This window comes from Diceros bicornis, chromosome X (assembly GCF_020826845.1).
Source record: "Diceros bicornis minor isolate mBicDic1 chromosome X, mDicBic1.mat.cur, whole genome shotgun sequence".
NCBI classification, from domain to species: Eukaryota; Metazoa; Chordata; class Mammalia; order Perissodactyla; family Rhinocerotidae; genus Diceros; species Diceros bicornis.
The window spans coordinates 136,835,035-136,907,123 of NC_080781.1; the positions used below are offsets into that span (position 1 = coordinate 136,835,035).

General features: G+C 42.5%; 1 protein-coding gene across 2 annotated transcripts; it reads left to right on the plus strand.

Annotated features, from left to right (window-relative positions):
• Positions 1-35,159: 35,159 nt before the first annotated feature.
• On the plus strand, positions 35,160-53,757 carry GABRQ (gamma-aminobutyric acid type A receptor subunit theta). 2 transcript variants are annotated; one of them, XM_058534897.1, is made up of 9 exons: positions 35,160-35,532; positions 37,548-37,636; positions 43,560-43,627; positions 44,971-45,191; positions 47,009-47,091; positions 47,578-47,715; positions 48,287-48,439; positions 49,752-50,002; positions 50,572-53,757. In XM_058534897.1, exons 1-9 carry the CDS (start codon positions 35,384-35,386, stop codon positions 51,514-51,516), a joined length of 2,097 nt encoding a protein of 698 aa, XP_058390880.1. In that variant the 5' UTR covers positions 35,160-35,383; the 3' UTR covers positions 51,517-53,757. The 2 variants fall into 2 exon arrangements, with proteins under 2 accessions (XP_058390880.1, XP_058390881.1); XM_058534898.1 differs by having other exon boundaries at positions 50,746-53,757.
• The last annotated feature ends 18,332 nt before the right edge of the window (positions 53,758-72,089 follow it).

Sequence of the window (72,089 nt, forward strand, 5' to 3'; positions counted from 1 at the left end):
ATCTCTCCTACCCAACTTCCTAAAGGATATAATCTTGACTTCGATGTACTACATATCCTTCAAACTCACGTCCAAACTGTTTTCATCCTTACTCTGCCTGTATCTGTTCCTTCTTCCACCTCAGTTATCAGCACCATCATTTGTGAGTCATTCATGACTCTGTTTACCTCTCTCACCCTTCCATATCTAATTCTTTTTAGTTCAACCTTCTAAGTATCTCTTGAGCCCATTTCTTAATTTTCATATTCATTGCCACTACCTTTGTTCAAGTCATCATTTTGCACCTGAACTACAGGCAATAGCCTCCTACCCAGTTCTCTGCAGCCAGCCTAGCTCTCCTCAGTCTATCTTCCATAGTGCCACCAGAGTCATAAGTCACAAATTGATCATGCTCTCCATTGCACTCATAATAAAGTTTAACCCCCTAAAGCTGTCATATAATGTACTGCATTATCTGGGCCATCACTACCTCTCAAGCCTCATCTTTCCATTCCATACCCTACTCTCCAGTCACCGTGAATACCAATGCCTTTTCTTGAGCCCTTTATGCTCTGTCCTGCTTTTGTGCTTTTACACATGCTGCTCCTCGTGCTCACCTCTCTCTTGTTTCACCTGGCTACCCAAATTCTATACATTCTTCAAGACTCAGATCAAATATTATCTGCAATAAACATTTCCTGACACTGTTTGCCTAGTTAGATTCTCTTCCTAGATCCCCCCAGCAGTTATCTTAATACATTGCAATAGATTCCCTATATACTTCCCTTTATTCCTGTGTGCTTCATAAGAGCAGAGTCCCTAGCACAGTAGTAATCCGAATTTAAACATTTTAAATTAATTAATGAATGGAAGTTGACTATTGGACTATTTTAAAGACAGAAATACTGTGGCGGAGCAGGGATAAGATAGTATTCATTTAACAATACTTTGTTGAGCATTTACTCCTGCCTTAGGGGCTGGCAAAGTGGAGATGAATAAGATACAGGCTGTGCCCTCATGGAGCTCACAGTTCAGTGAGAAATGAGATGAAAAATGGGGCTCTGGCAGGGACAAGTCCAGACTCAATAACAGAAGCACATAGTGCTTAACAGGTACTAATAATTCTTAAATGGAGCAAAGGAGAATAGAACGCTGTTGGACTGTTTTTGTTTCAACCTTTAAACAACTCTTCTTCTAAAAATATTTCCTGACTACACATATTTGGGGAATAAAATGCCTCCTAAAAGCAATCACTACCAGGAAGCCAAAAGCAATTTAGAATAGAAAGTATTAACTACTCTGAGATTCATTACCAAAGAGTCAAGGGTTAAAATAGGGAAAGCTGGAGAAAGGGAAAAGTAGGAGAAAGAGAAGGAAAAGAGCATGAAAGAGAAATTCAGGGAGAAATCAATAGAATCAGTCATTTGGCATCATTTGGTTCCAAAAACACAAAACCCAGGTCCTTGGTCTGATTTCTATACTTTCCTGATGGTTGTAATGGTCAGGTCCAAGATAGACAGAGAACAACTACAGAGGCTAGATTCACTTTTATTTTCTGGGAAGAGTATAGTTTGAGGGAGGTTGTTTCTTTGCTTGAGTCTAAATGCTTGCTCCAAGTTAGAATTTAACCTGTGCTTTCTCAAAACTCTTGCAATGGCCCACAACTTTGAACCTCCATTTGGTTCTATTTACATCCAAATTATGCTTTGCAACAAAATTTATTTCTAACAAAAATTTATTTCTCTCTGATTTCCACTTTAAAATCCTTATTGTCTCAAAATTACATTGGGGAAAATTTTATATTTCTTCCTGGCTCTATTACTCAACTTCTTAACCTTGTTAATTTAATTTTGGTAAACTCAAAATTGCCTTTTTTTTATCCTTCTTGTGAAGGATTAATTCACTGAAAACCAAGACCAGAATTGACATTGGTATGGTGACTGAATTTCTCCCTAAAGCAAAATTTAAAAGTACTATATGTGCTTCTCTTTTCTACATAGCATGGTTAAAATCATAGTAGATATATGTAAAACATGAATAAACTGCAAATCACATTGAGACTCTCACAATATCTGAGGCATGAGAGAATCTTGGTATCTCTCCATACTCAAGAGTGTGGGTCACCAGCAGGTTCCTTGCCTTCTGACTACAATTCAAACTGCTGGCTTCAGAAGGCCTGTTTTATTTATTTATTTTTTGTGAGGAAGATCAGCCCTGAGCTAACATCCATGCTAATCCTCCTCTTTTTGCTGAGGAAGACTGGCTCTGAGTTAACATCTGTTGCCAATCCTCCTCCCTTTTTTTGTTTCCCCAAAGCCCCAGTAGATAGTTGTATGTCATAGTTGCACATCCTTCTTGTTGCTGCATGTGGGACACGACCTCAGCATGGCCAGAGAAGCGGTGCGTCAGTGCGCACCCGGGATCCGAAGCCGGGCCGCCAGTAGCGGAGCATGCGCACTTAACCGCTAAGCCACAGGGCCGGCCCAGAAGGCCTGTTTTAAAAGTCAGGATGCAAACAGCAGAGGCCAAATATCTTCTATAATATCCAACTTATTTGCTGATGTTGGTTGCTTGTAGACTCTGACTTTCTGGTTTCTGGATCCTACCTGCCCACCAGCTTGGACCCATAGCACCTGCTTGCTCCTCCTTATCATTCTTAACTCCCCTAGAATTGATTTGTGGTTTGGCTGGAACAAGCATTCTGCCGTAGTTTTCTGCATAGCTAGGCTCCCAAAACCAGGGCCTTCCAGGTACCCCTGTCGCATGCTGACCATGTTTTGGCATGACACTCTCTCTAGGCCCAGGCAGTGAGTAAAATGACCTTGACTGACAGAGCATGCTTTGTAGTGAGTGCCCTTGGGGATTAAGGCATACACTTTCATGAGCAGTCGTTTACCTGCATCTACCCCTACCATGTCATTCTCTGACTAGTTTGCCTGGTTGTCACTGCCATCTCCATTTCTATGGCTGCCCAAATATCTTTCTGCTCTAATAGAGTCAGAATTGAGCTTCTAAGTCTAATGACTTCCATTTAAATTATTTATCCCTTGTCTTTTACTATTTCCTGCATCTTCTGAGAGGAAGATGTACTCCATATGACTGAGATGACCTACAGACTCTGCATCAGTGTAGTGATTAAGAGCACAGGTTCTCCTGGGTTTGAATCCCAGCTCTACCTCTTACTAGATGGTATGAATTAGGGAAAGTTATTTAATCTCTCATGTTTTCAGTTCTCATATGTAAAATGAGGGTAATAATTGTACATAGCATTTATGCACGGTACCTGGCAAATAATGAGTGCTCAGTAGCTATTAGGTATCATCAATAATATTAGCCTGGTGTTGCTCTCATTCTTTATACACCAAATGGAATTAGTTTATCAAATTCTTGTATGTCAGGTTAGGAGTCAATTAGACTATGAGGAATGAGCCTGCACATATTACCATACCCTAGAATTAGAGGATCTTAACTGACACTAGTTATGTTAAATTGAAGGTAGGGGATGGGCACGAGGGTGGTTCCCTGGAAGGGCCTTTGCTCCAGATATGTACCATAGAGGCTGGTAAATCTGGAACCAAATAAGTAGAGGCAAAGCCTCTCAGTGGTTGAGAGATGGTCTTCCAAGGAAACAGGTTATTATGAAAAGTTTTCTTTGAGCAGAGAGCCCCAAGGCCTTAGTGTGTCATGGAATAGATGGCTAGGACGAAAGCCTCCATGGAAAAATAGCCACTGTGAGTTTGAATACTTGAGAAGAAGTTATCTATATTAGCGTTACATGTCTCTGAGGCCCCAGTTCTGTGAATGGCAGGTTTATAGGACAGACATAATTCTGTGGCAGAAGTACTTCTTGATGGCTATGGGTAGGATAATTTAGAGGTCTTTACCTCTGGATCTGCCACACTGCCAAGATTTGGAGTGCTCTTTCCAAAGATATTCTGAACTCTACATTCCCCTTGGTTCTCAGCACTTTTGGACACGGTCATTCTTTAGAGCAGAATCCTACTCTATATGCATTACCTCCACTTCCAAATGACTCATCTTCATACTAAGACTGCATAAAGAGCATGATACTTATCTGCCTCAGGCTCCTAAGTGTGTTATTCATGCCACTGAATGGCCATAGGGTCAAATGTTTGTGAAATGAGATGAATGATAAAATAAAAGAACGAAAACATGGGTCCAGCCCTGTGACACAGCGGTTAAGTGCGCACACTCCACTTCGGCAGTCCAAGGGTTCGCAGGTTCGGATGCTGAGCACGCACCCACACACCGCTTGTCAACCCATGCTGTGGCGGCATCCCACTTAAAGTGGGGGAAGATGGGCACGGATGTTAGCCCAGGGCCAGTCCTACTCAGAAAAAGAGGAGGATTGGCATGGATGTTAGCTCAGGGCTGATCTTCCTCACAAAAAAATGAAAAAAAAAAAATTAAAAAAGAACCAAAACACTTCTGCCTCTAAACTCAACAGAACATTGTGGCAGGTACGTAGGTACACCATACAAGTCTCCCTTCAAGCAAGAACTTGCAGTTCAGCTGCAAAGAGTGCAGTGATCAGACAGCCTCCTGCTGTTAACACTTTCAGGATCCATCTCACTTTTTGAAAGAGGATGACACAGTTCCTGGGAAGGCCCTAGTCAATGACTAGCAAGGGCCTGGTTATTTCTGCCCAACACAGAACTCCTCTAATGGGAAATCCTTGTTCCAGAGCTCTCTGTCAGATTGGCTGAGACTTTGTCAGATACGCATTGAGATCTGAGGCTCTTACAGCCCAATCACGCTTCACTCCTTTTTTATTTTTCACAGATGCTCCGCTCTTGCACCCCTACATCTCTGACCCAGCATCTGCATCCTAGAGGATTCCAATGACTCAATCATCTACTTGTGATGTAAGCGATTTCACAGAGAACTGATGTATTCATTCAATCTTCCCTACCCCCACCCCCCTACACAAGCACACACATCACTAGCCAGGGTGTTGCACAAAGAAAAATAACAAAAAAACTGAAAAAAATCCTTCCATACTGATTACCATACTCAGCCAATTCACTGTAAAAAAACAGGTAAGTGCTTCCTCTCATCCTCGAATTATTCAAACATTTTTGATAGAGCAGATGGTTCACAAAGTAAAACCTCCAGGGAGCCTCAAATCAAGTCTGGGTGCACAAAGGCAATAAATGGAAGACAGCATTTTTCCTGAGACCTAGACTCTTTGCATATAGCACCATGCTGTTTTTCCTGTGTAATTCCCCAGCCTTTCCCAGCAAAATCCCAAGGGACTTCATGAACCAGCTCATGGCTGTCTGTCAAGACAATATCTTTTGGTCTTTTTGATTACATTACATTTTGCGTTATATTTAGGTGAAATGACTAGCCAGCTACAAGCTCTACTGCAATATCTCTAGAATGACCAGTTACACGTGAAACCAGGAAAAACAATGTGAAAATTTGCAACTGACCCAGAAAAATGGGATCTCTGGGTCATATCATCTTGTCTGATGATTGCTGAGGATTTCCTAAAGAATGTCTTCAATTACAAATGGCACCCTCCCATACATATGAGGAGTCCAGAAATTCTTTGTCCTCCCTGGTTTTTTCCCATATTGTGCATTCCCCACAATCTTATTCAATAAAAGGCGCCCAGTTCAGAAAAAAAGGGGAACTTCTAAGCCTAAATGACCCTGGATGTTCAAGCCAACTCTAGCCAGTATAAAGTGGCCACGATAAGATACAATATTGGGACATTAACCTGTGCATTTTCTTCTTCTGTGCCTCATTGAATTTTACCTGAGACCCTCTCCCTCCCCAGCCAAGATGCTAGACATGAGTCACCCATGGCTTTAGGGGAAGTTGTCAGAATGTAACAAGAGAACAAAGGTGTCAAAATCTTGGCTCTTGAGTTTTTCGAAAGCCAGAGGTTCTGGTGTAAGACAGAAGAGATTTGGAAGCATTTGTAACCTACTTTTCTTCTCCTGCCCCAGATTCCACAGACTGGTGAGGAGGAAGTGAACAGAAAAAAGTAGAGTTAGAAAAGAGGGAACACTAAGCTTCACAGAAGAAAACTCCATCAGTGGCCAGTACCACAAAGCCATGTGCCAAAGAGCCCATTGCTCACTGACCAATTGTCCAGCAGGAACAATGCCTGGCTACAACTATTCAGCACTCCATGACCCTCATAAATTCCTGGACACCTGGACAAGACGGGATGAGGAAGAACCATTTTGAGATATCCCATGGAATCAAGACTGTTGAGACAAGGTTCGCTCTTAATCTCCAGTTGTCATTGCTGTGGAGTCAAGTACCACCAGTTGATCCATTGGAATTATGTCAGAGTTAGGAACCATCAAATAGTCATGATCCTTCCATTTCTGGCAATGAATCTTGGTGCAACAACATGAAGCCATCTGAGACAGAATGTTACAGCCATTAAAGCTGGGTTTTGAAAATGGCCACACCTACTTAAATACTTGCTGTTTGCAGATAACTTCCAAATCCTTATCTCTTGCCTCCAACTTCTCATTTTTCATTAGTCAGGTTCCTACAGGAAATGTATAACTCTTTAAAACTGGATAATTTGAGGAGAGTTTAATAAAGAGACTATTTACTGAGGTGTGGTCATGGTTTAAAGAAACCAACAGGGTTCCCTGGGAATGGTAACTGCTGGGGGCCTTACTACCCACTGTCTAAGGGGAAAAGAGGCCATAGCAGTTATCAGAGAGAGTAGCTGTATGGAGAGGGCTGCAAGACAAGATCTGTGATCTTTAGTAGAGGGGCAAAACAAATTTCTGGCAAGCTAGTAGGGAAGGAGCCAGGGGAATAAATACCCTGTCCTCACTCTCCTCCAACCCCTCTCTTTGATCTTCTATTAGTGCCTCCCATTGACTGAACCCACTTGGAAGCCAGAGAACAAGGGAGCCCATTGAAGTAGCCCATATGAGTCATGGCATGGAGAAGCAGGAAACTCAAGTACGGGGCTGGGCAATGGAAAACAATCAGCACAAACAACTTTGATAGTGGTTGAAAATACATGTGAGAACTTCTGGAAAGCTTTTCTCCCTTTGAGAATTTGATAGAAGCTATATATGCTCACAACAACAAAAAAAAGTGCAAATACGCATAAATATTTGATTTTTTCATGACATTTCAACGGATTTTGCAGTGCCTGTGGCCTCTCCACAGTGTAGCTAGGAGTTTCATGGATACAAGTTAAGAAGCCCCTGCTCTGGAGAGTTGTTTGTAGGAATGCATATCATCTTGTTTTAGTTCTTATTTCCTTAGCTTTTTTTTTCCTACTATATTTCCAGCAACTTAGACATCCCATAGCAAAGCTGACACCTTTGGTCAACTATAAGTGAATCAACTGGATCCTTTCTTTACTCAGCTCTGCTCAGTGTGAGCTATAGTATAGTCTGAGCAGCAGAACTCTGAAAAAGCAGGCAGAAAATGTGGGGCTGGCCATGTGATACTGAGTTGCCTAGCAACACAGTCTGGGAGGCTCTCCTTCTTGAGCCTCTCAATGGAGAGAATTGGTTTAAAAAGTGTGTGTGTGTGTGTGTGAGAGAGAGAGAGAGAGAGAGAGAGAGAGAGAGAAAGGAGGGGAGAAAGAAAGAGAGAGGAACAGAGAGAGACAGAGTAAAATGTAAAGACAGACAGACAACGACAAGCAAAGGAGAGTTTAACAACCAAAGAAAAGAAGTGAGAGAGAATGAGAACAAATTTAGAGGAAAGGGGAAATGGAGAGAGATTCATGAGGTGGGCTATGAGATGAACTCAGTTGATGGAAAAAGGGAGAGGAGCAAAGACTGAAAAGAGAGATATCCAAGGGAGGGAGCGAAGGGGTGATGGAGTCAGCAGGAGAGGCCCTTTCTCCCAGGTTCCCTCACTGATGGCTGCTGTGTTACGTTTACTTCACACTGAGAGTTATCCAGTTTCTTTTTCCAACTGTAATTTTTTCTCATAAAACTCAAATGCTCAGTTGCAGCAGCAGCACCAGGAATTCTTTAAGCTCTACTGGGTCCAAACAGCATCGCTCAACCCAATAAAGATCCTCTTTTATAATAACCATAATGATGACTCAGCCCTGGAGCACAGCTCTTTACAGTTTACCAAGTGCTTTCACAGCTGCCATCTCCTGGGACTCTTACTGCAGCTCTGTGAGGTAGGCAATGCAGTGATTGTTGTGACTTCAACTCCACACATAAGAAACTGAGACTCTAAGAGGAGGAGTGGTTGTGCAGGACCCCACATTTAGTAAAGTTAGTTCCAGGTTGCATACCTGGGGCTCTGACTCTAAGTTTCAGGATTGGGGTTGGGGTGCTAATCTGCTTTGATTTTCCAATCGCATGCTAAATGTAGTGGACCTCTGGGCGAGGAGCTTGCTCTCCACCACCTACTGAGGTGAATGCTGAAGAGTTATTACAAAGTCTCAAGCTAGCAGGGGCTTCTCCTTTTATCTTCTTTCCCCCTATTGTGCAAATGTGTCCACCTGTGTCTCCCAGAACACAGCTTAATTGGCCTGGGTGTACAGCCAGCTTCTAACAACCCCTTGAGATATCCCTGGGCACTCATCCTCTCAGGAAAATCCTGCCTCTTTCATTTTCAGAATAACCACCAATGGCTGCAAAACTTCTTGGCTAAGGGGAGGGATATTTGAGAGATGTGAGCAATTAGTGACTAGGGCCAGAGTGTCTGCAGGATCAGGTAAAGAAGAGCTGGCAACTGAGTGCCATGGAGCCGTCAAGTAGTTCCTGTTCCTTCTCAAGTCTCTCCAATGCTTGAAGGCTGGAATGGAGCAAAAATGAGCTCAAGTCTTCCGTTTGCACCAACTTCACTCCTGTCAGAGTGTCCCCATTGTCTGATCCATGCTGTACTTGCTGACAGATTGTTTCCAAAAATGCCCTTCACTTGCTCAACAGCCTTCAATGATTTCTCCATTCATTATGGTATTAGCTTCATCACTCTGGCATTCAAGAGCCATTTAATATTGTCTGAATCTCCCTTTTCGTGTTAATATCTGTGTATTTCCTACATATAACCCAAGCATCTGACAGACTGGGCTAGTTACGGGTTCTCAAACACACTTCACACCTTCCATCTATGCCCATCTGCCTGATATTCCCTCCCCTTTCCTATCAGACAGTATTCCCCACCTACATCTCCACGTAGCACTTGGCTTTGTAATGTGTCAACTTGACTAAACTAAACTACATTTCACAGAATTACCTTTCCTGTAGGTTACAGAGGACCATAAGAGAGATTCTTGTGGGAGATTTGGAAGTTGGAAGGGAGGCACCCGCCATTTTGTAGCTCAGACACATTGTCACTAATCTGCTGACTCACCTTGTTGGCATAAGGCAGTGGCCAGGCCTGCAACTGCTCCACCTTCCTCTGGATCTTATTTCAGCTTCTCTGACTTCTGGGCCAGGTGTGTGTTTAATTCAATGACAAAGGGCCAAATGTCCAACTTCTGTAAGATAGCCACATCATTAGGGGCAGAGGCAAGAAGAACTAACATGGGTTTTAGTCCATCCTTGTGGGCTTTAGCTTATGCTTGTGGGTGCCAGCCTGTCTTTGCCCTCCCTCGCTTTACATCCATCTTCCCTTCCCTATACCCTGTGGATACATGAGTTTTACAAATCACTTCTCTTCTCTGGATCTCAGTTTTCTCACCAGTATAAAGGGAGAATTTTACCAAATCTCCAAAAATCTAAGGATACTTGCAGTCTTAACATTCATAGTAGCAATATCCATGGCTTCGTATGAGAAACTTAACCTCTGGGACAACAAAGGCGTTGAGCTTGGAGTAGGAGATCCAGACACTAACCTTAGCCTGTCTCTGAGTAGCTGGGGGAACATAATCAAGAAGCCTTCCCTCTCTTGGCCCTGCTTCCCTTCCCACACTGGCATGCAGAGGTTAGACTGTTTGATACAGCTCTAATATATCAGGCTTCTCTGAGTCTCCGAGTGCTCATCCCTAAATCGGATCAGAGCCATTTCCTGCATTTCTTGTTTCTCTGTGTCTTTGTGGGTTTTTTCTATTTTCACATGGTAAAATATGTTCTCAGTGAGTCCTTCAGTCCTTCAACCTTGAAAACCTTGTGCCTCTTCTGGGGAAAGGCCAGTCTCCCTTCCCCCACCCACTCAGGAAAGGTTAAGATGTTTTGAAGTCTTCCTTGACTATGGCTCAGTCTTTTGAAAGGATTTGATCACAAATTTGCCTTTCATTCCTTTACCTGGAGGATGACCACTGGAAGAAAAAAAGGGGGATAGGGTAGGTGCTGGAGTTAGAAACAGCTTTCTGTACCAATTGGGGATATTCTAATGATACTAAAGTTAGAGATGAAGTATGACTTTTATTCTAAGCCCCCTATTTTCAGATGCTTATGACTTCAAGGAATATAAATGACTACACGTTTTAGAAGTTTAACAGGGCAGAATTCTTGGACAATGGAGTCTTGTTAAATATGCCATTATTGTACAGGACATGTGGTCAAGTCCTGTGACTCACTCATGTAGTGGATCAGTTTTGAGGTGTGAACTTTGAATTTTTCAAAAGTCTAAGCAATGGATCATGTTTGTTTATTGAGAAGGAAGGGAGCCCTTGACCTCATTACCAAATCTATGAAGAAAATAAGCTTAAAACTATTCTTGCATCCACTCAAGATGTACCTAAAGGTTGGCTTTTCTCTCTCCCTCATCCAACAGCCATTTGGTTATTGACTCTGGTGCCCTCCTCTCCATTCTTCCTGCCTTATAGAGAAAACAGCATATATGTAAGGTATATGTCTAACAGGAAGATCCAGCTACCAATCTCAAGTGAAGATTCCCACTTGTAGGATGGCAAAGATCATAATAACGCCCACCACCAAAAGGAGGAGTGCATAGACCTCAGTCCACTGCATCTTCTACGGGTTCGGAGTCGCCAAGGAGGACCCAACATACAAGGCACCAGTTGGAACAAGGCTTTCTTCACACACAGAAGAGTCACAGCAAGGTCAGTGTCAGTAGTGTATGCTGGGCTCTCATGACCTGTGGCTCCCTACGGATAGCTCTCATAGGATAATGTACTGCATGCATCCCTCTCATGCTGCAGGTGAAGACCCTGTTTCTTTCCTGCAGGGGGCAGATATACTGGTGGCTGGCCAGGTGCCATATGACACTCACGCTTAAGCAATACAAAGATGTTCACTACGTACCCAGAATTGGAGAAAGTTTTCTCCTAATAAGAAAGAAGAATCTGGGGCCAAGGGACAGCTATATTCCATATAGAGAAATGTTCCAGGCCCAGGGCACTAATTGGGCAATCCCAAAGAGGTGCAGCAGGTTCTGTGATGGCTGCTTCCACAACAATATACACCATAATAAAATGAAAACCTGCATACTCATCACCAAGCTTGAGAACTAGAACATAATAAATGCCTCTGAAACCCATGATCTCCCTGAGTCATCTCCTCATTTCCTCCCAGAGGAAACCACTATCTTGAATTTTGTCATCATTCACTTGCTTTTCTTTATATGTTCACTTCATAGTCATGTTCCCTTAAGCAATATGTTATTTCATTTTGTCCATTTTGGGATTTAATATAAATGCAATCATAGTATATGTATTATAGTTTTGCTTCTTCCTTTTTTCTCCCAACTTTGTGAGATTTATCTGTGTTGATGTGTGCAGCTATAGTAATTAATTTTACTGCAGTATAGTTATCCACTAGATGAAAATCTCACAATTTTATTCATTGCCCTGTTGCTGGACATGTGGGTTGTTTCCAGTTTTATGTTTTTGCAAGTTATGGTGCTATGAACGTTTTCATGCATATCCCCTGATGCCCATGTACAAGAGTTTCTCTAGGGCAGTGCTTCTCAACCAGGGGTGATTTTGTCCCCCCAGGAGACATTTGTCAATGTCTGGAGACATTTTTGGTTATTATGACTGTGGAGGTGCCACTGGCATCTAGAGGGTAGAGGCTAAGGATGCTGCTAAACATCCTACAATGATCAGGACAGAATCCACAACAAAGAATTATCTAGCCCTAAATGTCAATAATGCTGAGGTTGAACAACCCTGATCTAGAGTGTATGCTTAGGCATAAAATTTCTGGGTCATCAGGTCTTCCCAAGTTCAACTTTACTAGGTAATACCAATTATCTTGCAAAGTGGTTGTACCAATTTGCACTCCCAGTGGCAGAGGATGAGAGTTCTACTTGTTTCATACTCTCACCAACTCTCAGTACCATTACCTTCACTACTTACTTCCTGAACTTTTGCTCCTACTTTGCATCCTAACTTTTCTCTTATTTTCATCTCTTTCCCCATATATCTATTCTTCATGTTATTGCCAAACTAAACTTCCTAAAACCCAACTCTAACCATGCCAAATTCCTGTGAGAAAACTTTTATGGACTCTACTGCATACAAAATAAGCATGGCATTCAAGTGGAAAAAAGGCTCCACTAGCTCTGTATACCTAGTAATACCAAACTATTTGGTGGTCCTCAAATGAGCTCTGGTCTTTCTCTCCTCTCTGTGTCATCTTTATTGTCAAAGTCTTACCCTTTCTTACAGCCACTGTTCATTCATTTATGTGTCCATTCATTCAGTCAGTTAATAACTACTTACTTTACAGAGCACTTACTATGTTCCAAGCATCATTCTAAATGCTGAAAGTGTAGAAATAAACAGAACATCCAAGACAGCTCTCTGCTTGCTCCTCTTTTGGCTTTCCCTACCCCCACACCCTCAAAGCTAAGAATCAGCCCCAAGATTAATTCGAGAAAGACTGCAGAGCCTGGAGACTGTTTTCCAGTCTGCAACCAATCCTTGACCCCATCCATGAGTATTTCTCCTTCAATCAAGACTTGTGATGTGGGCATCCAAAGGGGTTGGAGGAGAGAGGGGCTCCAGAGGAGCAGGAAGGGGAGAGCTGGGCTCTTTCTTGTCTGTCCTGCCAGGGTTGACCTTGGCTGGCTAGTGTACAGTCAGACTCTCTCTTTGGGTTTTTCCCAGGTACTCTGGTCCCTTCCTATTGCCATCCTGCCCTGTGTGTCCTTGACGGCCATCAGGCAGACCTGAAGGAGGCCTTGGTGAGGGAGCAGGACAAGAACCAGGTACTCCATGTGCCATGGCCTAGATCCTGGGCCCAATGGAGCTGTGGGGCAGGGGCAGAGGGGGACTGGGGCTTTAACTTGGGAGCCCCCAGACTGAGCTGGTTTGAACTGAGAGAAGAAGGCAGAAGGAGGCTTCCCATTGCTGTATTCTTTCAGATGTTCCTTTGTACTCCCACAAGAAGAGAACTGCTGCCTCTAACTCCCTAGTTTAGAGGAAGGAGTGAAAGAAAATCTGGAATGTAGGCCCTGTGGAAAGGTTTCCAACTTCCACCTTATTTTTTCCATACTCTTTGTTCTGGGTCCATATACAACATGAATAATGACCAGTGGTGAATGCACTTCTTTAAAACCCTATTTTTCTTGACTCTTTAGCTTTAGAGACTGCCTTGCAAGTCTCCTCACAGACGCAGTAGGGCTAACAACTTTGTCTTGTAGTGAGGCTGGGCTTTGGAGGTCCTCAATGTGTGGCTGAGGAAAGTCAATGACATTGATGCTACTTTGTCTATGCATTATTTGGTCTACCTTAAACCACGAGGGAGTTGGCCTGCTGAGGCCCACAACTGGACCGGTCTCCTTGATATCAACCTCCATCACGTATCCCAACTACACAGACTTCCAAGAGTTGTGTGCATGTTAAATTCAAATTTGTTTCTTGCTCTCTTAAGACTCATTGATAAACTCAGGGATTCATTTTGAGGTGGTCTCTTGCCAAGCTATATCTAGATGACAGGTCTCTGGGAAGCCTTTACAGCAATCTAGTTGACTCATATCTAATTTGAAGTACAAAATAAGAGGTTTTACTCTTATTCAGCTCTGTCTTATGAGAATCAAATTCTCTAACACCTGGACAAATATTGTATTACTTTTCCCAAGGCATCATTAGGACCACACTAGTTAATTTCTTCACTCAACCAATAAAAATTTATTAAAAGAGCACCTACTATGGACCTGACCTTGATCTCACAACTAGGGACAGAAAGAACAAGACATGATCTCTGACCTCAAAGCTGCTCAAAGTCTAGTGGCAGAAAGCCTCTCAGCTAGCAGAGTAATGACCACAACTCAGTTGGATAAGTGCCATAATAGTGCGAAGTGTGCACACAGGAGTATAAGGTAAGCTAAGTTTTGAACTATAAGGAGTTACTTAGAGAGAGAAATGGTGAAAGGAAAAGGGATCTCCAAGCAGAGGGAAGAGCATGTCCAAAGAAAATCATAGAGACATGAAAGAGTGTTATGCTTTTGGGGTACTGCCAAGATTGAATCTTTCAATCTATGAGTATGGCATCTGTATTTATTTCAGGCTTGTTTCATATCTTCCAATAAAGTTCCATCATTTTCTCTGTGAAGGTCTTGCACATTGTATATTAGAGTTGTTTCTAGGTACTTCATATTTTTAATACCACTGTAGAATTTAATTATTTTTTTTTTGGTGAGGAAGATCAGCCCTGAGCTAACATCTGTTGCCAATCTTCCTCTTTTTTTGCTGAGGAAGATTAGCCCTGAAATAACATCTGTGCCCATCCTCTATTTTGTATATGGGACGCCGGCACAGCATGGCTTGATGAGAGGTGCATAGGTCCACGCCCATGTTCCGAACCTGCGAACCCCGGGTTGCCGAAGCAGAGCATGAGAACTTAACCACTACACCGTGGGGCTGGCCCCTGAATTTAATTTTTACTTTCATTTTCTAACTACTTTCTTGAGTCAACATTGCTGTCATTTTTCTAACTTCTTGGAAAGAATACTTAGCTCATTAATTTTCAGACATTCTTCTGTTTCACTTGATTACTATTTTAACTGAATCCCGCAAATTTTGTTATTTAGTATTCTCATTGTTTTTCAGTTCAAATTATTTTCTTATTTTATTTATGAGTTATTTTAAATTGACTATTCAAACATCAAGGGATTTTTCTAGTTAGCGTTTGTTATTGATTTCTAGCTTAATTCCACCGTGGTTAGAGAACATGCTCTGTATGGTTTCAATCCTTTGCAATTTGTTGAGACTTGCTTTCTGGACAATATGGTCAATTTTTGTAAATGTTACATATTTTCTGGGAAAAATTGTGCTTTCCAGTTGCCTGGTAGATGTAGGCATAGATGTAGATGTAGGTATAGATATAGGTACAGGTATAGGTATAGAAATAGACATATAGATATAGACACATACATATATATATATATATATATATATATCTCCATTAGTCAAGTTTGTTAATCATTTTTTTCAAATTTTCTATATACTTGCTGATTTTTGTTCTGCTTGTTCTATCAATTACAGAGAGAGATGTGTTAAAATATCTGACTATAATTGTTTATGTCTCCTAATAATTATGTCAATTTTTGCTCTTGTATTTTTAGACTACATCATTAGGTGACAATAAATTTTAAGACTGTCAGGAGAAACACATACATTAACAATCATAGCTGGATATTTTAACCTACAGCTCTCAGAAACTGAAAGTTCAAGCAAACAAAAATAAGCAGTGATATCAAAGACACAATAGTAACTTTGAACTAACAGATAATATAAAACTCTACACAAAGAGAATATAAATTTTTTGGAGGCACATTTCCCATTTATAGAAATATGATATGAATTAGGAAAATGGTAGCCTCAATAAACTCCAAAGGATTAATATCATAAAAACTAGGCTCTCTAACCATAACACTTTTGCAGAAGTTAATAATACAAAGATATCATTAAAAGTAAAAAATGTTTGGAAACAAAATAGCATATTACTAACTAACTCTTAGATTGAAGGAAATTAATAAATATTTAGAAATGAATAAAAATGCTCTATATTAGTATCCCATAAAGTTTAAAATATGCATACCCTGAGACCCAGCAATACCACTGCTAGGTGAATCCCATTAACCTAAAGAATCCCATGCACACATGTCCTGGAAGACACAGCCCAGAAGACCCAGAGCAGCAGGTGCTTGTAATAGTCCCAAACTGGACACAATCCAAATAGCAAAACAAGTTGAATGAGTATACAAATTGTAGTATATCTAGAAATGGAACACCATAAAGCAAAAAAAAAAAAAACAAAAACGAACGAACTCAGCCACATACAACAAACTGTATGAATCGTATAAACATAACAGAGTCAAAAAACAAGACACACAAGAATATATACTGTATGAGGCCATTTTTATAAAGTTAAAAGCAGGCATACACAAATAGATGATAAAACTAATACACAATAACCAGGGGCCTAGTGCTGGGAAAGAGCCTGAGGGCATTCTGGGGGACTGGTCATGTTCTCTTTGACTTAGGTAGTGCTTTCATGAATAATTATTCCTTATAATTATTCCTTATACCATATAATTACATTTTATGCACTTTTCTGTAGGTGTGTTATATTTCACAAAAATGGCTTAAATATTGTGCAGTACTATGATACTTTCACAGCCAAATCCCTTTATTGGGACTAACATGTTCCTCCACGCATTAGAGCAGGCTCTGGGTGTGTATGTGTGTTTTGGGGGAGATGGATATATTGGACTGGGGTACAGTATGTGACATACCATTTTTGAATTTGTCTGATGAGAAAGTGATCTAAGAGAATTCCCCTGGTTTGTGATTGACCCTACATTTTAAAGAACCACAATGTAGGCAAGTCCACATTTACTCACAATGGAAGGCCCATTCCAGACGTTTTCACTCGACAAATTAGCTATAGTCAGTATCAGTGACTCTCAAAACTTAGTGTACATACAAATTATTTTATGGGAAGATTATTAAATTGCAGAATCTTCGGAACCATTCTTAGTAGAGGATGGAGTATGTAGAGGAAATCTTCGTTTCAAACAAACACACCTGAAGATTCTAATACAAGTGACCCAGGGACATGGGAAACCAACATTGTGGAACCTGATATTTCCTTCAGTTCTAGCTTCACAAATAAAAATGTCTGACCAAATGAGATTTGTTCTAATGGACAAAAGCACCAAGACAGTGAAATGTTGCATTGTTAAAGGAACTAAACCATAGCCAATCAGTGATCCCGGAAGTACTCTACCTGTGCAAACTCTGCCTGAAAGCCACTATTACATCTGAACCAGAGAGAGAAGGACGAGAGGCTGGAGACTGATGCAGGCAGCTGGAGGCCTGGTGACAGGAAATTGAGGGATTCCCATTCGGAGTTTGCAGTTTTCTGTTTTCTCCATGAAGTAGGAAGATAAGCTTATCTTCTGTGGGAGAGGGTGCTTAAGGGGCCTGGATAAGATAAGAAAATACAATTGTGGAGAGAGGATGAGATAGCTGGCTAGAGAAACAGAGTAAGAATGCTAAGTGGTATTGAGGGTCCAGACGAAACTGGTGATTATGAATTTATAGTGATATAGTTAATGTGACAGTCACTGGCAGCAGTGACCAAACAAGCTTTAGCCACCTGAGGTCATGGGCAGAGGTGAGAAACAGGGCCTTGGCAGTGGTCCTGAGTAGTTGAATTGATTTCCATTCTCTCAGTGGCCTGGCAGCTATTGGAAAATGGGGTTGGGAGATTGGGCATTGAATTCTGCCCTACCTCAAAAGCACTTCAGGGTCTCCTGTTCACTGATGCCATGATTTCTTATTCTCTGTCCTCTTGGCCTCTTCTTTCTCCAGAACATCACCCTGTCTGAATCCTACAAGCCAATCCTCTTGTAGTCAGTTTCCTGACTCTCATTGGACAGTATCTTGTTTACCCTCCTTCTTTGCAAGCAGGGTTTGTGGCTTTTCTCTTTCTTACTTCCATCCCAGAACGCCTAGTGCAGGGCTGAATAAAAACAGAGGCTTTCAAAGTGTTTTTTTTTTTTGCCCCTTCAAAATGATATGAACCCCAACACCCTGTTTTATTAGTCTCAGATGACCAGACTGGACCAAGTACATGCTTTTATAGAAGAAAATCCCAAATGAGCTGCAGAGCAAGTCATGAACAAGCCTTCTGATTGGATGCCAATGATCTAACGACACTCATTACAGACACAGGTCTGGCTGTTCTTCATGCTACTTGCATATATAATTTCTATTTCACAATTGCAAGAGTATTCTTCAGAAATTGCCACCTTTCTCAGGTGATTTGAGTTTTCAGTCTTTGGCGCTTTGCCTTCTAACACTCCCTAAACATCTCAGCAGTGCTCAGAAACACCCAGTGTCTTCTATTTCTTCTTCCATCTCCTGAATTCCTAGCTATTTTTTCATTGTGTATGGGTCACTACTTTTCCATTGGATCCACTAAAAAGGTCAGACAAGATCCCTACCCTCATGTAACTTATATTTTAGTGGAGAGAGACAGATGATGCACACACACACAAAAAAAAATCAAATAAGCAGGATGATCTCAGAGAGTGATGCATACTCTGCATAGAATCAAGAGAGTAATGTCATAGAGAGTGAAGTTGGGCTAACCTTAGATTACAAGGAGATGACTGGCATGCTGTGAAAAGTTGAGCCATGCGCCTATCTGGAGGATGAATACGCCAGGTAGAGGGAACAGCAAATGCCAGGCCTTGAGGCAGGAATGTGCTTGGTGTGTTTGAGGAACAGCAAGAAGGAAAGTAGAGCTTTAGTGAAGTGAGCCAGGGAAGAATGGAAGGAAATTAGGGGTTTGACTTTTGTTTTAAGTTGCACAGGAAACCAATGGAGGGTTTTGAGCAAGGAAGTTATATGATCTGGTTTCCATTTTTTAAACATTACCTTTAGCTTCTGTGTAGAGAGTAGACTGTAATTATGTTACAGATAACAGAAATCATTTTAACCCATTTAAGCAGAGAGGTTTAAAATTAGGTGCTTACAAAGTTGTTGAAAGGATCAGAATAGCATACTCTAGGTTGAATTTCCAGAACCATTTCCCATAATAACATCACATAATTGGCACCATCAGAAAGCTGGAGAATCAGGAGGCCACTGCCCCGACAGCTGCCTCCAGGACTACACTGCCTCTGCTGAGATTATCACAAACCTTCATTCCAAGACCACATGGCCTCATTCTCTATCTACATAAACAAGGTGGATACCCCATGACCTGCCTTTTGATGCCTGCAAAACTAGGAACTGCACTGTGGGACATCTGTTATTATTGGTGCAAAAGAAGCAAAAGCTTCCAAGGCCATGCTCACTAGCAAAAAACAGAAATCACAGAAGCAGAAGCATGGACTCTGCCCTAGTCACCCTTCCAAATTACATGCAGGTTCATCTGCTTTGCAAAGGCTAAGTCACCTGTGGAATCCAGGCTATGAGGGAGTTCTGTAAATATAGTCTTTAGCTTTCCAACCTCTATCATTTAGTAAGGTGTGCTACAACTGGGGTTAGAATGAGGTGAAGTGAGCAAATATAGGACATTTGCCACAGGAGACAAGATCAGAAGTGGGGAAGCCAGTTAGAGGCTATTAAAATAGTCCACCAGAAAGATGATGATGATTACTTAGACCAGAAAAAAGGTAAAGGTTTTGAAAAATGGTCAAATTTAATATTTTACTTTGAAGATAAGACTTGTTTATAGATTGGGGCAGAGTTGATAAAAAGATATAAAAGGATGAATATTAAGACTTCCAAAAACCTTTGTCCCAGCCACCCTTGAGGATTTTTCCTGAACCATTAAGCCTGGTTTAGGAGACCCTCTTATGTATATCACAGCATCACACTGTATTGGAATGCTTTGTTTCATCATTTCTATTTCTGCCAAATTTTTCCTTCCTTAGGATCAGAGCATGCGTCTGTGCATGGTACATTGTGCAATCTCAATAAATACTGTTCTAAGAATGGATGAAAGAGATGAGTAAACTAATTCCTAGAAACACATAAACTACCAAAACTGACTCAAGAATACGTAGAAAATCTGAACAGACCTTTAACAAGTCAAGAGATTGAATCAGTAATCAAAAACATCCCAACAAAAAAAAATCCCAGGACCAACTATCTTGACTGGGGACAGCTACCAAACATTTAAAGAATTAACATCAATCTTTCTCAAACTCTTCCAAAAAAATAGAAAAGTAGGGAACATTTCCTAACTCATTCTATGATGTCAGCATTACCCTGAAACCAACGCCAGACAAGAAAAGAAAACCACAGGCCACTATCCCTTATGAACATAGATGTAAAAATCTTTAACAAAATACTAGCAAACTGAATCCAGCAGCACATTAAAAGGAGTATATATCATGACCAAGTGGAGTTTATCCCAGGAACTCAAGGGTGGTGATTCTTCCATAAGTTAAATGTAGATTTACCATATGACCCAGCAATTCCGCTCCTAGGTATATACCCAAGAGATTTGAAAACAGATGTTTTCACAAGGTATGTACAAGGTGAAGACTTATACATAAATGTTCATAGCAGCACTTTTCACACTAACCAAAAGGTGAACACCACCCAAATGCCCATCAACTGATGAATGGATAAACAAAATGGAGTATACCTATACAATAGAATATTATTCAGCCTTGAAAAGGAATGAAGTACTGATACATACTACAACATGAGTGAACTTTGAAAAAATTATAGTAAGTGAAAGAAACTAGTCACAAAAGACCACATACTGCATGATTCTGTTTATATAAAATGTCCAGAATAGACAAATCCATATAATCAGAAAGCAGTTTAGTGATTGACAGGGCCTGGGGGAAAAGGAGAATGAGGAGTAACTGTTAAGGTGTAGGGGTCTACTTTGAGAGTGATGAAAATGTTTTATAACTAGATAGACGATTGCACAACACTGTGAATATACTAAAATCCATTTAATTGTGCACTTTAAAAGAATGAGTTGTGTCTTATGTCAATTATATCTTAATAAAGAACAGATGGAGGAATACCACATCACCTTGAGTCCATCTGTTCAGTGACCTGGTGAATCTCTCTGTATTATGGGGCCCTTACAACTTCTCATTGCCAGTATTGTTGGATGGGTCTACATCTTCCGGCGTGCATTGTGAAATTCTTTGAGTACACAGAAACTGGAATTCAACTCCAAGTGAGGGGCACAGGATCCAAGCTTACCCAAGCCAAGAAACACTATGTTAGGCTGAATTTCTCCTTTGCTCTCCAGGGAGGTGTTTGGTCTTTTTAAGTACACTATATACCTCATTATATCAAACCAGAAACATGAAGAAAACCTGTATTTTGCCCTTGTGTTCCATTGTGAACCAGAGCCACGTCCACATCAATATCTAAGATAAAGCTGCTGATAGCAAGGTATAAATGCTGAAGGTGCTGCTATAGAAACTGCCCTGAAAGTACTTCTAGAAAGTGAAGAGGAGGCATCAATTACTTCAACATGGACTCAGAGCTTTGAAGAAAACCACATCTGAAACATTTAAATTGTACAATAACAATAAAGCACCAAGCGAAATCATTAGAAATTCCAGGGTAAGATGACAAGTTTCATGTGACTCAGGTTTTTGACAACCCTACCGGATAAATCAGCAATGGTGTTCCAGGTCCTCCCCAAAAAACCTATGATGAGTAGTTAGTTGCTTCGTAAACTGCCATATCTAAATTAAGAAGGTAAATTAGTAGTTTAAAAACGAACTGTGATTCATCGAGCTTAGTAGTTTATTATTTGAGATTCTAAACTCTTCCTGGAGTCTGGTCTGCATAGGAAAAGGCATTTTATTTTCTCCTGAGCTCCAGGAGCTTCAGGCTGGGGCAGACACATTTGGGGCACACTCCAGGCTCTGGTTACCCCTGACCTGTATTCTGCAACCCTTCTATACACCTGTTGCTTCCCCTTACCAGAGTCATATAGCTCATCTCAAGAACTATGGATAAGGTCAGCACACTTCAGTGACCCACATTTTTCCTCCCCTTCATCCCACTTGTCCCACTTGCTGGCCAAGAAATGGCCACGTAATTCCAGAAGAAGATATTCCCTTGCTTGCACATTGAACGTGTGCTCGGTAATTGTTTTAGGTATTTACCACATATTAATTCATTTTACCCTGTGAGGAAGTCCTATTATCCCACTTTAGAGATGAGGAAATTGAGGCACAGAGAAGTTAGGTAACTTGCTTAAGATCACACAGCTAGTGAGTGTCAGAGCTGGGATTCAAACCCAGGCAGTCTGGCTTCAGAGCCCAAGCTCTGACATCCATCATATCCTCTCCACTCCTGGTTCTAAAACAGTACCTAGCTTACAGGGCTGCTGTGAGGATTAAATTATTATTATTAATTCTCTGGAATAGGGTGGCCGTTTTCTGTCCCAGTGGGTTGGATTGGGAGTACATTTTGCAAATTAAGGTCCAGACAGTCTGAAACAAGCATTTCCATTTATTTTAATAAACCTAAGAGAACCTAAAGTGAAGTTCCACATAAACAGAGTTCCATAATAATGCATTTTGTTGGAAAGAAGTTCTCTTAACATTTTTACACTTAATGGAAGGCAAGAAGGGTCACTTTACTTCATTTCCAAAGCTGACTGCTAAGTATCATCTACAGGTTCACAGAAAAGCTCTCACAGACCTAATAACTTGTGGAATAAGGTTATGTACTTGCATATGTGCAGTCCTTGTCCTGAAAGCCTTTTGTCCCACTTTAGTGGTGTTGATGTTAGCAACCATAGCCTTGGTGGCTGTTCGTCCACTAAGGCATGTTGTCCCTTCACATTCCATCTCAACTCAATAGGCTCCACATGGGACAAATGAGTGTAGCAAAACCAATTTACTGCAATGGGCAATGTTTTCATAAACAATATCAGAAACATGAGAGCTGTTAGAAGCATTGCAGTGGGTTCCTGTCATCTTGCTTTATGGAAATTCATGTCACCCAAATAAATGCTATACTCACCTCTGGTTTCTATACTCTGTAAATTCAAGAGATTAAATAAATGCAATATGCCCACATTCTGAAGAGCAAACTAGAGAACTGCTCAATTCTTAAAAACCCCACAATCCTCAAGAAAAAAACAAAAGCTTTAGTTAGTCAAGCTCAGAAGCTAAGAAATGAATCCAATAAATAGTTTAAGCAAAGTTTCCCTTGTGTTTGGCATTTCTAAAAGAGAGAAAGGCGTGCCAGGAGAGCAAATGTGGCTCCTTTTTGATTAATTAAGAACACTTAGGCAACATTCAGTGGAATTGATCATTTGTAATCTGAGTCGTGTTTTTTTTTTTTTCACTCAGACTTCTATGTTGTCAATTAGTACCTAAAATGACTTATGTAATTTGTGCTTTTAGGATGTCAGGTGTTAAAATTACTTTTCAGTACAACCCACACAAATCCTGATTGGGTTTATTTGTTAAATGAGGTAGGGATTCAGGGTAGAAATCATGGTGGGCAAAAATAGTTTGTTTTTAAAGTGAAAAGAGATTGGAAGATAATGCAGCTAATGAGAGATGTGAAGCTTACAGTCTTTTTAGAGGAATAAGCCATGCACACACAGAGCTCTAATTAAAGGCACTATGTGATCAGGGCACAAAGGGAGCCACACTGTGCACACACAGTCAGAGCCCTCACAGATGGCTTTGGGGAGACGAGTGTATGGTCTCGAGTTTAAAAGATACACTGGATTTTGGCAGACAAAGGTGGCAAATTGAATATCCACCAAGAGAGGATTGCTCAGGAAAGGGCCAGTAGCCCCTTTGGATGGGAGCTGGGTATGCATGACAGGAAAGACGGATAGGAGAAAGCTAGAAAGGTAGGTTGGAATCAGATAGTAAATAGTTTGAATGCAGAATAGATTATAGAGGGAGCAAACACCAAAGGGGAAAACCAGTTAGAAAGCTATTGCAAGAGTCCAAGTGAGGAACGAAGGCCGGATGTGGGGGCGGGAGCAGTGGTGTGAGGAGGACACAGTGGGGAGAAGCATCATGGAGACAGCCTCGAAGGTCAAATTGAAAAAGATACGGTGAGCCACGCAGAAAAGCCAAGATAATCAAGAAACACTCTTTCTCCCTCTACCAACTCCTAAAATCTTCTCCTAAAATGGGAGTCAATTATGATAAAACTTCAAAAGAATAAATGAGAGATTAGTATGGAAAGCCCCAGTTGACTGATTCAAGGAGTAAAATGAACATGGAGTCACTTCAGGGGCTTATTTGATTATTGGAAGGATATGTAGTGCTAAAGCAAGATGCCACGTATGCAGCAGCAGGCAGCACAGCTGGCAATGTACTCTAAAATCAAACCAGTTCCCATACACACAGAGCCCTGGATGGCATACACTGTCAACCTTAGACCAATTGTTCCAAAAAGACCCATCTGTGCGTGAGCACTCTACTATTAGCATTTCTATTGCTTGGGAGTCTTAGAATTATAAAACTCAAGGCTAGAAAGGACCTCAATTTTCAGATGGTCCAACCATTAGTATTCTTCCATCTTTTGCTTGTCCTGAGTATTGTTTCTCTTTTATCCACTCTTCCCTAACAATTACTGTGTCACTAACTACTCTATGTGCTTTACTATCTTGATCTCAATCCCCACTTAATGCTCAAATTTTACAGATGAGGAAACAAAGGATCAGATAGAGAAGGTGACTTGTCCAAGATCATACAAACGGTAAGTGGCAGGGCTAGGATTTGAGCCCCTAAATCTATCTGACTGTGATGCTCCCCCATTGAAACTAAGTCTAAGCCAAGATATGTCTACATGTAAAGCCCATCCACTGACAGAGTTATAATATCCCTTCTTGGGAAGAGGATGCCTTCTTTGAGGTACAGTTAGAGACGCAAATCTTCTGGATCCTTTTCATCAAAATGAAAGCCAAACGAGGCCACATAGCATAGCCTGACTCCTCAATATGTGGCACTAGGCTTCCGCTCTCCCAGGAGTCACCTTTGAGCCTTCTAACCAATAAACATCATGGCCACTTCCAAGTCCTCATCTTCCATGAGCTCCAATTTTGGGAAATGTTCTCCTCTCTTCATTCAACAGACATTTCTTGAGTTGCTCACTACAAGGCAAACTCTGGGCTGGGTTCTAGGTAGCCACAGATGAAGCAGAAACAGGCCCCAGACTACAGGAGCTCCCAGTCCAGAATGGAAGAGATGAGAGGCAATAACGACAATACAGGAACAAAGTGCTATTCTACAGGACTGTTGAAGGTGCCCTTGGAGCGTGAAGGAGGGAGGCACTGTCTCTGCCTGCCAGTTGGAAAAAGCTTCATAACAGCTGGGCTGAGTCTTCAACGTTGAGTAGGAATGCACTAAGCAGAGAATGGGGATATCATATATTCAAATTCCTACTCAACATCATCACTTAGGTGCCTAATAGTCAAAGCATACTTATAATGTTCAAAACAAAATCCTTGGCTTCCCATGTACCTTAACTTCTTTCTACAGTCTTACATAGCTCTGTAAATGGCAAGTCCATTATCCCAACTGGTCAGACCAAAACTTTTGGAGTCCTTTTTGACTCCCTCTTTCTTTCACATCCTATATCCAATGTGTCAGAGAATCCTTTGGTTCTACCTTGAAAAGATATCCAGAATCTGACCACTTCTCACCACTTCCACTGCTACCACCCTTGTCTGGGCCCATCATCTGCCACCTGAGTTATTGCAGTAGATTCCCAAATGGCCTCCCTGCTTCTGCCCCTGCCTCCCACAGGCTGTTCCTCACACAGCAGTTAGAGTGATCCCTCTAAAACATAAGTATGATCACTTCACTCCTATATCCAAAATCTGCCATTGGCTCTCCAGCTCATTCCATGTACAAGTCAAAGTTCTTACAATGGTTTACAAGGCCCTACATGATCTGGCCTCTCTGTTTCCACTCTGACCTTGTCTCCTATTCCTCTCCCCCTCACTCATTCTCTTCCAGCCTCACTGGCCTCCTTGTTCTTTGAACACACAAAGTGCACTTCTACCTTCAGGACTTTCGCCTTGCTGTCCTCTCTCCTCGAATCCTCTTTCCCCAGATGTCTGCATGGCTTTCACCCTCTCCTCTTTCATCTCTTTTTGTTCAAATGCCACCTTCATAATAAGTCCTTCTGTGATCACTTTATTTAAAATAACATCCACATCCTCCAACCATCACCGTCCCATTCACCCGGCATTCTCTAACCTCCTTCCTTGCTTTATTTTTCTTTGTTGCACTAATCATCATCTAACAGACAAGATATTTTACTCCTTTCACTTGTGTGTTGTCTGTCTTCCCCTCCTAGAATGTAAAGGCAGGGATTTTTGACTGGTTTTTGTTTTTCCTACTATTATGTCTCCATTCTCAGAAAAGTATCTGGCACATAATAGGTACTCAATAAATAGCTGATTAATAATTTAATGGATATGGCGGTGGAGAGATAGAAGGAAATGGCGTAGGTGACTTCTAGGTCACAATCTGGTCACAACTGAATATCAGTTCATAGAGATTGAGAATACTCAAAATGTACCATATTTGCAGGGGACTAGGAAGATCTTGGAATATTTTGGATTCAAGCTACCTCTGAAACAAGCAGAAATAATTGTCCATAGGCCTTTATAATAGTGGTACAGGTATTGGGAGGAGTTCAGGAGAAAGAGTGTATTCATCAAGATAGGTTAGGCTTTGCCAAAATAATAAATTTCAGCAGCTTAGCATAACAAAGCTTGATTTCCAGCTCATACAAGATCAGATGCAAGTCATCAGCTCTCCCTTCCACCAGAGGACTCGGGATCTAGGTTCCCTCCTCTTTAGTGTCAACATTTCAACATCTGGCTTTTAGCATCACCAGTGCAAGTGAAGAGAGAGCTTCTGGATCATACACTGTCTCTTAAGTGCCACATCCTGAGGATGGTATACACCACTTATGCTTGCATTTCATTGTCTACAACCAGTCACACAGCCCCAGCTAAATGAAAGGGGGCTGGGGAATGCAGCACCTGGAACACTTGGTGAGCACTACTGACTCTGTCTCAGATATCATGGAGAAAAGGGCTGTTTTGAGCAATTTGGGGAAGTACAGGAGTTGCTGATAAGAGTTGCTGACAGATTAAATGCCTTATTATGAATTATTGCTGTTACCACAAATGTATATTATATTGAGATCTTAAGACTGTCTAAAAGAAAATCCCCTGGTCTGGTAGAACTTAACCTGAGGGAGGAGCAGAGAGAACATGGCTAAGGACACAGTGCACAATAATTAGGAGCCAAACGTGGGGGGTGGGGAGAGTGGAACCAAAAAGGAATCGAGGACTGGCGCAAGACTAGTATAGGCCCTCTGACACCCAGCAGGGCTCTGAAAGTCACGTAAGAAAGGAGTCGTTCTCACCAGGGGCACCGCATATGGCCACACAGGCTGCACCTTGCACAACTCCAGGAGCTACTCCTTCACCATTTGTACAGGATCCGTGCTTCTCACCCCTTGGGGACAGGAGCAAGGGTGCCCAAGGCCAGCCAGAAGCAAGGGTGCCCAAGGCCACCCCTTGGGGACAGGAGCAAGGGTGCCCAAGGCCACCCCCTTCTGAGGGGCAGAGCAGCTAATGGCAGCTAGGACCCCAGTGTAGAAGAAGAGGTTCATCCACTTGTGCACTAAAACCTCCACCCTCGGAAGGATCTCTACTCCCTGTGCTTATCCCCCTCTGTTTCACTGAGCTTCTAAAGAAAGTCTTTTTCGTAAATATCAGCCTGACCTGCCTGGATTCAGCCAGAAACAATTAGATAAATATAAAGGTTCAGTCTACAATTAGACCAAGAGAGCTGAGGACCCCTGGTGGCTAGCAGTGGCAATGACAGCAGTCTTTCCAGATGGAGATTATGAGAAGCCTGACAGGGCTGAGGGAATAAGTGAGGTGAAGCCCCAGAGCTAGGAAGTTGGGATGGACAGGGATTCCCCTCTGTCTGGATTGTTCCACTGACAAGTAGGCATTATTATAACTCCATATTTCAGACAAGAAACCTGAGGTTCAGAGGCAGTGACACATGCCTAGGTAGCTCGTGATGGAGCTCCAATCTAGATCTTCAGATTTGTAGTCAAATGCCGTTTTAACACACTATGCTACAACCAGTCCCTGGGAGAAAAAAACTTAGAGTCAGTGGAGCATTCTCCGTATTCCTGCTCTTCCATGCTAAGGGAGAGAGATACTGCTTGAAGATGCTATATATTAAAAGGAAAGTTTCTCCAGACTTTGGGGGGAAGCTGTGACCTACACAAATTGTGACTGCCCAGCAAAAGTGAAGAGAAACCCTGGAAACTCAGAATCAAAACTCCAGCAACTCCTCTATTAATGACATTTGGTCAAAATTGGTATAGACATGTTGCATGCCACAAATGAAGGTAGGTTCATGTCTTCACTGTTGGACAAGTTTCTGATTGGCTTGAGGTTAGGCAACAGAGAAAGCTTTCCTACCTTCACAGTATCTTCTCTTGGAGGAACAGTTTTAGGGAGGGGGGTCCAGATGGTATATATGAATGTTTGTCCCTCAAGTAGAAGAAATGCATGAAGGAGTTTGAGCAAAAACACTTGAAATTCCTCTTAGAAGATGTTATAGACGGATGTTTTCAGCTTAGGTGCAGGACACCTAAGAAACTTTGATGCTCCTATCTGGCAATCCCTGACAGGTGGCATTCAATGGGTCAGTCTTTGTATGAACAGCTCTAGCAACAAGTCAGGAGTTCACTCTCTCAAAGTACAGTCCATTGCATTTTTAGCTCTGTTTGTTACAAATATAAACCCCTGCAGGAATTTAACTGCAATCCAGCATTAGATAGCCCAGTGAATGAGTGCACATGGTCAAGCCTGAAGGGTGTAGTAAAACACCCTGGGAAGCATAGAGTTATTTATTTTATATACTTTTCCTTAGAAACAGAGTGAAAGCTTGGGGAAGGATAAGCAAAAGGAAGCTTTTCTACAAAGATTCACTTTTATTCTGCTTGCTTTTAGAAAGCCTGATATAAGCACATTTCTCCAGCCTTTGAACTTAGCTGCAACTAGAATTTTAGACCCATGGAGAAAACTTGCTTCTTTCATGGCCCATGAGATGAGGGAGACATACTTATAGGAAGATGGCCTTCCAAGCATGATAATCGGGAAGGGTTTCTGTATGTCAGGATTCTCTAAGTAATCCAATTTTTAACAAATATATTTTATTAATTGGGAATGAAATGGATAACATCTTTATTAAATTTTCTTTCATGGAAATTTTGAATAAAAGGCATTCTAAAGACCAGGGTCTAACTCCCATCTGCTTGTCTCAATCTCTCTGGCTTGTGCCCTTGATCAGGACCTCATTATCTCTAACTTGGACCATTATCATAGTTTTCTTTTTTTTTATTTTTTTTTTTGAAACTGAAAGGAATTTAGGATGGAACAATGAGATGAAGCTGAAGTAAGCCAGCACAGTGAAATGTGTTTCGGAAGGACCTGCAGTTTATTTATTTATTTATTTATTTTATTTATTTTTCCCCCCAAAGCCCCAGTAGATAGTTGTATGTCACAGCTGCACATCCTTCTAGTTGCTGTATGTGGGATGCGGCCTCAGTATGGCCAGAGAAGCGGTACGTCGGTGCGCACCCGGGATCCGAACCCAGGCCACCAGCAGCAGAGCGCGCGCACTTAACCACCAAGCCACGGGGCCGGCCCAATCATAGTTTTCTTTGTCTCTGATTTTCTGCACTTTCACTATGATATCTCTAGGAGTGGAATTATTTTTATTTCTTCTATGTAGGATTCATTGGGCTTCTTAAACCTATGGATTCAAATTTTCAGCCATCATCTTCTTCCTCATTTCTCTCTTCTCCTGTGACTTCAGTTAAATGTATGTTAGATCTTCTCACTCTATTCCTTGTATCTCTTATCTGCTTCTTTCTTTTTTCTATATAATTTCTTTCTCAAGGTAGAATTGTGGACAATGTCTTGTGACATATCTTCCAATTCAATAACTCTCTTTTCAGCTGTGTTTTTCCTTTTGTTAAACCCATCCATCCACTAAATTCTCAATTTTCTTTGTATATTTTTTATTTCTAGTTCTATTTGATTCTTTTTCAAATTTGCTATATCACATTTTATGTCCCCTGAAGATATTTTCAAGCTTAACTTTTATTTTTTGAAATATGCTAAATCATGGTTATTGTTGTCTGTGTCTCATAATTCTGATCTCTAAAATCTTTGTGAATTTGTTTTTGTCAGCTATTTTTTTCTGCTGGCCATAACTCACATGTATATTTTTCTTCTATGCCTAGTTATTTTTGACTGTGTGCTGACATATTATTGAAAAATTCTTTGTAAGAATGATTTCAGGCCTAGGATGACAGTGTCTTTCTGTAGAGAGTATTTTCCTTTGCTTCTGACAAATGCCTGGCAACACTACCTTTACAAGGCCACCGTAATGCAAGTTCAGGGCTTCAGGTTCCTGGGACCACCCCAGTGATGAGTATCTAGGCTGTAAGTCCATGCAAAGGCTGATTGCATCTGGTTCACCGTTATCCTGAAGGGGTAACTACTTAGGGTCTCAGCTTAAAGTGGCAGAAAGGCTTATCAAATCTCCCACTTGATTTGGCCTTGGGCTTCAACATTTGTCCCCTTTGCTCATGGGGCCACCAAAACCAGAGCTCAGTTTCACAATTCTTTTCTGATTCACCAAATGCCCTCAGGGCAAAAGTGGCTTCTAGTGCTGGACTTCCCTCTCTAGATTCCTATCTTTTTCTGGATTTTAGCTTCATTATTTCTTTTTTTTTTTTGAGCTTTATTGAGATATTATTCACATATAACATTTGTAAGTTTAAGGTGATGATTTGATACACATATATATTGCAAAACAATTACCACAAAAATGTTAATTAACATCTCCATCCCATCACATAATTAACTTTTTTTGTGATGATAACCTTTAAGATCTATTCTCTTAACAGCTTCTAAGTATATAATACATTATTAATTGTAGTCCACATGCTGGACATTAGCTCCCCAGAACTTATTCATCTTATAGCTGGAAGTTTGTATCCTTTCACCAAAATCTCCCCATTTCCCCCTACCCCCCAGCCCCTGGCAACCACCACTATACTCTATTTCTTTGAGTTCAGCTTTTTTAGATCCCACATATAAGTGAAAACATACAATATTTGTGTTTTTATGTCTGATTTATTTCACTTAGCATAATGCTCTCAAGGTCCATCCATGTTGTCTCAAATGACAGGATTTCTTCTTTTTTATGCTTGAATAATATTCCATCTACCACATCTTCTTTATTCTTTCATCTATTGATGAACACTTAGATTGCTTCCATATCTTGGCTATTATGAATAATGCTACAATGAACATGGAAGTACAGGTAGCTCTTCAGATCCTGATTTAATTTCCTTCAGATACATACCCAGAAGTGAGATTGCTGGATCGTATGCTACTTCTGTTTTCAATTTTCAGAGGAACCTCCATACTGTTTTCTATAGTGGCTCTACCAATGTACACTCCCACCAAGAATGCACAAGAGTTCTCTTTTCTCCACAGCCTTACCAACATTTGTTGGCTCTTGTCTTTTTGATGATAGCCATTCTAACAGGTGTAAGGTGACACCTCATTGTGGTTTTGATTTGCATTTCCCTGATGATTGGTGATGTTGAGCACCTTTCCATGTAACTGTTGGCCATTTTCATGTCTTCTTTTGAAAAATATCTTCGGTTTCTCTGCCCATTTTTTCATTGAATTGTTTGTTGTTTTGTTATTGGGTTGTATGAGTTCCTTATATATTTTGGATATTACCACTTATCAGATATGTGATTTGCAAATATTTTCTTCCATTTCATAGATTGCATTTTTATTTTGCTGATGGTTTCTTTTGCTGCACAGAAGCTTTTTAGTTTGACGTAGTCCCATTTGTTGATTTTTGCTTTTTTTGCTTGTAATTTGGGTGTCATATCAAAAAATAGTTGCCAAGACCAATGTCAAGGAGCTCTTTTGCTATGTTTTCTTCTAGTAGTTTTACAGTTTCAGGTCTTAAGCCTTTAATCCATTTCGAGTTAATTGTTGTGAGTGGTGTAAGAATGGGTCCAATTTCATTTTTCTGCGTGTGGTTATCCAGTTTTCCCAACACCATTTATTGAAGAGACAATACTTTCCCCAGTAAGTATTCTTGGCTCCCTTGTCAAATATTAGTTGGCCATATGTGGGCTTTTTTCTGGGCTCTTGTTTCTGTTCCATTGGTCTATGTGTCTATTTTTAAGCCAATAGCATACTGTTTTTATTTCTATAGCTTTGTAACAAATTTTAAAATCAGGAAGTGTGATGCCTCCAGCTTTCTTCTTCTTTCTCAGGATTTCTTTGACTATTTGGGATCTTTTGTGGTTCTGTATGAATTTCAGGATTGTTTTTTCTATTTCTGTGAAAAATGCCATTGGAATTTTTATAGGAATTTCATTGAATCTATAAATTAGCCTCATTATTTTTAGCTTATGAAGATTATTTCTTCCTATATTTCATCCTACATTTCATTTTATTTACTTGTCCTCATTGGGACAATTAGTCCAAATTACCCAAGCTGTCATTACCAGAAGCAGTGGTATACAATACTCTCCTAACTGCTCTCATTGTCCTCAGTCTCTCTTCCTTCCAGTTCCTCCTTTACAAAGTAACCAGGGGTTCTTCCAAGGCACCACTCTGATTGAGTCATTCCCTTGTACAAACGCTTCAAAAGCTTATAGTTGACTCTAAAATAAAAATCAAATCCCTTAGTTTGGACAATTAGGTCCAAAACTCTCTTTCTTGCTTCATGTATTTATTGTGCACTGAATGTGTGGTGCTCACTAGGCCACATTCTGCCTGATCTCTTGTCTCTTACCTCTCTTACCTCTTGTCCTATTCCAAACTTACCCTACCCTCCAGCCAAACTGGAACATTCACTGTCGTGTGGCAAACTTTTGTCCAGAACACAGATGAGCTAACATCCAGGACAGTGCTCTTTCCCCTACTCCATGATCCCATATTCAGGTTAAGTCCATTCAGTTAGGATATTTATGGATATTCTAATATATTAACTAGAAAAAGCTCAACAAGTACTAGTTATAGTGGCATTTTTGTATTTCTTGTTGCTTTTTGGGCTGTTTGTCTTGTGAGTTAGAAATTTCAACCAAGCATTACCTCTAGGGAGAACAGAAGTCAGGGAGGGCCCTCTTGGATGTAAGATCTGGAAGTGAATTCATTATCATCATCAACTTTTTGGCAATCTTCATAGTCATAAGGACACCTAGGAATAAAATTTCAAGCTTCAGGTTTGTTTGCCCTGACAAATGAGGGACCAATTGCCTGTGGAATTTGATTCCAGGGGGCTGGGAACATCTGGTATCTAAATAAATCTACTCCTACCTGCTGGTGGTTGTCTGAACTTCCAGTCAAAGCTGAATCACACTAAAAAATGTAACGTTCTGGAAATAGGCAAACCTGGAAATGGGGATTCTAGTTGGGGCCTCTACTGTTATGTTCCCTTGGGCCAATCTCTTTTCCTTCTCTGGGTCTCAGTCTCCCCATATTACAATCCAGATGGTTGGAAAAAATGACCTGGAATGACTCTTCCACTTTTATCAAGCAAGGATTGTCTCTAGAAGGATGCCTGGGTGACTAGGGATGATGGGGGGAGAACTAATAGCAGTAGGGGTGGGTTCAATTGATCCACTCCTGTATGTGATAGTCAGTGACATATGCGTCCCACTATCCTTTTTTATTTCTGTACCCATGTGGGAAGGAGAGCATTTGCTGCAATGCCAGGGGAAAGAGAGGCAAAGGAAAAAGAGAAAGGAAGGTGTGAAGGTGCTCTGTTGGTTAGAAGAAGGTAGGGAACTATGAGACACATTTTTTTAAGGTTTGATTTTAAAATGGTTAAGAAAGCACTAACAAAGAGTTAAACACTTAGCTGTGGGAAACACTCAGCCAACCAGGCAACCGAAGCTTTGCTGGGCACAAGCAGTCCCAATTCACTTCGCCAAATACTCAGCGAAAGGGGAAGAAAGCTGTATTTCTGTGTGAATGTTATAGCTAACCAAGAGTGAACCTGAAATCCATTTTCATTGCAACCCTTCTCAATGGCATGCCTTAGGAGGTTCAGCACTGGTAAACATGACTGAGGTCTATTTGTTGATTGCCCGTCTGGCCCATGGGCTCTGCGGGACCTTTGTGAACTTGCTTTCTCATGGATCTGCGATGGGAAGGACAGAGGGGATTGAGTGGAGGAATTTCCTTATCCTCTGAGATCCTTCTGTTTCATAGGACAGTATTTGAGGTAGTGGAAAGAATAAGAGCCCTCTAGCCAAGTCTAGAGGGCTAGGCTTTTCCACTTGATGGGGCCAGAATGCAGGAGCACAGGAGTGGCCTGCTCTCCAGGAGCTAACTCCCTTGAACATCTGAAACACTAGCCTTTGCCTTCTGTCTCATTCCGTGGTGTTAGCCCTGGATCCTCACTTCAACTCTACATGCCCTGGCTACGCGACAGAGTCACATCTCAAGGTGATCCCAGTTGGTGAACCCTTCCAGTTCCCTGAGCTTTGTCCTGGAGACCCAAACCTGGGGCCAAAAATACGCTGGCAAATTAAGTCTTCAAGAAACTCTTGGGCTCCTGGAGCCCAGTTTCCATCCTGATGGAGAGGCACTCCTGCTCTGGCCAGAGCTCTGTTATAAAACCCATTGGCGATCCCCCTCCACTCCATCCAGAGGCAAGGCACGTGGGTTACCAGAGGGTCAAGGGTTTGGGAATGAGCAGCAGTCGGATACCTTCTGATCCCCAAATGTGTCCAGCTCTTTCGGAATGCAGATTCAGCCAGGGCAGTCAAATCACCTCACTCCCTTCACCAGAAAAAAACAAACTCGTGGGCACATGCTCCTCCAGGAGAAGCGCACATTTTGCATTTTTGCCTGAGAGGAAGAGCAGGACCGACCGGGTGCCCCCAGCAGCGGATCCGTGCCCAGCCCTCCAGCAGCTGGCTCCCCTCCCCTTCCCCTGGCCTGGCCCCGCCCCCGTCTGTGTCTGAGGCTGGCCGGGGGACTGCTGCAGAGGACTGAAGGGGCGGGGGGCCGGGCGGCGCGCAGGCTGCGGGCGGAGGCAGGAGCGCGCGCCTTTTTGTGTGGCTCTTGGCACCTGCCGGATTGGTTCGGCTGGTGCTGCCGTCGGAGTGGGCGGAGCGAGCCAGGCGCCTGGGGTGCCCAGTTCCAGCCCCGGGCGGCCGCAGACGGAGCGCACCTCGCAGCTGCCAGGCGCGTCCTAGGGGCGCTGCGTCGGGCAGAGCTGCTGGGGGTCTGCTCCTCCCGGGCTCTGAGCTCTGGCCCGATCTCCGCGCTCCCTGCTCCCTGTACCCTCGCTGCCGTGTCCTTAGAGGCGACTCCTAGCGACCCCTCAGCTCCCTTTAGCCCCGCACTGCCCCCGCCCTGTCCCATTCCCGGGCCGCGGACGGCCGTCTCTCGTACCTTCTGGCCCCCGGAGCTCCGCGGCCATGGGCATCCGAGGGATGCTTCGAGCCGCTGTGCTCCTGCTGCTCATCAGGACCTGGCTCGCAGAGAGCAATGACCCCAGTCCTACCCCGAAATTCCACTTTGAGCTCTCCTCCACTGTGCCTGAAGTCGTCTTGAACCTCTTCAACTGGTAAGCGGGCGCCGTCAGGCTGGGCAGAAAGGCGACAGGGGTGGGCGAGTGGCCTCGGGCCTCTTGGACGGAGCGGGCTGGGGGAGACTTGAATCCAGGCTCGCGAGCCCTGGCACTGGGGCCGTGCCTGCCTGTCCCTGGAGGAGGATGGAGCAGGAGTGGGGGCAGCTGGTTGACTTAGAGCCCTGTGCTTCAGCCCATCCGTAACTGAGGCACCTGACAGAGCCCTGTGTTGCACCCAAACTGCAGCCCCAGGGATGGGAGGGAGGACGTCCTCACCCCAGGGTCTGCCATCCATCCTCAGGAACTGAGGCCCCTGGCAGCTAAGGCCGGAGACAGCTTTTCCCAGTTACGTATGTCCTTTGGCACCTGTGGGATTGAGGGGGTGGTGTACAGGGTGATGGGAAATTCACAAAACATAGAGAGTAGAGACACCTGTTTGAGTCCAGATTTTTGTCTGTTCCCTGAGGCATGCATGTATGTTGGTGCGTGTGTATGTTGAGTGGTGAGGGACCTTTTCTGATGCCACAGATAGAAATTACTGACTCAACCCAATCGGAGCCCAGACAGTGATAGGTGACTGTATAATTGTATAACTGTGTGGCCTGAAATGGGTACACTTTTGTACTTACTCCTGTGAAAACATTTGAAGATTCACGTTTTTTTCTGTGTTTGATTTCAAGTTTGTTTGGGTCTACAAATATCCGAAGAGATATTAAACAGTCAGCCTTTACGGGTAGATCACACACAGACGCTGAGCACTGGCACATGGGTAATGTGTGGTCCTAAACAGATGGGATTGATTCATGTGCACACTTCGGAATGATGCAAAATGAAATTTTATCATTAAAGATTACTGGAAATATTTTTTAATGGCAAACCAGCAATGAACATGTATTCAGAAAAAAAGTGGAGGGGGGTAGTTGGGCAAGGTTTAGGCAAAGAGCTCTGCAATGGCCTCAACCTGACATGCCAGACTGCGCTTGTGAACACACACACACACACACACACACACACACTGAGATTGCAGGGGCTGATGTTCCCTGGTCAATGCGTCAAAGATCCTAAGAGTCGTAGTGATGCCCAGGGCCTGTTCTCATTCACAATCCCCTTTTGGAGGAAAGAGCCCCAATGAAGCTCTAGGTGAAATGGGTGAGTACATCAGAGATTTTTGGAAAGGCCAGATCTCGGCAGAGCTGAGCTGGGTCCCCTTACATGTGCTCACTCAAGACACGTCTAGGCTGGAAGCACATGCTTAGCCAGAGAGATGCCTGCTCTCAGAATATATGTCTTTTTGAAGACAGCCCTGAGCCCCAAGAATCTGAAATGGTTTGGTTGAGTGAGGGTAATAAATCTCTGCTACATGAACAAGGATCTCTCTCTGCATCATATGCCAAGTCTTAAAAACAGAGGTGTACAAAACCAAGGACATGACAACAAAATGCCCAGCCCCAGCCCAGGTAGGGGAAATGTGACTGAGCTGGAGAATGTAGACTGGTTGGCTCAGCTCAGGAGGGCACTGAAGGTGGAAGATGACCTTTCTGGGGCAATCAGGTGCCCCTGGAAGGAGGACTCCCACCAACCCAGAAAGTTGCATCCAGGCTGATGGCAGGGTGGGGGTTCTTAGGGGGTTGAAGCAATGCATTTTTCTGAGGGCTCATACCCGCCCACTCTCTCCCGTCTCCACTTCCCCTACAGTTTCCCCTCCTCCCCAACCCCAATCCTGCCTGGTAACCAGGATCCAGTCTTTGTGCTCCACCCTGTGGATAAAAGCTGGGGAGGGGGAGGGGGAAAGAGGAGTCTGCGTCACTGCTGCGCTTCTGGCTGACTCTCTATGGGGAGGGAGGGGAGCCGTGAGAGACGCACACATGTATGACCGTATGTGTCTGCGTGTGTGCAAGAGAAAGGACGGCCCTGGCAAGTTGACGTCTGGGGTGCTCTTTGTTGTTTGTTCTCTGAGAAGCAATGTGGCATTTACTGATGACCAGCATTTATTGATAACTTCTCTGTTTCAGCAAAAATTGTGCAAATGAAGCTGTGGTTCGCAAGATTTTGGATAGGGTGCTGTCGAGATATGATGTCCGTTTGAGACCAAATTTTGGAGGTAAGACATGTCCAGACACTAGAAGTCTTTGTGTTAGGTGGAATAGAGCTGAGACACAACAAGCCAGCCCCACCCAGTAAACTGACCAGTAGTACTCCCCCAGGCTCAACACTACTGCCTCTCTAGACCAGGCCTTCCTGACTCTGCGCAGACCTGAAGTGAAGTGGAGCACTCCCAGGCTCCCAACCCCCAGGCCTTTTGCTCTACCCCTGGAATTTCTCCCACTTCTCTGCCTTCTTATGCAGAAGACCTTCTGCCCTCTTCACACTCCCTTACAATCGCCCCCCAGCCTGAGGTGCACTCCCTGGTGTGGCTGGAGAAGTGCTAAGCACAGAAATGGGTGTGCAAAACAAAACGCACCATGCTTCTCAGGCTAGAGTTTTCTGCCCCATCTATGAGGAAGGCACACATTCTTCTACTTAAGCACACATTATTTTCACCCTGGACACTCGTCCCACTCAGCTAGTTCAAAACTAAGAGCATGGCCTTCATCTAGTTTACTTCACCCACCCAGGTCCCGGGCACTTCTGCCTCTGCTCCCCCTCCCCAAGCCTTCAGCTCCCACAAAGTTCAGTTCATTCAACGCACTGCAGTCAGCGTGATCTCTATAAATCCAGCCTGACCACCTCAGGAACTTCTGATGGCTTTATTTAGCTGCAAAATAAAATCCAAACTCCTTAGCCTAACACTCAGGTCTCAAGCGTAGAGATGAGAAATGACAAGAAAACTGAAGCACAAACCTCCAGGGAGCCAATACGTCAGTTTCTCCATGTATTTCTGCCTAGCCTCCCCTCTTGGAAAGGGTGACTGGCTTCGATCACACAGCTTGAAGAGACAGGCAACCTACCTGGACCCCACAGAATAAAAGTAGCAGTCTCTGGCCCAGGGGACACCGAGGAAACCTAGACCAAGGACAGACAGAAAGAGTGCATTAAGTAGAGGTTAGTCACATTTCAGCTCAAAGGAAACAGAGAAAGAGCTAAAAAGCAGAGTGGCTAAGTCAAAGAAAGCACTCGACTTCCTGCAGGTGGTCAAACTAGACACCCACTCTAAAGGGTTAATGAATGCTAATGGTTCACATTTGTACATGTGAATAGAGGTCTTCTGAATACACAATGCCTCCACCTTGAAAGGCACACAGCTTTGAGGACTTGCCCTTGTGGTAGACCAGTGGGGGCACGGTGATTTGCCCCAGAAGCCACCTTGAAAACCAAAGTGGTCATCCTGGGCCCTAAGCTTTGGAGGTGGGACACTTGACTGGTGTCCCCTTTGTTCCATTGTTCCCTCTGAGTGTGAGGGCAGAAGGCGCAGCCCCAGGAGCCAAGGTGAGTGTGCACCGGAAACTGGGAAGCTGGAGTAGAGACAGCAGAAAGCAGGCTCTTTCAATACGGGAATTCAGGTGTTAGGGCACAGCCAGCACTCTATTGCATTACCCCAGTTTTGGATCAGTTGCACCACGCACCAGTGGGTGTCAAGGGAGTAGCTACTACATTTTCTTTTTTCCTCGTTCTCATGTTTCCCAGCAAAGGATGACCAGCAGCCATTTAAGTATGCCAAGCACATCCTCCCCCGTTTCAGGTTGCCATCTCTACAGGCATCCAGGGCCGGGGGAGGGAGCAGGGGCAAGTACCAATCTCTCGGGATTGTCAGGTGTGGCTGGTCCACAATATCTCCAAGGCACCTTGCTAGCATCTTTTGAGCTAACTCAGATTTGTTTACACCTGATACCTAACCTCTCAGGTTACACTAAGCTTTATGGGCATGCAGACCTGGGGCATATGAGAAAAGATGGGTCCCTGATTTGGCCAAACAGTAAATGAATGTGGGAGGGCAAGGACAATGCAGGACTTGCTAGCATTTAGACAGAAGAGGCACTACAGGCTCTAAGTCTGGGGCTGTTGTATGGGGTGCAGGGGGCAATCAATGGGACAGCTGGGCCAGGGGGTTCTGGGTTGGGGGAACCCAGGACTCCCTGTGAGGCCTCCCACTAGACACAGGTCAAATTCCCGTCTGTGTCTGAGGTGAAGTAGAGTTTCAGGGCTTCACACACACACACATGTGCGTGCACACACACACACACACCATGCAGAGGCTTCACCTAACTGTGGTCAGGTTCAAATGGGAGCCTTGTTTCTTCCTTGAGAAAAGGAGGAGGATCAAGAAGAGAAGGGGGAGCCAGGGAAAGTTACAAAGCTGCTTCTTTCTGGGCAACAGAAGTGGAACTTCACATTGTTGTAAAAGGCAGGTCCCTGAGGACTTTGCCTAGTGCAGCACCTGGCACAACACAGGTGTGGAGTGAAGGAATGAATGGGACATCTTTATCATTCCTTCATTTATCTGTTCTCCTCCTGTAGTCTGATGGATACTAGGGAGGAAGAGGAATTGGGGCAGCAAAATTTCCAAGAGGGACAGCGATGAGATATGGGGCTAAGGCCATGACCCCAGACATAGTATTTAGATACCTTATCTGGAAGCTTCTTGCTCCCTTCCTTTATTCTTTTAGGGATGTGGGATACCTTAGCTAAGCTCTCCTTCTGACCACTGCTAGCACATAAGGTGTCCCCTCTAGGCGGATAAATTAGAAAAAGGTCCCAGGTCTCCTTCCTCCGGCTACATCCCTGGGCTAGGACTCATGGCTCCATTTCAGGTCCCACTTGCCCCTTAAACTGGGAGTCCTTGGACAGGGCTGTGCTCTGGCCCTTCAGGGTTTGGGTCCCCAGGATTCCTCTCTAAGGTCTGGGGTTGCCTGAGTGGCAAGGAATGATCTAGGATGAGAAGTCTGACACTGGAGTGAGGTCAGGGAGGTGGCTGCCTGGCCTTTCTGGAGTTTGTTGCCTGCCTAACACAGCTTCCATCCTCTAAAGGCATGTGGGGAGCCTGAAAGGCTGTAATAAATAATTGAGTTTCTAGAAACTCATGTCACTACACAGCACTTCGCTGAGGATCATTCACAACAGACCTGAATGCTGGATTCTGGGCTATGCCCTCACACAGAGGTCCATTTACTTCTCAGCTGCCATTTATATGCTGATTCACAATAGCACTTTGCTTTTTGAAGCACTGGGATAGGAATAACACATTTCCTTCTTTGCAGCTCGGCTTCTGGGCAATCAGCCTGCAGTGAAGCCAGCAGGCTGAAATGCAAGGCGTCACGCGTGTTTCCATAGCAGCAGTGTGATGTAATACACATAGAATAATGACTTAGCTGTGGGGCTTGGTGGAGGCAGCTTTGAGCTAATGAGGAAACAATAAAAATGTATTTTTCCACTGTACCTTATAGTTTACTGCATATTTTCACATCCATAATCACATTTGAATGAGCAGCTGTAACACCTAGGCCTGAAAAAGAAAGCCAAGAGGCAGGAACACACTCACACACAGACTCACACATTCAATCACACTCACATATTAACACAAACACCCTCACACATGCCCTCACTCACATGAACACACAAATTCACTCACACACACACTTACATACACTCGCATGCACATGCTCACACACTCACTTTTGCTCACACATTTATACACACATGAATGTGCTCACACATTCACAGACACATATAAACATGTTCACACATCCACTCACACACAAACATGCTCACATACACAAACACACTCACAAATTCACTCACACACAGACACATGCACACACTCACACACATACTTCCACATTAACACGCTCATTCATTAACACACATAAATAACTCACATACATTCACTCTCACAAAAAAAATACTCACACATATACCGATATGCACACACTCACACATGCAAATTAACATGCTTGCACACAGTCTCATGCATTCACTCACACATGAGCATACTCATACACATGAACATACTCACACACACAAACATGTCCACATATTTACCAACTCACACAAGCATGCTCACACATGAACATGCTCACACAGTAACACACATAGATATCCACATGTACACACTCACACATTAACGTGCTCACACTTTCACTCATACTTGCACAGTGACACGCTAACACACATGAATATGCTCATGGATTCACTTGCACATCAGCATGTCCACACAGTCACTCATACACAAAGACACTCACACATTCAGTCACACAGACTCACTCACATATACTCATATTCAATCACACTCACATGGACATGCTCACACATTCACTCAAACACATGAATGTGCTTTGAGACACTCACACTTATACACTCAAATGTGTGATGAGTGTGAGTGAATGTGTGATCACTTATCACACTTACTCCTTGCATATGAACAAAGTCACACACACAAAGACTTTCATGTATTCACACAATGGACATGCTCACTCACACTCACAGACACATACACACACTCATAAGTTCACTTCCATTCCTAAACATTCACTCACACAAACACACATTGACTCGCACATGCAAAAATACACACGCATTCACATGCACACATTTACACATTCCCTCACACGTGTACTTAATATGCCCACACACAAACACATTCACAACACAAACACACAGACACATTCACTCAGTACACAAACATACTCACATATACTCATATAAGCACAACGACTTTACGCAAACATGATCATGCATTCACTGACACATGGACATGCTCACATGCTCACATGTCATACACTAACACATGAACAGGCTCACACAGACAACCTACATATTCGCTCCCACACAATACACTCAAATACATGCACATGTTCACACATTCATTCACCCAGAAATGTGCTCACACATTCTGGCTCACAAACACACTCGTGTACACATATTCATTCCCACTTCCACACGAACACTCTCATATTTACAGACATGTTCACACATTTACTCCCACAAAAACATTTAAATATTTAATATTTAAATATTCATACACAGAGACATGCTCATATGTACACACTCACACATTCACTCACACACAAACATGCTCACATACATGAAAACCATAACAAATTCACTCACACACATGAACATACACATTAACATGCTCTTATACAAACACACAAATTCACTCACACATAGAGACAAGCTCACAAATATGCAGATGCTCACACATCCACTTGCAAATGATCACAATCATACATATACTTCCACACACCAACATGCCTACATGCTTGCATGTGGTTACACATTTACTCACATGCAATGTATGCAAGCACATAAACATGTTCATGCATTCACTCACACATGAACACACGCAAATTCACTCATATACACAGACATGGTGACATACACACACATTCATACACATAGATAAACTTACAAATACACCCTTTCTCACACATTCCCTTGTACATTAACAAGCTCACATATGCTCACAAATAGTCACACATTCACTCACTCACACATAAACACATTCACTTTCACATGAACACACTCATCCATTTATTCCCACACAACGTGCCTACATACACACACATAGTAACACATTTACCCCCACACAACACACTCAAGCACACAAACTTGCTCATGCATTCTCTCACACACAGATATGCTCGCATACAGTCATGTACACACTGATTCATCTACCTGCACATGAACACACTCACAGATTTACTCATATATGTGAACATGCTCACATACACTCACGTGCACAGCTCACACATTTATTCACACAAAGACAGACATTCACTCACACGTGGACCCATCCAAATGCACTAACACAAATGTGCTCATACACACCACAAATCTTAGCTCTTGTATTTTGGGCTCATTGCTCTTGAGTTTTTATCGGTAAAACATTTAGAAAAAGAGTGCTTCATCCCCTTATTTTCTCTTTATTTTACCCATGAGGAAACTAAGGCTAAGAGAGGTTAAGTAACTTATTCAAGGTCACACAGATAGTGTCAAAATAAGGTTCAAACCCAGGAAGTCTGGCTCCTGAGTCCAAGCTCTTACCCTTTATCCTACCCTGCATATAATAGTGTCTTCCTGTATTGTAGGTGCCCCTGTGCCTGTAGGAGTATCTATCTATGTCTCCAGTATTGAACAAGTCTCAGAAATGACTATGGTAAGTGTGTCAGCTCCAGCCATGGGGCTGGGGACAGGGGACATGAGACAAGGAGCAGGGTCATAAGCCAACTCCAGTTGTTCTGACCTTCAACAGAGCCCACATGGAAGAACATGGTAGGTTTTGGAAACTATAGCCACCTGGAATAAAAAACAAATAAATCCAGATGGATTATAGACCTACAAGTGACAGACTTATGAAGCTTTTAAAAGATAATATAGGATACTGTCTTTGTGTTTTTGTGGTGGGTAAAGACTTCTTTAAAAAGACACAGAAAACATAAACCATAAAAATAAATACTGGTAACTTCAACTATATCAAAATTCTGTTTAGCCAAAACATCTGGAACTTCTGTTTTTCAAAACAAACAAACAAAACCAGCATAACAAGTGTGAAAGGATAAGTCAGAGTTGACTAAGATATTTGCAACACAAAGGACTGATGCTGAAAATATACATAATTCCTGTGAATTAATAAGAACATTAAAAAAACAATAGAAAAAGGATCAGAAAATTTGAACAGGAACTTCACTTTTGTGAAGAAAACCAAGCAGCAGATAAGCATATGAAAAGATGTTTGACTTTATTATTAATCAGTGGAATGCAAAATAAGAGCACAGTGAGAACCCATGACACCCACCAGATTGGCAAAAATCAAAAGGCAGACAATACCATCGTTGGCAAGGCAGGAGCATTGGGAACTCTCATCTGCTCTTGCCGGGGGGCGAGTGTAAACTGGAACTTTCACTTTATAGTTTTTGTTTCTTTGTGATTGTGGTATGTATGGTATGTTCAGGCAATAATATACATAGTATATTCATATAAGGAAATATTATCCAGCAATCAAGTAAACAAATTTTAATTACATACAAATCTCACAAATATAATGTTGAGTGAAAGAAGAAAAGTATGAATACATACAGTATGATTCCATTCAGAAAAACAATTAAAAATAAGTCCAAGTAATATGTTCCCTAGAAATACATACATAGACAATTAAACTCTAACAAAAAGCAAGGGAATTATCATCATTAAAATCTAATATAATGGTTACTGCTGGGAAGTGTGGGAAATATGTTCTGGAGGGACACATTAAAGCTTGAAAGTTATTAGTAATGTTCTATTTCTTAACCTGGATTTTAATTAAATGAGGTTCATTTTATTATTCTTAACATTTAACATTCTTACATATGTTTCATTACTCATCTATGTTTATGATGTATTTCATACACCTGCACGCGCACACACACACACACACACACACACACACACACACACACACTCTCTGAGGAATGAGAGGTGGACAACCTCACTTACAACTGGGATTTACCTTTCTCTTCCCAGGACTATACGATCACGATGTTTTTTCATCAGACCTGGAAAGATCCACGTTTAGCATACTATGAGACCAACCTGAACCTGACCCTGGACTATCGGATGCTTGAGAAGTTATGGGTCCCTGACTGCTACTTTCTGAATAGCAAGGATGCTTTCGTGCATGACGTGACTGTGGAAAATCGTGTGTTTCAGCTTCACCCAGATGGAACGGTGCGGTATGGCATCCGGTGAGTCCCCCCAGGGGCCTAGGAACCATCCCAGCAGGCTTCCTTCTTCCCACTGAGTATCCCATGAACACACTCTAAGGGACACATAGAGGAGACTATTGCTTTCCAAATCTGTCTTGCACTGCCGCCTCACTCATCCTACCCAGTAGCCAAAGTGGAACCTTCCGAGTTTCCCATAGCCGTCTTTGGCTGTCCTATCCCCGCACTTTGGCTTCTGCTGCTGCTTTCATGTGGAATGGCCCTTTCCCCCTTTCCATGAGTCTAAACCTTGCCCATCCTTCAATCCCTAACTCAAATGCCCTCTTTTTCAAGAAATTCTCCTTGATTCTCTCAATTAGAAGAGCTGTCCCTCTGCCTTAGCATTATACATTCTGTTATTTATCTTGATGTCTTTTCTCTCCCATGCAGTGAGGGAGAGAGACGGGTGAACACTGAAGCCCATACAGCGAGGGAGGGGGACCGATCTCTGCCATCAGTCGTATTTGCATCATGCAGGGGGCCCAAGAGTGTGCAGTATGTGTCTGTTGTCTATGGCTCTGTACACACAGAATGTGTGTATGCTGGAAATCCTCACTGGTCTATTTATAGTATAGCAGACAGTCACCAAGGCTCTCCTCACAGCGTCATCTCTTACAAACCATCTCTTAAGACAAGCCTGAGAGATAAACTTAGCTCAGAAAATTGCTCCAAGAGGTGGCTGCCAGGGTCCAGCTCTATCTCTGGGTCTCTCTTTCTCAGGGGTGTTCCTGCTCTGTCTTTTCTTTCCCTCTTCTTTCTCTATCCACTTTCCCGTGGTCCAAGGCGCTGGAGTCAGAGAACAACAAAGCCTGCAAGGAACAGATCACTGGTCACACTTGTTTCATTTAAAGGGGACCTCAGCTGATTAATACTGGATGGAGGATTCATAGAAGGGAGAGAAACACACACGCACCCTACCCACTGTACAAAATGGAAACCGCTTCAAGGGTTGACAGAGACTAGGCCTGGGTTAGCAGCTGGGAAGGGCAGGATAAGGGGTGGGGTAGAGCCTCCCAGCTGAGACTGCAGAGAGCTTTTGTAATTATTCTCTTTCCCACTGGTCATTTCTTCCACTTTCCCAGCTCCTCCAAGACCCCTCCTCAGATTACTCTCAGGGACCCACCACATGGCTACTTGAAGCCCCTGCCCAACACTCCATGGCCCACCTCAGATATGTTAATCCCTCCAATCCATTTACAACCACTGGTATTTGCTAGGTCCCAGTACCTTCATAGGCAGATATGAAGATGAGAGCACTGTGGGAGCAGCTCCCATGGCCAAAGTTGAGCCTGGACCCCTGCTCACGTCCATACCTGCAGATCGCATATGAGCACTGCATATTGGATCTGGAGCTTCAGCTGCTTCAACGTAGCACAGATTCCTCTTGATGGCATTGCTGCTTCTTCAGCATGCAAGTCCCTTTTCCATCTCTGCATTCATTTTCCTCAAGGGCCCTTCCTGTTCTGACACCCTGAGGTTTCCTGACATGCCATACATCCCTTCTTTATTTAAGTCTTGCCACATTTCTTGGTTTCTCTGTCACATACAAACTTTCTCTCTCCTCCCTATACAACTGCAACTCATCTTTCCTCTAGGAAGGAAGGAAGGAAAGGGAGAGGAGAAAGAAGGATAGCAGAAAGGGAGGGAGGGAAAGAGGACCCAGCTCTAGTGTAGGCAGTATGGGAACGTGGGTCAGTCCTTGGGGTACCTCTCTCCTCCCCACCCCTGCAGTTTTCTCGGGAATGGTAGCTTGCCTGGGCTTGACTCATTTTTCCCTTCCTTCTGCTTTTCCTTTGCAGACTCACCACCACAGCGGCTTGTTCTCTGAATCTGCAAAAATTCCCTCTGGACAAGCAGACCTGCAAGCTGGAGGTGGAGAGCTGTACGTATGTCTCCCATGGCCCCTTCTTCCTGACTTGGGGTTGTGGCCATCGGGAAACCAAAGGCAGACTTGAGAGTGAGAGGGACGTCATATCTGCCCTACTCCCTCCCTTCCCCCTTTCTCTCTCCCTGGATAAATAGATAGACAGACAGACAGAGGTATATACATGGCATCTAGGGGAAGGTGGCCTTTAGGGTGTAAATAGCCCCATAGGGAAAATTGTACCTTGCTATTGGGAAATTGTGCACAAGCTAGTGGGTGGGAGCACATTTCTTTGCTCTGCTTTCCTTCCTGGCTAAGAAACTCTAAACTGAGAGCTCTCTTTCCAAGTGCCCCCTCCCCCATGCTCAGACTCAGCAAAACACAAAGGAACCCCCCAAAGTACAGGTTCCATCCATCGTTTGGCTTCCATAGGCTCCTCTGGTGTGAAATCTGCCTCTGCCTACTTTCTGATACTGACTGACTCTGTTTCTCTCTCCCTCCCAGATGGTTACACAGTTGAAGACATTGTATTATACTGGGAAGGCAATGGGAATGCCATTCAGGGGACTGAGAAGCTGCACATCGCTCAGTTCAGCTTCCTGGGAAAGACGATGACTAGCAAAGAGGTGTTTTTCTACACAGGTGAGTCTGACTCCTTCCTTCTCTCCTGTCTCTTTTATACCCTGGTAAACTCCTGGGGACCTCTGATTTTGACCTCTACACTCTGCTGCCTCCTTTCCTATTGCCTTCTGGTTCTGGACACCTTCCAAAACCCCCTTCAGAAAATCCCAATGGCTTACCCTCTGCAAATAAGGAAATGGGTGTGAAAGCACTTGGCCAAGTTTAACACTCCACAGGTGTAAAGGATTCATGCTCTTGATGATAAAAACAGCCTCCTCTCAGGGCCAGCCTCTTACCCTCCATCTGTTTGCAGCTTTGAAACATCCCATGTCTGTCGCATTTAAAAACTTCAGTTGATATGGAGCAAGTGTGGAAAGAAGGAGGAGAGAGCAGACTTGCTATGCCATATGGGCCTACTGACACATGCCATTGTCACTGGCCTTAAGGCAGCAAATGGGGTCAGGTCTGCAGACTGCCTAGGCTGGAGTATTACAGGCTGAACTGCCCATCGGTTTCCCCTCCTCCATCCTGTACTTGACCCTGAAAATTTCCTCAGCCCTGCCACCCTGATACCAGTATGTCTCCTTGCCAGGTTCTTATGTGCGCCTGATACTGAGGTTCCTGGTCCAGAGGGAAGTCACCAGCTACCTTGTACAGATCTACTGGCCTACAATCCTCACCACTGTTGTCTCTTGGATATCATTTTGGATGAACTATGAGTCCTCTGCAGCCAAGGTGACAGTTGGTAGGTACTGTCCCCATCCCAGGGAGGAACTTGGGTCATCTTGCTCAGAAAAAAAGTTGAGAGCAAGGAAGGAGTACCTGGAGCAGTGTATGACTGCACAGGCAAGGAAACAAGATAGGGCCTGCCCAAAAGGCATTTGTACAGGTGCTCTGCCAATCCCTAGCAGAGAGACCGACATTGGAGACAGGTGTGAAAAAAAAAATCAGGGCTGGGATCTTGGTATGTTGTGCCCAAAGTACCAGAATTCATTATTTGCTGGATACATAAATGAATGAACAAGTCATAAATTTAGATCAGAAATGCAATACAACATTGATTAAGCAACATATCAAAATGCCCTACTAGGCAACAGAGGGCTTCCAGAGGAGCTGCCCTTGGTAAGTGTCTAGTGGAATGCTGAGAAAGATGCTGTTGGAGTCCAGAGGAGGAAGTGACCTAGGTCTTGTTGGCTAAAACTGCACCAAGAAAGTATTGCTCAAACTGGATTTCGAAGACTTGTAGGAGGCACAGACACAAGACTTGACATTCCCTAAAAGAGAAAATAGTTTGAGTTAAGACACAGGAGCCCTAAAAGGGGGCTAAGTCACAAGGTTCCTGGGGCAGGAGCTGTGGAAGTGGGGAGAGTAGTAGAGAGAGGCAGCCTGGGATGACCTGGGAAGACCTTGAAATTCCAGTTTAAGCAGCTGGAACTTCATGTCTAAGCAATGGGGAGCATCAAAAGTTTGTGAGCAGTACCAAGGAGGAGCCTAAGAGATCACCTCCCAAGTTTATCTGGCCCCACCCTGCAGAGTGTCAATGTGTCCCAGATCCAGGTCTGGTTTCTCCTTCACCGTCTTTTGGGCAGACTCCTCAGCCTCCTTCTTTAGGAGCACATGCTAGGCTAAACCTTTATATTTGTGTAATATTTTAAGGCTTACAAAACCTTCCAAGGGACATGATCTCATTTAGTACTGAGGGACTAAAGGAAAGCCTGCATACTGGAAGGCAAAAGGGGAAAGAGCTATCACAGGGAAAAATAGAGCTGGAGATGTAAACTACTGTGAAACCATGGCTGCAGATTTTGGACTTGATCTGAAGAGCAATGGGAAGTCACTGAACCATTGCAGCGCGGGCTGGGTGTAAAGATGGGGGAGGAAGAGCAAAGAGAGCACTTGAGCAAATGCCCCAGGGCTAGAGAGCCAAAGGCCTTTGGCTTGAGGCCTTCCCCACCACAAAGATGGCTGTCGCTCCCTGCCTGTGGGATGTGGGCCCAATAGCTTGCCAAGAACTTCAGTCACCTGAGGAGGCTAACCTTGTGCCATGTTGTTTATAGGTCTGACGTCAATGCTCATCCTGAACACCATCAACTCACATCTGCAGGATAAACTACCCCAAGTTTCTTGTATCAAGGCCATCGACATCTATATGGTCATATGCTTCTTCTTTGTGTTCCTGTCCTTGCTGGAATATGTCCACATCAACTATCTTTTCTACAGCCGAAGAGGACCCCGGCGCCACCATAGGCGACGCAGGAGAGCACGAAGAGTCATGGCCTGCTATTGCTACCAGGAAGTGAAGCTGCAGGTTGGCTTTTTGACTGACAGTCAACTTCCCTGAGCACCTCTTAAGCCTAAGCTTAGCACTTGATTCTTTCACATTTTTAAGTTCCTCTAATCCTCACACACACACACACCAGATAACAAAGAAGTAGAACAATTTATCATCACTCCTTTTTAGGTTGAGTCATTTCCAAGGTCGCAAGGCTAATAAGTGGCAGAGCTAGATTTCCCCAGACCTTTGGACTTCAAATCCAGTCGATTTAGCATGCTTCCAAGGGCAGGTGATGGAACCAGAGAGAAAGGGAGCACAGGGAGGCTGAAAGGAAGAGACAGACACCAGAGAGGTTGGCCTACCCCTCCTTCCTTTGTTCTTCCCACTCCCAAAGCTGTGCTGAAGCTTTTGCTGCTGGCAGTACATTAATGTCCAGCAACTTCCCTCCTTCACAGGAAGCCCAATCCTACCTGCCTGAGGTGGTCTTGCCTCCATCCACCTCTCAGCACCCCAGAGGGAGCAGCTGCCCCAGGGAGACATAGGCTTGGCAGCTGCCATGGACTTCCCTTGCATGCTAACAGCCTCTCGGTCCTGTTCCTCAGCCCCTTGCACACCAGAGACCCCAGGAAGAGATGATTCTGTCAGTGGAAGAGATCAACAATCACATAACAAATGCTGATGAGGAAAGCCCTCACCCACCTCCCTCCCCACCAGTGCTTATTCGTGTAGGATGTGATCTGACCAACTTCATAAATCTATCTACTATCTCCTCAAAGGATGACCAGGTTAACATAGAAGATGAAAATGGCTCTCCGTCCTCCAGACCAGTGCAGGCCCACCTGGCAAGCCAAGAAAGCCTCGGCTCTTTGACCTCCATCTCAGTGCAGGCCCCACTGGCCACCTCAGAAAGCCTCAGTTCACTGTCTTCTCTCTCGGGCCAGACCAGAGAAAGCCTGAGTGATCTCCCCTCCACCTCAGAGCAGGCCCTGCACAGCTATGGCAGTCACTTTAATGGTTTCGAGATTGATGACAGCGTTATTCCTACTGAAATCCGCAACCATGCTGAGGCCCATGGCTTTGCTGAGACCTGTGACCCAGAAGACCCTGAAGAGAGCTCTAGCTCAGATGAGAACCATGGCCATGGCCCCAGTGGGAGGCATCTGCTTGTCCACAGCCTGAGGTATGTGCAAGAAGCAAGCTTCAACCTTGATGAGATCCGTAGCAGCCTTGATGAGATCCGTAGCTTGCCTGATGACATCAAAGTTGAGAGTGGCTACCTTGACCTTGAGAAGCAACTCAAGTGTGATGTTGACAGTACCTGGAGCCTTAACGTTGATAATTTCATGGGCTTTGACCAAGACAAGGACAGTAACTCAGAGTCTGATGACAGTTGCCCCCTGAGCCCTGGGTGCTCCTTCAGTGAAGGGTTTTCCTCCAAGCTCTTTCACCCTTACTACGTCCCTAAGGTTGACAGGTGGTCCCGGATCCTCTTCCCTCTTGCCTTTGTGGTGTTCAACATTGGTTACTGGGCATACTATATCAATTAGTCCCACAGTGCCCCAGAGCAGCAGGGACACTGTGCTATGCTCCTTTCATAGTTATTTCGGTTCTGTTTTGCCTTCTTTGTTTTATTTTGTGGTTATTTGGGCAGTCAAGTCAGCTCTAATTTTCTCTTTATAAACATGAGGTGGAGAGTAGTTGGAAAGGATGTGTTCTGACTGGAAGGAAGGAGATTGAAGGAGGAGTTGGAGGTAAATAGCACATTGATTTTCCTTTCCTGATAAAAGAGTATCACCTTTTCAAAGACTTCTAACAGCTAATAAGCACAGAAAAGCCCTGGAAATGTTTAGTAGACAGAGAGGAGCCAGGTTGGGGAACAGAGGAAGGATCTGAGCCCTGAGCGCAAACATTTCTGGGAATTTTTCCATCCCCCCGAGGTGTTGAATTCTCTTTTTCATTGCTTTTTTTCTTCTGTTTTTTCCTCCTAGGGATTATGGTCCTTGCTCACTCCCCACTTAGGGTTTTACAGGAGAAAGTCAAGCTGAGTTGGCCTGGGGTGCACAGGAGAAGGGCTAGCCATGGCTTGTAAGTGCAGGGAGCTGGCTCCAGGGAACTTGGGGGATTTTGAAAGTGCCTTTTCTCCACTGTTTTTTCTGCTGTATTTTGAGTGTGGTGTTGTGGCAGGGGGTTGGGAGTGGAATGTGGGAGGGTGGATGGGGTGCTGAGTGAGATGTCAGGGTAAGTGAGAGAGCATGTTTCCAGCAGGAGCTCGCAGGGAGTGCATTATGTCAGGTTGGAGATTACTCAGATGGAGCTGGCATCTTTGGAAGGATTGGAACTTCTCTTGTCTATACTTCTGCTTCAGAATGCTTGACAATAGGGACTCAATACCTCTGTCTAGGTCAGATGCTGAGTTGATCACTGGCCACAGAGCAGGCACTTGGTGAATGAAGACTAGGATTAGGAAAGTTTTGACTTGATATTTCACCATCTAGTCTATAATAGCAGACAAACAACTCTTGTGAATCTATATACTAATCCTTTCTATTTGTCTAGTGCATAGTAAGTATCAACAAGCTCACTGACCCATCACATCGTTGAACCCTCACAGGAGCCCTGTGAGTCAGGGAAGGCAAAGTGCATCATCCCCAGTGTTCCAAGGGGAAAAAAAATGGAGTTTATGTACCACGCTTGAGGACATGCAAACAGTGAGTGGTGGAGCCACCTCACTTGCTCTTCCTTCTTCTTGTCCTCTTAACTCTCTCAACTGAGGCACTCCCCTTTATCCCTTCCCCTTTACAAAAGGGGGTGCTCCAGGTTCTGATTATCTACCAGGCACTAGACCTCATTCTACAGCACCTGTAGCATCTCTGCAGGAAGATGCTGGTGACCAGCCAATGAGTGTGAACCAAGCATATGGAACATGTACACTGCCCACACAGTAGGACTCCTAAGGGAAGTAGAAAGCAGCCTGAGCTCCAACTTGCCTAGCAGTTCCACCTCATTGACAGAGGCCATGTGAGAGCAAGATTTGCCAAGCACTCAGCCTATGTCCCTCCTTTCTCCCTAGGCAGCCTCTCCTGCAGCCCCTCAGCCACCTACCCTTTTAACTGTGTTTGTTTCTGTGTTTGCGTTTCTGTGTATACCTGCGTGTGTATGTGCATCAAGGTAGTTCTTTATGTACATACAACCATTTGAGAAGCTGTATAGTTCTATGTATATCAGTGTAAATCTATATTGGTGTGTATAAGAGTGTATATATAACAACGTGTGAATGCATATATGTGTGTGCACACGCCTATGAAGGAGTGTGTAAACTGTGACTTATGTATGTGTGTGCTTGTGTGTACACACATGGGTGTATTCTGTGTGCATGTGTATAAGTGCATGTGTGCATGCCCATGTTTATTTATCTGATTTGAATGGGTGTGAAAGGAAACACATCTGAAAGCATATGTATTCCCTGTTGGTGGCTCTTCTAGAACCGCCAGAATTCCCTTGGCCTGGTTCCACATAAGAGGGGGCCCTATTTGGCCAGGCTGCTTAACTGACTGTTTCTTTCCAATTCCCTGTTCCAGGGAGCAGCATCTCCCAGTCCCCATCCACTCCTCTCCTCCTCCCTCCACCCATCTGTGCTGTCTCCCGGAAAGAAGATGCATAAGAATTGAATGTAGTCCTAGGAAGTGATAATTTAGTGCCTTGAGGAAGGAAGTGCCCAATTGTGGGATAAGCTGGGAGTGGAGAACATTTTTCTTTGTCCTGGAAGGACATGTTTGGGAGTAACAAAAGCGGGGGTGGGGGGAGGGAGAAGCCTTGAAGATGCATTGAGAACAGAAATATCATGTAGACAGTGGGGTGGGAGAGCTAAATAACTGGAGAGGGGGTTGTATATAGCCTTTATAACTCATCCCTTTATTCCAATCATCTTGTAAGCCTGGCAAGTGTGGAGGCTGGAGGCAGCCACAAGCACGTGAGTGATGTGAGGAAATGGCCCAGGGGATTGGCTGCTAGCAGATGGATGCAGAGAACCAAAGGTGCCTTGGAGATGGCTGCAGGCATGGACTGTAGTGGTGGGCTCATTAGGGGGCAGTGGTGCCTTAGTATCCCATCCTGGGATGGTTGTTGGCCGAACTTCAGCCTTGGATTTGGAGTCCAGAACCCTCTCTTTCCACCCCGTCCAGGGAAAGAGAAAATCAGAGGGGTGAAAGGGCTGACCAAAGAGAGAAGTACAAGGAACCTCAGGGACTGACTGCCTAGATCAGTCCAGCTTGTCCTCTCTCTTCTCCTTTTCTATATACGCAGCATACAAATATAGCCTCCTACACATACACGCCCACAGAAACCTACACAGTCACATATATATGTATACACACGCGGGCACTCACCCTCAGCAGTATATACATATACACACACAGACATGCACAAACACTCACGTACAGCCACACGTATAGTCCCATGCACGATCACATATGTTTACCTTCATATTCGCACGCGCGCACACACACACACAAATGTTGTAAGACAGCTAAAAACAGGAAAGTTGCTGCTGGAATGTCTAACATTGCCTCTTTTTTTTGGACACCCCTCACAGAGAGATCCAGGTTGAGAGGAGAGCAATGACCCCACATCTGAAGTTCCCATTATGGGTATTGAAAGGTTTGCTTCCTGGGGCCTAAACATTGGTTGGTTGATTTGGATTTGGGTTTTCAGGACCCTGGATGGCCTTTGAGCCTGTGGGAGGTGAGCAGTTCATTTGGGGTGAGGCATACAGAGAGACTGAAGCAGTGAGGAAAACAAGGGGATTTTAAGATGTGTCTGGCAGCAATGCACAGGAAGGCTTTAGAGTACAGAGGAAGGGCAGAGAGGCCAGTTGTAAATATCTCCATAGAACCACATAACTAGGTATAATATTATACCTTAAAAAGAATATCTTGCCCTAATTTGCTGCAACAAGAGCAGTTGAACTCTACTGCGACTCACACTGTGTGAGGTTAAGTGTCAAGGTGAGGTGGAGGTTTGGCAATTACACCTTTTCAGAAATTTGAACCTTTTGGGTTCGCCATGGACTTGATCATTTTAGCCTGAAAATGCCAGATCTCCCCTTGTCATGTTCTGTGTGTGTTCTGTCATCAGCATTGTCGTTGAGCCCCATTCCTAGGTGTCCTCAGCCATGCCGGCACACCCTCCTCCAGCTGGCTGCCTACATCCCCTCCCACTCCTCACCTCACAACAAGTAACTTTGGAAGTGCAGAGCATCTAGCAGGGTGCTCCTGGGGTTTAGCCCACAGAGCTTTTTTCAGCCCCAACCAATCAGAGTGCTTGTGGTGATAGATAATTTGGAGCTTGGGCAGAGGGAAGGGTCTTGCTGAGTCTGGGATGGAGCAACCCCCGCTTTACTCCTCTACCCACCTTCCCTTTCTTTTCTTCACATGGGCTATCCCATTAACTTTCCCCGTAGAATCCCTTCTCCACCACTACCACAGGAAGGACACCCTCTGTCTCTCCAAAGTGTCATTTTGTTGTGGGGATGTATGACACGTTTCCTACCAAGTTCTTGCCCATTCCGTCTGCCACTGTGGGGTGCCTTTGCAGAGATAATGGATGATCTGTTGGGTCTTAGTGGAGCTTATCAAATGTGTTCTTACAATCTGTGTCATCTTGTTAATAGCAAGGCTGCAAAGTCTTTGCATATTTAGAGCAGAGTTTTGCTGAGACTGTGACCATTCCTAATGAGGCTTCCTTACTCTGTGCATAAAAGAGCTAACCCTTTGAGCTATTAACTAATGAATGCATTTGCTAAGCTATCCGCCTGCATGGTACCCTGCTGCAGTGATGAACATCAAAGGAAATTGTGACTTGTCCTATAGAAAGTGCAGTGTGTTTGTGTTTGTTGTATAGTGTCCTGTGATCAATATGAAATCTGTATTATCAGTGTTGGGGTTTTTGGGGGGAGGGTGTTACAGTGTCTCCCTAATATACTTCAATTATGAAATAGCCCCAGTTGATCAGGGTAACCTCTGTTGACTCAACATGTGTGAGACTTTGCACCCACCATCTTGCTGGACTGCATCTCTGGGGTCAGTAGTCATCAGCAAAACTGAACATGCCCAAGTGTAGCACAACTGGCCATGGTGTCTGACTTCCTGTAGTGCCAAAGAATTCTGCAGAGGGCAGCCAAGGCAGTGCCATTGTGGAGGCAGATGAAATACAGTGAAACCACACACACGCTGGTCTTCAGGAGTGGTGCTGGGCCCAGGCAGTGAGAGGAGGAACAAGACCAACGAGTCCTGGATGACCTGACCCACAAAGGGGCACAGAGCAGCAGAGACCCCCCAAGATGACCCAGTGCCCTCTTTGTCCTCATTAAATGTACATTTTTGCATGAAAAAGACCTTGACCAGTCCTAAATTCAAAAAAGGAAAACATGAAGAAACATAAAATTATGCTTCTAAAAAGTATGCTGAAATAAAGGTTTGTAAATAGCCAAAAGAAGAAAATAAATATATATAATGGCAAATATGCTTCTGGGTCACTGTGTTTCATCTCTTTTGGATTAGGAGGGAGCTCCGTCTGGGCCCAGGAAGCCTCTGGCTTCCATTGCTCACCTTTGCCTTCCACAGTTTTGCACATCGACCTCATTCCCTGGGATATTTAAATCCATAGGTTTCCAAGTGGAGGGGAAATAGTAATGTTACAGTTGAAATTAGCTTACACTTTTACACAAGCCATTCTAATCATTTGAAACGAAAATTTTAAAACATGGCAAGCCATTGTACTGCCAAAATACAATGTGGACATTTATTTCCATTTTGGAGGGGACAAGGTCTTCATAAAGAACATTTTCTAAAATCTCCTTTGCCGATGTGGATATGCAGAATAGAGAGCAAGAAAGCCCTGTGCGGTGGGAAGAGGGCATGCTCAGGTTTTAAAAACTTTGCAGAGTTACATTAAAATGTCCTGCTCATGGTGCAGAGGGTTCTTGCTGTGGCCCACATTTGTCAGTGCACCCGCCTCCAAGAACCTTTTGATGAAAACCTTGGAGTTGCAACAGGAACTCTAACCTAATGGCTCCTCCCCTGATGTTTCTTTTGTGCCCAAAGCAGGCCAGGAGAACTGTGCATTCACACCCTGCAGGGGCTGCTTTGCTGACCCACCCATGGGGGTGGGGGTGCTGGTATCCTCATAGGTAAATGCAGAATGAGAAAATGTAGTTGGGGGTTGGGGGTAGTGTGCACAGTACATCTGGAGCCTGCCATTAGCTACTGAGTTCTTTGCTGTTGGCTAAGTTCTTTCCAGCAAGTCAGGTTCTGAAGGTGACCCGTGACCCCAGCCGGAGCTTGTGACCCTTGAATGGTCCGACTGTCACTTGCTGCCTGCCAATTATACAACTACCCTAAGGGATAATGCGAGAGAAGGGGGATATGGTCTCCCTCCCCCTTTACAGCTTTCCTAACTCTCAGGATGAAAGAGCCCTTGCCACAGCTTCTCCAAGCTTTCAAAAAGGCCTCTCTTCTTAGCCTCCCATGTTGGCCCAGCTTCCTCTGAGCCCTGGCAGAACCTTCCAGGGGCCCCTTGATACTGCCATGGTGCTGCTTACCCAGTCCGGGTATCTCAAACTCTCCTCCTCATCAGAATCTCGAGGGAATTAGTAAGGTATACAGTACTGAGGCAGGTTTGTTTTATATTTTAATAATCTTCAGCTCATTTTTTATACTTATTTATTTAAAAGTAATAAGGGATAAGGACATATTCATCATGGGACTCAAACAAGTTTCTATCCAATGCTCTGGAAGCAGCTCAGGGACTGCACAACGAGCAAGTGCCAGAATCTGAACATGAACTCTTCCAATGGCCAGGCTAAGACTTGCAACAGAATGCAATTCTGCATCCTCAACTCTAGATTTCTAAGTTTCAATTACAAATCAGCTTCTTAGACAGTTTCCCTTTAATATCGCATAGGGGATGGAGGTTAAAAATTTATTGGAGATAGTGGACCCCAGCCTCCCCTTTTGTCTGGAATACTCTGTGTACCCTTGGGCAAGACCCTGTTCATTTGCAGGCCTCTTCCAGTCCTCTCCTTTCCCAACCCCTGACCAACTAGCCAGCACATTCTTACCCCAGGCCATGTGCAGTGCTCAAAGCTCAGCCCATTAGGAAGATTTTCCCTCACCACTCTCTTTCGAGACCTCCCTCAACTGCTATCCATTTTCAGCTTATACCTGCATGCTGAACCAGCCCATGCTTAAAGCAGCCAGGACCTAAAAGGACCCCATATGGTCATAGGTGCAAGCTGGGGAAGGCATGCTGGTGCAACTGTAGTGAGTGGTATGGGGGTCTGAGCTATCTCCTCATGTAATTACTTGAGCCCTCTGGTCTTGCCCAGGCTGGAACAGGCTAGCACTATTATGCCTGCCATGCTGAATCATTAGATGGGAGCAGCCCAGGGGAAGTACAGCCTCATTGCAAATACAGTTGGGGCTGGCAAGCAACAATGCCCCACAATAGGTTTTCTTGCTGGAGATCTGAGTGGCACACCTCCATGATCAAGACACAAACATATCTTTCTATTGATAATGTTGATTTACTTCTTTCAGCATACTATTTTGCACCTACCCAAAGACCTCCTCTGTTACTGTGGTTGTGGTTTGGTGTAGGCCAGGGCTCCAGGACAGTCCCTATTCTGGCACTCTCTCCATACAGGAATATGTGGATGCTTTGCTAAGGGAGGTGAGACCACCTTCCTCTCCAATGAGTAGAAAGGACTCTGCCACATCATACCACCAGACAATGGTTAACCATGTAATGCCCAATTTGTTATATGATAATCAGTCACGAGAGGTTAGGTGGGTGCTGCTGTGGTGACAATCCCAAAATTCCAGTGACTTAACCTCAAAATATCTTTATTTTCCTCTCAAACTGTGTATCCAATGCAGGTCATCATGGTAGCTTCTGCTTATTGTAGCCACTCAGGGACAAGCTGACAGAGGCTTCATCAACATGTGCTTCTCCAATCTTTGTAGCAGGGGGAAGGGAACGTAGGAGGTCTGACACTAGTAATTAAATGCTGCAGTTAGAAAGGACACATGTCACTCACACTCACAACTCATTAGATAGAACTTATAGCCCGACCAACTATAAGGAGCCAGGACATTCAGTTTGCTATGTACCCAGGAGAGGTGAACCATATGTCATTGAGTGGTACTAACGACAACCATTGGGAATTTCCCTTGATCTTTGCCAGAATATTGCTTGCTCTTCTTCCCACTCAGAGGTACTCATGCCCTTCTTTTGTAGTAGTCTTCTTATCTTTAACCTTGGCACATGAGCCAGCAACATACATTAAAATTCCAAAATGCTGCCATTCATCAGAGAGTGTCTGCCATTCTTGAAGGAGGGCTTTCTGGGCTCTGGAGGATGTTTCACCCTCCCTATGGACAGGATTCCAATTTGTCCTTCCAGCCACTCTGGGCCAATCACCACTCCCTTCTAGGTTAGCTGCCACTGGCTGAAGGTCACACCTTCATGGTAAGTGGGTGTGGGTACAGTGTCCAGAAGGAGCTTCAGGCAGGCAGTCATTCCTCTCATCACTTCCCCCCAGGAAAAGGAAAGACAGTCCGTTTGCTATTTCAAATGGTCTGTACTACTGAAATCCCAGAGGTCATGAGGGCAAAGAGCTGAAACTCAGCCCCTAGCTGTCTCCAGGTTTGGGGGCAGACTTTTCTTATGTGAGCTTTCCACTGAGGATTTATACCCAATTCCAGCAACAAGGAGAAGCTAACTGCACATGAGATGCTAAACCCAAAACTGAGGAAGAAAGTAAACTCTACTATAGCTGAGTTGGTCCTGAGCAAACGACCTGGAGATGACTCAAGCCTTCAGTGAAATCTCTGACAAAAAGACAGGTAAATTTCTTTTGGAATCTCAGGGTTTCTGAATTCTTCTGCGAGTTCTGTCAAGAGTGAGACCAGCTGAAAGGAAGTGTGTGAAGCAGAGATGGGATGGGCCCAGTTCTGACCTAGCTATTCCCCATGGGTGGATGAGGTTACCAAAATGGACTCCTTCCTCCTGCAGGGCCCCCTCAGCTAATGACCTTGTGGCCCTATGTATGAATGACCCTATTTTCATTCAGAGAATGAGAATGCTAGCCTGAAGGCTTTTCAGTAAGGATCCTCAAATCCCACTTTGATGGTAGAGGGGCAACATATCCTGCCCGGACTGGTGATACTTCATGTGCTAGAGGGGGAGGCCCTCTGACTGGCATCTCTGGAAGCTCCCTGTTGTTACATGCCATCAAGTCAGCTCCAACTCCTGGCAACCCTATGAATGAGTAATGTCCACAATGTTCTGTCTTCAACAGCCCTACTCAGCTTCTGTAGACTTAAGCCTATGGCTTCCTTTACGGAGTCAATCCATCTCATATTTGGTCTTCCTCTTTTCCTGCTGCCTTCTACTTTTCCCAGCTTTATTGTCTTTTCCAAAGAATCCTGCCTTCTCATGATCTGCCCAAAGTAGGACAGCCTCAGTTTTATCTTATTTTGCCTCCAGCAAAAAAAAAAGTTCAGGTTTAATTGCTCTAGGACCCACTTGCTTGTCTTTCTGGCAATCCAGGGTATCCCTAGAGGTCTCCTTCAACACCATATTTCAAATGAATCAATTCTTTTCTTGTCAGCCTTCTTCGCTGTCCATCTTTCACGCCCATACATAGTAATTGGTAATATGAGGGTTTGGATAAACTTGGCTTTAGTCTCTAACGACACTTCCTCACACTTGATGATTTTAATTCTTTCATTGCTGCCCTTTCAACATTCTCTCAGTTTTCTCTTGATTTCTTGACTCCAGTTTCCATTTAAATTGATGACTGTATGAGGGTAAACAAAATCTTTAACAATTCCAATGTCTTCATTGTCTGTGTTAAAGTCGTGTAGTTCATCTGTAGTCATGATTTTTGGAAGATCACTGACCACTGTGGAATCATTCCGTGATTCCTGTCCTTTCCCCATTTAGAGTATCCTTGACCTCAGGAAGGAGAGAGACCCCTTCATTGCCCCATTAAATACCCCAAGCCCCAGTGGTGGGGGTCTACTGAAAGGGTTTTCTGCAAAACAACAAGATCTGCAGGACACCTTCACTGGAGCAAAAAGGAGAGAAGCCAAGGCCTCCAAGTCCTTCCTCCTAGTAAGAGCTCTCATCCAGGTGGAGAGGGAGGTAGGACTCTGCTCTCATCACATGTCCACCACCTGGCACTGCATCTAAGTCAGAAAAGGACTGCTGGGCCTGTTCAGAGTATCTGTAGTCAGCCCAACATCCCCTTGTCATGAGTCTCTAGAATCACAGTCAAGTCATACATGCATGAGCATCTTAAGACATACTCTCCAGAGCTCCAGAGGTCAGCAGAAAGACTGGCGTAGTTGGAGGCGAAATGAACAGATCATTGGCCCAGGTAGCCTTCTCCCAAGCCACTGCTAAGTACTAGGTCCTGCTCTTTGAAAGCTGAGGCCCATGAAGGTGGCAAGACCATCAGTGTTGGAGACAAGAGGGCAGAAGGAACTACCATTTCCTCTCCTCCTTCCCAATTCATATCATCTCCACCCTTTGTATTACTGATCTGACCAGTGACTCCAGTTCTTTCAGCCCTTTCCCCTCCAGCATTATCCATGCCCTACTTGACCCAGACTGCTAGCTCTCTAGATGATAGAATATATGAAGGTTCATTTCACTATTCTGCATAATTATATGTATGGTTGAACATTTTAATAATATTTTTAAAAGTAGTTCTTTAATCCTTCTGCAACTGATTTTTGTATAGTGAAAGGAGGGTTCCAATTGCATTTTGTTTTCTATATGCTATCAGTTGTTTCATTGTCATTTATTTAAAAGACTGTCCTTTCCCCACTGCTCTGAAATTGCACTTTTTTCATAAATCAAGGGTCCATATATAAGCATGTCTGTTTCTGTGCTCTATTCAGTTCCACAGGTCTATCTGTTAACCGCTGCATCCAAACCACAAACTTAATTACTATAGCATTTTAACAATTCTTACTTATCTAGTAGCATAATTCCTCTTATCTTCTATTATCACAAGTGTCTTGGTTATTCCTGACCTACTGAATGTCAATTTAAATTTTAGAATCACTGTGTCATGTTTCATACACACATGCACATAAATACACACATTCACCCACAAAGCCTTTTGGGCCTTTTATTAGGATTATAGTCAATCTGTAGATTAATTTGAGGGAGAATTAACATATTTACAATATTGAATGTTCACATCCATTATCATATTATATTTTATATTTATGTAGATATTCATTAATTTATCTAAATAGCATTTTTATATTTTCCCATAAAGTTGTTAAATGATCTTTGGCTAGAATATTCTTGGTACTTGATATCTTGGTATGATAAGTTACAAATTACATTTTGTTTACTTTCATTTTCATACTGTTTGTTGCTGTAGAAACAAAGTTTACCTCTGTATACAGCAACCTTTATATACACTTTTACTGACTGAATAGTTTAGTGTTTTTGAATTTTCTTCACACATCATCTAATCATCTGTTAATCAAGGAAGGTTTGTTTCTTATCTTCTGATCGTTATCTCTTTTATCTTTCTGCTTCCCATTACTGCACTGGCTAGTATTTCTATCAAAATATTGAGTAGAAAAGGTGATAGCAGGTATCCTTGTCTAGTTCCCAATTTCAAATTAAAAGCTTTCAACTTTTCTCCATATGAGTATAATGTTTGCTATAGGTTTTTCATACTTAACCTTTATCTAGTTGGCTAAATTTTCTCTTTTCTCATTTTTAATAAACTTTGGATTTTAGGATAGTTTTAGATTTACAAAATATTACAAAGATAGTAGTACCAAGAGTACCCATAAGCTCCACACTCAGTTTCCTTTATTATTAACATCTTATATTAGTATGGTACATTTGTCACAACTAATGAAAGAATATTGTTACAATGTTATTAACAAAAATTCAGATTTTATTCAGATTTCCTTGGTTTTTATCTAAAGTCGTTTTTCTATTTCTGGATCTCATCCAGGATCACACATTACATTTAGTCGTCATGCCTCCTGAGGATAATCTTGGCTGTGACAGTTTCTCAGGAATTCCTTAATTCTGATGACCTTGACAGTTTTGAGGAGCACTGGTCAGGTATATTGCAGGATGCCACTCTCTTGGAATTCTTCTGAAGATTTTATCATAACAAGACTAGGGTTATGGGTTTCGGGGAGGAAGAACACAGAGGTAAAGTGCTATTGTCATGACATCATATCAAAGGTATATACTATCAACATGACTTATAACCGTTGATTTTAATCTTGATCACCTGGCTGAGGTCACATTTTTCAGGCCTCTCTACTCTAAAGTTACTCTCCCCGCCCTTTTCACATTGTACTTTGTTTGGAAGGAAATCACTACTCACAGCACACATTTAAAGAGTAAGAAGTTATGCTTCCCCTCCTTAAGTAGGGAATATCTACATAAATGATTTGTAATTCTTCTGCATGCATTTATCTATTCTCAGTTTATTTATTTATCCAGTCACTTACTTATATCAGTATGGAATCATGGATATACAATTTATACTCTGGGACTAGTATTTCTTTTTATTATGAATGGATGTAGATTTTATTACATATTTTTATTGATCAAATTAGATGTGATTTTTCTCATTCCATCTGTTAATATAGTAAGGCAGTCCTGGGCCTATCTGTCCCCAGATCCATCCCTCATTCTTCCCCTGCTCTGCTCTTGATTATACAGGGGTAATCCCTGAAGGCTACAATTCCTAGGCTCACCAATATTTGGCTAACGTTTTAGTTTAGCCAAGCGGAGGCACCAGCAGGAAATTAGAACCCAGGAGGATAGAGCAGTTAGTTTTTCTCCTTCTTCCTCTGCATCAGGTGGCTTCTCCTTCAATGGCTACATGTGCCCCATGGATCCAGCCACCATCACATTGGCCCACCACGGCTCCAGATCCTGTTGAATCCAACACATCGGTTCCAGTAACACTACCACCACTCTTTGTCCTTCCAGCCTGGAGGTCGGATTGACTTTCTCATGTTGTTAATTATTGGGTTCCCCAACTTTCCCTCACTTGGCTTCTCCATCACTGTGTAAGCAGCCCTGTGCATTAATTTTTCACTGTGTTAAATACTTAGAGAGGATTCTAGTTTCCTCAACAATCCCTGACTGTTACATGAGGCCAATTACATTGATTGCTTTTCTAGTGTTAAATTTCTTTGCATTCCTGGAATAAAACAATACTCAACAGCAGTTAAATATGTTTGTCTCTTTACAACTAATAACAAAAATAAAATAAAACAAAACAAAGTATCCCTGGACCCTGAAATCTCCTCCAAATGGCATTTTACATCTATCTTCCTCTTTATTGCCTTCTCAAAAATAATTTTTAGATGTTTAGTTTCCAGTTCCACATGTAAGGAACTTGAAAGCTACCAATCCTTCCTAAAAATGAGTAAAAAGCTGAACAGACTAAAAAACCAACAACTCTTCTTGGATCCATAGGAGACATGAGGACACAGGGCAAACCATGATCCCCAAGATTGGAAAGACAGGCAGGCAAATACAGGGAGACTTACCAGAGCAGAGACTGACAAGACCTAGTTGTATGTTGTCTTCAAGAACCCACTTTAAATATAAAGACTCATATAGATCAAAAGTAAATGGATGGGAGAAAATATACCATGCTAACTCTAATCAAAAGAAAGCAAGAGTAGCTATATTAATTTCAAACAGAGCGGACTTCAAAGCAAAGAAAATTATCAGGTAAAGAAAGTCATTCCATATAGATAAAGAGGTTAATGCTCCAAGAAGACATTAACAATCATTAATGCAAATTCACCTAACAACAAAATGTCAGATTATTTTGGGCAAAAACTAACAAAATCGCAAAGAGAAATAGATGAATTCCCTATCATAATTGGAGAATTCAACATCTTTCTACGAGAAATGGACAGATCCAGCAGGCAGAAATTCAATAAGGATGTACTGAATTTCTCAAAAACATCCTCAATCAACAAGCTATAACGGACTTTTATAGACTACTTCATCCAACAACAGCAGAATACACGTTCTTATCAAGCTTACATGGAACATTCACCAAGATAGACCACACTCAGGGCCATAAAACACACTTTAACACATTTTAAAGATTTCTGTTCTCAGACCACAATGGAATTAAGCTAGAAATCAATAATAGAAAGATATTTGGAAAATCTCCAAATACTTGGAGATTAAACCACACATCTCTAAATAACACATGGGTCAAAAAAGAAATCTCAAGAGAAATGAAAAAGTATTTTGAACTAAATGAAAATGCAACTTATCAAAATTTGTGGGACTCAGAGAAAGCAGTGCTTAGGGGAAAATTTATAGCACTGAATGCATACATTAGAAAAGAAAAAATATCTAAAATCAATAATCTAAGTTTTCACCATAGGAAACTAGAAATAGAAGAGAAAATTACATCTAAAGTAAACAGAAGAAATAAATAGTAAGAATTAGAGCATAAATCAATGAAGTCAAAAATGGGAAATCAATAGAGAAAATCAATGAAACTAAAAGCTGGTTTTTGGACAAGATCAATGAAATTGACAAGCCTGGCTAACTAAGCAAAAAAGAGAGAAGACACAATTACTAATATCAGAAATGAAAGAGAGGACATCACTACAGATCCTATGCACATTAAAATGACAATAAAGGAATAGTATGAACTCTATGCCCAGAACTTTGATGACCTAGATGAAATAGACCAATTCCTTGAAAGAAACGATCTGCCAAAACACACACAAGAAGAAACAGACAATCTGAATTGGCCTATATCTATTAAAGAAATCGAATCCATAATTAATAACTTCTAAAATAGAAAGAACCAGGTCCAGATGGGTTCATTGGTGAACCCAAACCAAAACAACATTTAAGGAGGAAATTGTACCAATTCTCTACAATCTCTTTCAGAGGATAGAAGCAGAAGGAATACTTCCTAACTCATTCTATGAGGCCAGCATTACCCTAATACCAAAACTAGAGAAAGACGTTATAAGAAAAGAAAACTACAGACCAATATCTTCCTGAACATAGATGCAAAAAATCCTCAACAAAACATTAAGAAATTGAATCCAACAATATATAGAAAAAAAATCTTACACCACAACCAAGTGAGATTTATACCAGGTTATCAACATTCAAAAATCAATTAATGTAATCCTTCACATCAATAAGCTAAAAAAAATCACATGATCATATCACTAGATGTGGAATAAGCATTTGACAAAATCCAACACCTATTCTGGATAAAAACTCTCAGTAAAGCAAGACTAGAGGGGAACTTCCTCAACTGGATAAAGAACATCTACAAAAAACCTACAGCTAACATCATACTTAATGGTGAGAAAATCAAAGCTTTCTCACTAAGATCAGGAACAAGGGAAAGATGTCCTTTCTCACCACTCCTTGACAACATGGTACTTGAAGTTCTAGCTAATACAATAAGACAATAAAAATGAATAAAAGATGGGCTGGCCCCGTGGCTTAGCAGTTAAGTGCTCGCGCTCCGCTGCTGGCGGCCCGGGTTCGGATCCCGGGTGCGCACCGATGCACCATTTCTCTGGCCATGCTGAGGCCGCGTCCCACATACAGCAACTAGAAGGATGTGCAGCTACGACATACAACTATCTACTGGGGCTTTGGGGGAAAATAAACAAATAAATAAATAAAATTATTTAAAAAAAAAGAATAAAAGATATACAGATTAGGAAGGAAGAAATAAAACTGTCTTTGTTTGCAGATGACATGATTGTCTATGTAGAAAATATGAAAGAATCAACAACAAAAAATCTCCTGGAACTAATAAGCGTTTATAGCAAGGTTACATACAGGTCACAAAGTTAACATACATAAGTAAATCATTTTCCTATATACTGACAATGAACAAGTGAAATTTAAAATTAAAACACAATATCATTTACATTAGCACCCCCTAAAAATAAAATACTTAGGTGTAAGTCTAACAAAATATGTAGATGCTCTATATAGGAAACTACAAAACTCCAATGAACAAATTCAAAGAACTAAATAAATGGAAAGATATTCCATGTTCATGGATAGGAAGACTCAATATTGTCAGTATCAGTTCTTTCCAAATTGACCTATAGATTCAAAGCAATCCCAATCAAAATCCCACCAAGTTACTTTGTAGATATCAACAAACTCATTCTAATGTTTATAAGGAGAGGAAAAAGACACAGAATTGCCAACATAATATTGAAGGAGAAGAATAAAGCTGGAGGACTGACACTACCTGACTTCAAGACTTACTACAAAACTACAGTAATCAAGAGAGTGTGGTACTGGTGAAAGAATAGACAAATATAACAATGGAACAGAATAGAGATCCCAGAAATAGACAAACATAAATATAGTCAACTAATCTTTGACAAAAGAGCAAAGGCAATACAATGGAAAAAAGACAGTCTTTTGTTGCACAACTGGACAATCACATGCAAAAAAAATAATCTAGACACAGACCTTACACTCTTCACCAAAATTAACTCAAAATGGATCACAGACCTAAATGCAAAATGCAAAACTATAAAACTCCTAGAAGATAACATAGGAGAAAAACTAGATGACCCTGGGTATGGAGATGACTTTTTCAATGCAATGCCAAAGGCACAATCTATGAAAGAAACAATTGATAAGCAGGACTTCCATAAAATTAACAACTTCTGTTCTGTAAAAAACAAAGTTAAGAGAATGAGATGACAAACCACAGATAGGGAGAAAATATTTGCAAAAGACACATCTGACAAAGGACTGTTATCCAAAGTTTATAAAGCACACTTTAAAACACAAAAATGAGAAGACAAACAACCTAATTTAAAAATAGGCCAAAGACCTTAACAGATACCTCACCAAAGAAGATATACAGATGGGAAATAAGCATATGAAAAGATGCTCCACATCATATGTCATCAGAGAAGTTCAAATTAAAACAGCGAGATACCTATGCACACCTATTAGAAAGGCACAAATCCAGAAAGTGACAACATCAAATGCCAATGAGAATGCGGAGCAGCAGGAACTCTTATTCATTGCTGGTGGGAATGTCAAGTGGTACAGCCACTTTGGAAGATAGTTTGGAGATTTCTTACAAAACTAAACATACTCTTACCATATGACCCAGCAATCATTCTCTTTGGCGTCTACCCAAAGGAGTTGAAAACTTCTGTCCACACAAAAACCTGCACATAGATTAGTTTATAGCAGCTTTATTCATAATTGCCAAAACTTGGAAGCAACCAAGATGTCCTTCAGTAGGTGAATGGATAAATAATCTGTGGTTCATCTAGACAATGGAATATTATTCAGTGATACAAAGAAATGAGCTATTGAGCCATGAAAAGAAATGGAGGAAACTTCAATGCATATTATTAAGTGAAAGAAGCCAATCTGAAAAAGCTACATACTGTATGATTCTAATTATATGACATTTTGGAAAAGGCAAAACTATGGAGACTAAAAAGAATCAGCAGTTATAAGGAGTTGAGGTAGGGAGAGGGATGAATAGGCTGAGCACAGAGAAATTTTAGGGCAGTGAAAATGCTCTGAATGATACCATAATGATGGGTACATTTCATACATTTATCAGAACCCATAGAATATACAACACCAAGAGTGAACCATAATGCAAACTATTTACTTTGGATGATTATGATGTGTCAATGTAGGTTCATCAATTGGAGCAAATGTACCACTCTGATGGGGGCTGTTGATAACGGGGGAGGCTATGCACATGTGGGGACAGGGTGTGTATGGGAAATCTCTGTACTTTCCCTCAATTTTGCTGTGAACCTTAAACTTCTATAAGAAAACCTGTTGATAAAAATAAATAAATGAATAAATTAAAAAATAATCTTTACACTCTCTAGTTTTTGTATATGTATGTTGAAAAAATTCGAATAACATAATTAATAGAGTGATATATTCAACTTGCAAAAAATTTAAGAAATACACATAAAGCTATATAACACTACCCATGTGATACAGCCCAAGTGATACTCAGAGGGAAATATACAGGCTTGAATGTATTAGAAAATAAGAAATATTTAAAACATCCAAGCAATTTAGGAAGCTAGGGGATGAATACTATAATAAACCTAAGAAACTAGAAGGTAAGAAATGAATATAAATGCAGAAATAATGAAATAGATAACAGTAGAGCTAAATAACAAAAGCCAGTTCTTTGAAAATACTTATAAAATAGGTATTTTTTCAAATACAATCAATTACTAAAGAAAAGGCACAAATAATATAATTTAAATAAAATTGAACAAAATATAGATGCAGAAAAGATTTAAATATTATAAGAGAATACCACATGGGGCCGGCCCAGTGACATAGCAGTTAAGTTGACATGCTCCGCTTTGGTGGCCTGGGGTTTGCAGGTTCTGATCCCAGGCACAGACCTACGCATCACCTATCAAGCCATGCTGTGGCTGCATCCCACATACAAAATAGAGGAAGATTGGCAACAGATGTTAGTTCAGGGACAATCTTCCTCACCAAAAAAAAAAAAAAAAAAGAATACTATAAATATGTTATACCTTTCCCTCAGTATAACCAAATGGTGGATGTGGGCAAGGAAAGGTTTCTATATCTAGAAGTATTTCTGTTAATAAACTAAGAAGGACACAGAGAATGAGAGAATTACCATCCTGCAACCCCCTAATGGATTAATGGACAAAGGCGACGGTCATCAATGACTGCAAACATCAGCACTAAGGGAGACAACCAGACATTATGTACTTCCTAATGGAAGTGCACAGCATCACCTATGGAGTCACCTTGGAAAACAACAACAATAAAACAAACACACAAGCAACTTAATCTGATCAAGTTTATACCTGTAACCTAATTAAAAGAAATACAAGAGGATAAAAAACATGTTAAAGGACACCAAAGTGTTACATTAAGTAAAATCTACACCATAAAACACTGGACAGAACACAAGACCTGTTTTTTTTTTCCCTACAAAAAAAACTGTAAGAGAAAAGAGGTGATGTGAGGGAAATTTACAGATTTTTAAAAGACTTGAGGAACATAATGAATAATCACAAAGTGTGAACCATATTTGGACATCAATTCAAATTTTTGAAAAAGTATAAGGCCCTCAAGTAAATGTGAACAATAATTGATGATATTAATGATTTAGTTGTTTTGAAACAGTAATTATATTGAGTTTATGGTTTATTTTAAAAAGTCCTTACCTTTTAAAAATGTATATTGAAATATTTAGACATAAAACGATATGATGTCTTGGATTTGCATCACATTATTCCAGCAGCTGATGCAAGATAGGTAGGAAGATAATTGGAACCAGATTGGCCATGTATTTAAGGTTTTTGATTCTGAATGTCAAGTATACTGGGTTCATTATACTATTCTATCTACTATTCTATGTGTTTTAAACTTTCTGTAAGAAAACATTTAATTGTAACTATCATATCATTAAATTTGAAATCCTAAGTGAAATTTCACTTCTTAGGGAAAAAGTGACCAAGTTAGCCCACACAGAAATAGAAAACTTTAATCTAACAATACAAACTGAAACTATACTCAAAGCTCAAGCCACCCTCAAACGTTCCAGGACAGGCAGTTTGGGGGGGCCAGTTCTACCAAATGGTCAGGGAAAACTAATCACCACTTTATGTCAACTACTTGAAACATATAAAAAGATGGGCAATTGTTCAACTCATTCTCCCAGGCTAGCTATTCTTGATTCAAAACTAGATGCAGACATGCCACAAAAAGAATACTTGTGCCAAGTTCACTCACATAGCAGCAAATATCCTAGATAAATTAATAGCATATTCAACACAGTAGTGAATTAAATAAAAAAGTTTGTATCTGAGGAATGAAAATATGATTTAATATCAGAAAGTACTTTCAATTGTCATTCCTTATGTCAACAAATTAGAGGAAATAAAAAACATTTGATTATGTCAATGGATAAAGAAAAAAAGAAATTCGAGATGAGTTCATAATAAAAAGTTTTAGCAAACCAAGATTAGAAGAACTTCCATTTCCTAAAGTAGATAGTAAACATACTTAAATGTGAAATGTTAGAAACATTCCCATTAAAGTCAGCAAATACACATAGATGTATACTCTTACCTCTACCATTCATAACTACTGGAACACAAAGCCAGATCTACGGATGTCACATAAATAAGATGTATGAATATTGAAAATAAAGAGAGAGTGCTTGGTGACAACCTGATCACCTATTTAAAAAATTTTTAAGAATAGGCACAGGGGATAGTCAAGTGAATGAGACTTCATATAGTATATGGGAGATCACTATAGAAAAATCAAGAGCTCTGCCATGCAAAATCAGTAACTAATTAAAACATGGACTAGAAAAGACCCCATTCACAAGAGCAACACCACCAAAGTGTGAAACACAAGGTTTCAAGGTGTGAAACACATCGAGTTCCTAATTGACAACCCTCAACCTCCTCTTGCTATGATGTTTCCAATTACCTTTCCTGCATTTTCTCCTAGAAAGCAGCCAGAAGTGGGATGACATCCCCAAGGACAGGATTAAGTGCACATAATGTGCTGGAAGCTGCCTCCAATGCTCTGGGTGAGACTCTCAAAAGTTAGCCAGCCTGGCTCTGCCTTTTCCCAGCTTGACCCCTAGCAATCTGCAGGCTTGTGATATCACTTGAAAGACCTAAATGAAAAGCCTCAGCGTGTCAATGACCTCCAAGAATCTGGAATGAAAATGTATGGAAGACTGGTGACACTGGGTGTCAGGTAGATGGGTATATGATACTATTCCTTACTGTTTGCATGTTTGAGACGTTCTGGAATAGAAAGCTTTTATCATAAATATCATGTCATTACATTTGATATCCTATCTAACACGGACCATTAAAAAAATGGCCAAATGGATCCATAGAAAAAATGGAAAACCTATGTTGTACAATAGAAACTGAAACTGTATTTAAGCTCCAGCCACCTTCAAATGTTCCAGGACAGGGCAGTTTTGGAGGCCACTTCTACCAAATGGTCAGGGAGA

Excerpts from the sequence above, each read along its gene's own strand:
- GABRQ (XM_058534897.1), top strand. The coding sequence starts at position 35,384 with ATGGGCATCCGAGGGATGCTTCGAGCCGCTGTGCTCCTGCTGCTCATC. Across the intron at positions 35,533-37,547 it reads GTCTTGAACCTCTTCAACTG|CAAAAATTGTGCAAATGAAG; the intron begins GTAAGCGGGCGC and ends TCTCTGTTTCAG. Across the intron at positions 50,003-50,571 it reads ACCAGGAAGTGAAGCTGCAG|CCCCTTGCACACCAGAGACC; the intron begins GTTGGCTTTTTG and ends CCTGTTCCTCAG.